The following is a 69,581-nucleotide window of genomic DNA, read 5'->3' as shown; positions in this document are numbered from 1 at the left end:
TGTGTGGCTTTAATGAATATTTGAAGGTATGTTTGGACACAAGTATAGTAGGAAAATATGTTAAGAATTTTTTTATATTAAATTTTTGAGACAGCAACACAAGAATACACCGATATCAGGCCTCAACCGTGCGCAGCTTTTTGTGCCCCGTACATCGAAGGTTTTTATAAGAGGTGTAGCTCTCTGTTCCATCACAATATTTTTTTCAGAGAGCTACAGTTCTCCAGCTAGTAATTTTCTAGTCCGTCCATCTTATCCGCTCTAAAAAGTGGGTGGGCTGTAATCGGCCAATGAAAACTCTTGTTGTATTACATCAAACATGTCATTCAAACTGTTCAATCGTCTCATTCAATTGTGTTGTCACACAACGCAATACTATATCGGGTAAAGTGTTCTAATTCAAAGGTGAATTGCGATAAAAAGGTTATGAAGGAGTGGATTTCATTAGGGGACATAACTTAAAATTCATGCTGAAATACCATTTCCATTGCAAATCACGAAAATATTATTTGTGATGGGCATGTATTATGTAATATGAAAATTTATTTTATCACTTAGAGCTTGGCAGATTGCATTGGAGGAAGCTCGGACAATGCAAATTAACTCTGGAAACCCACCTCCGTATTCTGCAAGAGTGATGTACCCTGGTCAACAAGAAATTCGTCACCATTATCCTGTACAAGTAGGAGGCCCATCCAACATTGTGTATACCACTCAGTACCCTAGTACTGGGGGCTACCCAGGACAGATCATAGCTCTGCCAGATGGAACTCAAGGTCAGCAAATCTTTAAAATTTCATCAACATTATACTATCTGTATTTGTATGGCCCTAAGATTAAAGATTGGGGTATATTGTTTTGTTATACCCCTCTATTTGTTTGTCCTACACTCTGTAAAATTCTTAGGTAACATATTTTATTTAGCAGCATAATTATAAGCGACTGGAATGTTTATCATTCATTAGTGGTTTATTTCAGTGAATTTAAAGAGTCATAGTATACCCTTTTAACTAACACTCCGAACAAATCTTTAAGGAGGTGCGATACAATCCCAACAAATGACATTTTATTGTATAGCTGCCACAGTGACTCGCTCTTGTTAAAAACAAATGTAATCAATACTTATATTTCAACAACAAGGTTGAACATGATGTCAGCCCCCCCCCCCCCCCCCCCCCCCCCCCCCCTCGCATTGAACCTTGTTTTCCCAGTAATTTCTTGTATTTCGCCCACTCATTTGTCTTAGATTTTTGAAGCAGTTTCTATTCTACTAAGCCATGTAAAAATTATCCCCCATGTACCTCACAAATCTGCTCCCCACATGATTTATTTACTGTAACCCAGAGAAAGGACAACTTCTGTGCTGTGAAAAAACGAAAATATGTCGCGTATTGATGTTGCACACCCATTGACATGTGTGTATATATATTTTCTTTGTTTAATATTTCCATATAAAATGTTCTTGACCCAAGTGATAAGGGTAAACGAAAATTTATTTTTTAAAAAACGCCTTCGTCTACTCTCAGATAAAGTAGTTGTTAAATCTTTGTGATAGGTAACATACCAAGAGTTCCAACTGGGTGCATAATAGGTTGAATGCTCTCATAGAAATACTGATTCATGATTTAATGTTTACATGTCATAAGGAAAAGAGAAATATGAGTTAACCACATGAATTGGTCCCTATTATAATGCTACAATATGTGGCAAAATTACATATATATGTTACATTAATTTTGAAGAGTTTGCTCTGGAAAAAAAATTTGACAAATGTTATTTGTTCTAAGATCTTTATTCATTTCACTTCATACAGAGATCCACAAATATTATTTCATCTGTTAAGAATCATTTCAGTGATGAGACCGGCTAATGTGGTGTATGTGGATGACCCATACTATAACCGCCGTCGCTATGACTCCTCAGATGTGGCGCTTGGTGTGGTGGCTGGGGCAGCAGTAGGCTCCATGATGTGGGGACCACTTCTGTGGTGGTGAGAGAGGAGGAAACAAGTGCAAAGTGAAAGTTACATGTACAACACCGGCAGAACATTGTACTGCATTTACTCATCACAAAATTAAAACATGTATAAGAAATTGTTTTATCTCCCCCCCCCCCCCTCCCCCCCTCGCTGAAGATTGAATCACAAATTGTTTTGGTTTGTCTGTCACTTTGTCTGTAAATTTAACCTTGATCTGGTTTGTCTGTCACTTTGTTTGTAAATTTAACTTTGATCCTAATGTTTGAAACATACCAGATTGAAACTTTGTACTTGCTGAACTTAAAGGTTATAGTCAAAGCCATGTTACTGATAAAGATCAAAATTATACATCAAGTCAGAATTGAACTTTGCCCAGGTTAGGGCCATAGTGTGTCACAAAAACATCTTGCTTGTATCCTTTTAAGATCAAAGATATGGAGTATATTGTTTTTGAACTGTTTGTCTGCAACTTTAACCATGACTATAACTGTTCAACTGTAGGAGATAGAGACTTCATAAATACAAGTAGGTCTAATGAAAATCTTGACTTGGAGTTTTGGGATCAAAGGACTTTGACTCTATCATTAAATAAATGAGATATCTGGTTCCCCAGCAATAAATTGAGAAGGTTTGGACTTGAATATCATGGATTTGTGTAATGAAATATTTCCCCTGAGGTCAAGAAGTCAAAGTGCATGAACTCAATCACTTAAAATACATGATAGATATTGATTATTGTTTGGGGTGGGGTGGTTTTTTAGTGCAGTGACCCTTACCCTGGTGAGAATGTACATGTAGGTTAAAAGAGCTCTCACAAGGCCACATTTGGGGGTATTTGTGTTTACTTCACACACAGTTTTCTTTGTATTGAATTTTAAAAATTGTCGCAGAACATGAACTATGGAGATTGACATGGTGCTTGATATGTGCAATATTTCAACATACAGTGTATGGTTTCTCAGTTTTTGTGCTCATCTTTCTTGGATATTGTAGCTGATTGTAAATTGTTATTGTGATATAGTTGAAACTATGCTCTAACATTATAGAAAGGCATTTAAGAAGATAATGATAATCTGGGCTTTACTGTGGTGTACATAACTGTGTTAACAAAGTCAATTAATGTTTATTGTTTAGTAGGTTTTTTTTCTATGTATAAATATACAATGTATTTTCTATGTTGTTGTTCTATGAAAAATTGTTAATATGTTGTGGGTCAGATTAGAATGTGTATGTTTAACTTTCAGTTATATGTACATTCCAATAAGTAATATCATCTGCTTCATTTGACTTTTTTAAATATGTTTTTCAAAGCATTAGCAGCTACATGTAAGAAATATAATATTTTTGATGCTGAATTTGTTGAAGGATTGAAATATCGTAATATTTCTACACATTGACGTTGATTGCTAATTTTCATAATGTATAAATTTGTCAAGTGCATTTGGAAGTGTACTTTAAACAGTGTGAAAATTGTCCAATTTGACGTTTTTAATGAATATGTATCATAATGGAATTTAATTGATATACTTGTACAGTTTTGTAAATATTGTTATAGTATCAGGTTTAAGGATTTGTTAAAAAAAAAAAGAAAATCTGGCATAAAGAAAATGTTGATTATCTCCAGTCAAGGATATTGTCACAGGCACCTGAAGTATGGATATTACTAACCCCCCCCCCCCCCCTTTTGATAATTTTTTTTTTGGTGGCAATAATTTCTCTGAAATGTGTGAATTCCTGATCTGTCTCATTCCTCTTTCGATCCATGTAATAATTTCACGCTTTTTGTAAGCTTTAGGGATTGATCTTCTATCAGTATAATAAAATACAATTATCAAAAGGGGGAGGGGGGGTAGTAATATCCATACTTCAGGTGCCTGTGATATTATTCCGACTATACCTTTGTACATTATTATTCATTTATCTGAACTGCTTAGTTGTAGTGTTTTCATCATAAGATCTTTTTAAGTCCTGTACAAATGTATAAATTGTTATTGATATGTTTTGAAGAAGTATGATGATAAAATTGACCCTTTTTGTGTCTATCGTACTATTTTGCATTTCAAACTATGCCCTACATATGTAAGTGTAAAATAAACTATAGCCTAAGTGTAAAATTTTGATAAAAATGAAAAGGAAAAAAGAATATCTTGAAATTTCTTTAAATCTTCAAAGAAATAGCATCTTAAAAAGTGGTTCATTTTAGGGTGTTGGTTGTAAAGGGGAAGCAATTGAATTTTAATTGGTTTAAGCTTAATAGATTAATAAAGCCAAGATGTTTCCTAATCAGTCTCCTTGCAGACAGATACATGAATGTAATTATAGAAATGTTACGATATTATGTGAAGATATTATTTTTTCTTGAAATTTTATTTGTATACAGTTGCAGTTATTGAGAAGTCAAATAAAAACCTTTAACAGTTGATTTTGACTTTTTTTTTGTAGGACTATTATACCCACATATTTACAAAATATGAATTTGCAGGTTAGTTATGTTGAAGCTTAAGGTATTCAATGTATAAGGAAAAGAATTTGAACAATTTTCAATTGAATTTCAGGTATTTAAATCAAGAAAAATGTTTATTGTTAAAGCTGTATGGTCCAATATTCATATATTATTTTTATACCCCCCGCAACAAGTTGGGGGGGGGGGTATACTGGATCGGGTTGTCCGTCTGTCTGTCCGTCTGTCTGTAGACGCAATGGTTTCCGGGCTCTAAAGCATTATCCTCTCCACCTACAGTCACCATATCATACGTATGGACTACCCATGGGATGAAGATGTTCCCTATCGATTTTGGGGTCCAAAGGTCACGTGCACTGGACATCGAAGTAGCAATGTGGTTCGTTTTGTCATGGCATTTGTTTTTTACACTCAGAAAAGAGGTAGTTTATACCTATTACCAACACCCTTTGGGAGATAAGGGGGGGGGGGGGTATTCTTAGTGAGCATTGCTCACAGTACCTCTTGTTGGTACAGAATTACTTTTAAAAAGGGGAATCTATACTATGTAACTCAATTAAAATTTATGATAAAAAAAAGATTAACAGTTATTACTAATCATGAATTGTGTAACATCAAAACAGTTATCCGAATAATAACTTTTTGGTAATTTATGACATTTACTTAATAAAATCGTGAGTAGGCAACTGCCTTAATGCTTAGGCCACCAACAATGATTTGTCATTGAATAAGTATTATATTTGTCTGCATGTGGGATCAATACAGTAGACATTGTACATAGCAACCAATCTAATTAAAAACAGATCCGCACGCGTAGATCGCTACACAAAATTCTGATTAAAAACAGATCCGCACGCGTAGATCGCTACACAAAATTCTGATTAAAAACAGATCCGCACGCGTAGATCGCTACACAAAATTCTGAAGGAAATGTACGTAATATGTTTTTGATAGTATGCCTCTTAAAATCTGCAGAATTGGCTACCTCTGAAATAGAAAAAACATACCGGTGATACTCTATAACTGTAAGACACAGAGATGAAATATAACACTATAAATGTCAATTTTGTTTGCTGTGTGGTATTAATATGAAACGGTAGAACCATGGGGTTAATTTTCTATAAAATGGGCAGATTAGGCACTAGGCAGAATTGTATTACATTACTTCCGCCCCCAATATACAAATTCACTGCATTAATTGAATTGATGGTTGCATTAATTATTAAGCAGAATTGATGCGCCAATCGAAGAGAGCAATAATTCAATTAATGCGCGCAATAATTAAATTGTAATGCCATGAGCGCGCAGTGATTGAATTATTGCATCAGCTGATGCCTGCAATGATTCATTTAAGAGAGAGGCAATTGTCTGATCTGAGATATCTTTAATTCAACTTATCCTCAATTGAATTGGTAATCTCTTTAACTGAATTGTTGCGCTTTTTAGAAGAATTGATGCGCACAATTATTCCAAATACAAAATCGTTGTAAATGATCATAGATGTCTTCATTTGAATAAAAGAGATCATCAAGTCGATCATTTATACCGAGCTTCAAATTAAATCTTGCAAGCAATAATTCCACCACATTGATGCGCTCATTAATTGAATTGATGAAAACATTTACATGAATTGATGTGCGCGTCAAATCAACGATCATGAAATCATTTATTGCGCAAGGCGCGAATTCAGTTATTGTGCGCTATCTTGAAATGAGCTTATGCTAATTTGGCGCTCCGTAGAAATAGCATTAGTAAATGTAATATAAGGCAACTAAAGATATCTACGAGTACTAGTCTTTAAATATTTTAAGTAGGCTTACAAACGGTCAATATCTACCAGTACATCCATCGTACTCGCACGGTGGCACGAGATAAAATGTCAGGTGCTCAAGATGATATGTTGAGCATGCAAGGTATTGAGTTGTGTATTCAAGATAATATGTCTTGTGTATGAAATAATACATATACACACGAGACGTAAGTCGTGCACGTGAGATGATACCAGTCGCGGTGACTGTGGTTAGAGATTTCCCTTCGTGACGGGGGTGGGAGTGCATTAGAGCCCCGCTCCATAACTTTACCGCGTCAATCATAAATAATAATTGCTCTATCTCCAAATGCTAGGCTCTTAATGAGGCCTAGGGTTGCGGATCTTTCGGATGAAAGGAAACATGCACCAAGGTACCGAGTCTGGTGTCATAGCAGCCGTCGGCACGATAAGGAACCCCCACTAGCTGCTACAGTCAAGCATAGGTCTAAATTTGTGGTACTTCACCAACAGCAGGTGACGTCTCTGTGATTGAGAAATTATTGAAGGGGCGTAAAACAAAGATATCGTTTTCAAATATATCTAAGGAGGATTGGGTGTCCATAAACATTTTCTTCCAAAATTCCTCAAATTAGCAAAAATGATTGATATAATCATAAATTAAATTTTGTGTGCAAGACCACATCACATACAATTTATTGTATCACAGTAGGTTGCGCATCATGTCAATGTGAAGACAACAGACAAATCAACTGTAAATATCAATTCAAAAGAGGGAAAATGCATAAAAACATCAGATGAAATAAATACATTAACAAAAACTTTGAAAACAACAAGAACTATAAAGTAATCAAAATATCGCATCTATTGATAATGTATACATTTGTACTACACATATATACAATTACAAAATAGAAAAGAAATAATCACAACCTATTGTTCTGCTATTAAAGCACAATAATTTAATTTGTATGGAGCGACAAATTAACATAAACTCAAATAATTGAAGATATCTTCAATTATTTGAAGATATCATCAATTCATTTGATGCGCGCAACAATTGAATTAAATATCTCTTCAAATAATTAATGATATCTTCAATTCTGAATTATTGCGCGCATTAATTGAATTGATGATAGCATTAATTCTTCAGCTGAATTGATGCTCGCTTTAATTGAATTAATGATCTCTTCAAATGAATGAATGATATCAACAATTGAATTGATGCGCACTACAATCCAATTGAAGAGAGCAATAATTGAATTGATGCGCGCATTAATTCATTTGATGAGAGCAATAATTGATTTAATTTGCGCATTAATTCAATTATTGCTCTCTTCAACTGAATTAATGATATCTTTAATTCATTTGAAGAGAGCAATAATTCTTTTAGAGAGAGCAACTATATAATTAAAGATATCTTCAATTCAACTAATCCACAATTGAATTAATGATATCTTTAATATTGAATTGTTGCTCTCTTTAAAAGAATTGATACGCGCATTAATTCCTCATACAAAAGCATTGTAAATGAAAGATATCTTCAATTGAATTAAAGAGATCATCAAATTATTTATACCGAGCTCTAAATTAATTATTGCGAGCAATATTTTTACTAAATTGATGCTCTCATCAAATGAATTGAAGAGAGCAATAATTGATTTAATGCGCGCATTAATTCAATTATTGCTCTCTTCAATTCAATTGATGTGCGCATTAATTCAATTAATATTCAAGCAATATTTCTACTAAATTGATGCTCTCATCAATTGAATTGAAGAGAGCAATAATTGAATTAATGCGTGCATTAAATCAATTATTGCTCTCATTAATTCAATTGATGCGCGCATTAATTGATGAGAGCAATAATTGAATTCAAGCGCGCATTAATTCATTTGATGAGAGCAATGTCTGATTTAATGCGCGCATCAATTCAATTAAAGAGAGCAATAATTGAATTGATGATATCTTCAAATAATTGAAGATATCTTCAATTATTTGAGTTTATGTTAATTTGGCGCTCCATAAATTTGAGCTAGCGAATTCTGAAGAATGCGTGTACATATTTTAAATATAAAAACTGGCATTCAAACATAAATGATCCATGTTTTGTGTTGATTAATTACTAGTGTGCAGTATTTTTGTTCAAACAGTTTGCTCTTATTCAGTAATTATGGTCAGTTTGCCTTTTGTGTCTGTATGTGTGTGTGTGTTGGTTTTTTTGTTTTTTGTTTTGTTGTTGTTGTTGTTTTTTTTGTTTGTTTGTTTGTTTGTTTGTTGGGTTTTTCTTAATATAAAAAAAGTACAATTTCTAGGAAACGGGACTAAATACTTTACCACAATGAAACTGGGAACAAGTGAAGACATCAGAAAATCAACTATTAATATGAATTGGAAAGAGGGGAAAGAAGAAGAAATAAAAGAAAAAGACCATGAAAGCAAGATACTTGAAATAGGAACGAGTTGTTTTACATCTGTCAAACCGGATGTTATTGTTACAACGTCTGACTCAAGAGCCACTTGTCGGGTAGTGATAAAAACTGCCAAACCATTGCGTAACACGTTGCATGTATTGATTTATTATGAAAGATAAATGTTCAAAACTACAGAAGAACTGAAAGGATTAGATAAGAGAGAGGTAAATTTTTTGTATTTGTGATGAATACTGTAAGTTGTAACCGGAAGGGAGAAAATGCATGCATCGGACCAGACCTGGATTCGAACTCAGGCCTCTTGAATCTCTTGTCAGGTGCTCTCCCAACTGAGCTTGCTGGACACTGGTAATCGAACCCGGCTGACCGCTACACTTCTCCCCTTAAATTGTCTTCACCCTCAAAGACACACAACATAGATTTTTTAATTTTTTTTATTTTGCCCCTCGCAGGCACAGGGTTTTGACACTGTAATCCGAGCAAACTGTGTGTTTGTGTGTGTGTGTGTGTGTGTGTATATATATATATATATATATATATATATATATATATATATATATATATACCACTTTGTTCAGATTGTGTCAAAACCTTTTTCTCGCAGGACTTTCGCTAATGTCAGCGAGATTCGTTGAGGCTGGATATTTGGACCGATGCCTCTTCCGGAAGTCAGGGTGGTCAACGGCACCGAATGTAACAGAGACCACCCTAATCTCAGCGAGATTCGCCGAGGCTGGATATCTGGACTGATGCCGTCAGTCCAAATATCCAGCCTCGAGGAATCTCACTGAGATTAAAGCCACCCGAACCCTCATGTGCATTTTTTTTTGTAAACGTACTTAAATATTATTGGAGGGAAATGCATTGAAAAATATAGTGCAAGCATTTTGTTGTTCAAAAATCATGATGTTCCTGAAAAATGAAAATTCAAATGAATGAGAGTGGAGCAAGTGCATGGACATTAAAAAAAAAATGAAATTTAAATTGAATTAAAAAATTAGATATGACATACCTCCAGGCCTATGTTATAGAATTCTATTGATATACAGATATGAAAACTTTGTTAATGTAGTGGAGGTATAATACCAGCATTCCCATTTGGTGGATGAACATTTTATTATATGCTCAGTGGTTGAACATCACATTTGAGATCTTAGGCTGCCTGAGGTCAAGGGTTCAATACTCACTGTAGGTATAATTTCAACATCAGCTCTGCAACAGTTTTTATGAAGCCTGTGTTGAGGTTTAGAGCTTTGGTGATTTTGAAGTAGGAAATATTGTGAGTAGTATTATGATGGTGTAACTGCCAGAATGGACTAGTAGAGGTTTGATAACTTGACTCAGTGGTGGAACATGAACATAGTTGTTCAAGGGCCTTGGAGAGTTCAATACCCACTGTTTGCCATCACAAGGACACATATTGAAATGGTTTCTAAAAGTAGTATCAGAGAGCTGGCTACCAAAGAATGCCTCTCAAACATGTCAGCCAGGGCTCTCACTTTGAATCTAATTAAGTATTGTTGTATAATGTGAACATAAAAAATACAGTGGACCAGATTGGCATTCAAACCTGTAACAGCAATTGAACTAAGTGATCAACAGTGGTCTGGCTACTATAGTTGTGATTACTGCCAATAGAGGTGTTAATACCTATATAAAATCCATGATGTTTTATGCTGAATAGTGATGCTTCTATCTTTATAGTTTCTAAATGTTGAAAGTGGGCACAGGGGTATAATGTTACCAACAATGTCTGTATACTCCATGTCACTGGAAGAAGTCTAAATTAACATGGGGCTTTAACATTTGTCCATGAGCAAACCTTAATGGTTGTTGGACTCTCTTTGCAAAAGGTTTAGTGGTAACATTTCTATATGTATGTGTTATCACAATAAGCGTTTCATGGCAAGCTGTTGGTGACGGTTGTAGCACTAGGTTGAAGGGGAGATGAAGGTTGCAAACACTGTATAAAAATGCATTACTGCAAACCCGAGTTATGCATTTTTCCTGCAATGTTTGTTACCTTTAGTTTCCTTTTAACAAACCAAAGAAAGACATTTTATTATTTATATTTTTATGCCCTTGTATTCAAAGATTTGGGGCTGGCTGATATGTTTATCTGCTTTGGGTACCATAATTGCTCTGCTGTCTTAAGGCCTAAAGGGTAGTTAGAATGATCTAACTGTGTCTCGGGACACACCCTTACCACCAAACCGGGTTTGTAGGACATTATCACTTTAATGATAGAACATTCCATCTATCTTAAGGGGTCTTCAGTGTTTCACAAAGACATCTTGTTTTGTATTTTTGATATAAATTCTTTCAAGTATATAAAATATAGACATTATTGACCTGTAAGTTACTTAATAAACATAACAGCTGAAAATCCCCTGACCCTTATTGACTTTTCTCCATTTGTGATAATGATTTCTATAGATGTATTTGAATGATGCTAAAAGGAAATGGTCCAAGAAGGACACACTCTAAATGCATAAAATAAACCATCATATGATAAAGGTAAGCATTATATAATATACCTTTTCAAATAAAAGGTAAAAAAACACACCAGAAAACATATTTTTTCAATTATTTCAAGAATTGCAGGTAAGTAGGATGCAGAGTTCTAGGAATGTATTCATTTATATGCAGACAGATACGTCGCTAAAAACTGCAGCTAACTAAACTGAAACAAAATGTATCTTCACAGTTGCAAGGGACAAGCAATGATTCAGAATTGCAATAGAAATTAAGAAGAAAACATGCAGTGAATGTAAATATGATGCCTGTGTGTGGTGGTTAATGGTGTCATGTTTGAAAAGCATCTGCCAATATTGTAGTTTGTATAGGTCTTCTTCTAAGGTCAATTGCTAGCAAAAGGTTTTATCTTTATATAGCCTTAACTATATGCCAGAAAGGTCATTGATATAGGTTTAGAATAAGAGATTCAATTACAGTCCCTTGGGAATCAATTTGGATGATCGAATACTGATATAATATTACTCTATTAGTCTACCTGATGTCACCCGCCTCTATGTACATTATATGTGGAGTAATCTATACTCTAGTTGGATAGGAGGTTGATTGCAGAGGACATTCAATGGTCAAGCAACTCAAGTCAAGAAGTGCCCAGTGCATGATTGTGTGAGGTTTCCATATGTGCTGTGCATGTATGGTACACTTAATGGGTATAGCCTCTATTAATCTTTTCAAATGCATGGTCATCATTGTGCACAATACATAACAGTACATTATCATAGCTTGATATGTATACATGCACTGCCAGTCAACTTTTTCAAGATAATATAGGAACATGTGTATGACATATATATGTGTAACAAAACGTTTGTTAACCCTGGACCCACTTCACGGGTGTGACACCTTTGGTAGTTTACAAAAGGAGAGATCAATATCTGATAGAGTGTAGATTATGCTGTGATAAACGTTGATGTTATTGATTCATGCTATATTTGCTTGCTTTATCTCACACCTTTACTATGACTTCCCCATTTTATTCACATAAGTCATCAGTGTCACTTGCATGTTTACATTTACAAGACAAGTATTTAGAGATGCCATTGAAGAGGAGAAGAATCAGAGGTTGATGTTCGATTAAGTAAATTAGTGTACCTCTTCAGATACAATGTGTTTTGCACACTTTTCAATGCTTATATTATAATTATTCCTAGTCTGTCTCTTTCAGAAAGCCACATCGCTATGAGCACAAGAAAGCGGAACAGAAACGGTGATGTCATCGGAAATGAGGCAAGTCACAATACAGTAAGTGTAAATATCGCATCATCTCAAGTGTCGTAAAACGCAGTAAGTGTAAAGATTGCATAATCTCAAGTGTCGTAATCTTGGTCCCTGTTAACACTTGTCCATTTTAGATTTACTTGCATGATATAAGCAGTTGGTTTTTGTGTTGCTTATATTGACTGCACAGTGAAAAACGGGAAAGAAAACCATACACTGGGCAAATTTGCAGTGATAGAATGTCAAATACATTTGTGCTTTGTCATCAGTGTAAATGAAGGCAAATATGATAGATTGTGAGGCTTACAGCAAATCTGTGTTTCACAAGTAGCAATGTGCTTTCTGTTTGCTGTTAATTTTTAATTGTACATTTAAGTCTTTGTAACCAAAAGCTTAGCCATATGAACACATGTTCAAATTAAGTCCAGTCTATACCCCCCCCCCCCCAAGGGCAGGGGTGGGGCAGGTACATGTGTACCAGTGTTCGTCTGTCCTACTTGGTTTTTTTTATACATAGATGTTGGACCGTCATACTTATTTATACAGTTGTACATGCAGACAATATACATTCATCTCAAATGAAATCTCTGTCACATTCTTAATTACTGCCAGACATGGGATCTGGAAGTTAATGTAAATATATAATATGTGCATGATTATACATACACATACTATATATTTACATTAACCTCTAGTGCCCGTGCTACAAGACAGTACTTAATATAGACCCATGCTACTACACCTCCAAAGTGTTCCGATTGTTCCATGCAAACTGTTTATCGTTCTGTTTTATAAACTAAATCTACTGTGAAAATATAAATTAAATCATTTGTATTATAATATACTTTGAAAATTTACCACCAATATCATCACTGAAGGTCGATATTAGCACTTGGTATAAACTGGATTTATTCTCACCTAACCAAAATTATTTTTTGAGTACAAAATTCAGTTTTTGATTAGACCTTCTGGATGTATGTTTTCATCACAGTAGAGGATTAGATAATCAGAATTAAAATTTGATTGATTATGAGTCAAGCTGATGTATGTGTAGACTTAGTTTTTTGCTCACCTAAGCTGAAAGCTCACATAAGCTTTTCTGATCACCAGTTGTCTGTCTGTCTGTAAACTGTCACATTTTCGACTTCTTCTCCAGAACCACTGGGCCAATTTCAAATAAACTTAGAAATATTCATCCTTGGGTGAAGGGAGGGTTCGAAATTACCTCATATCTGTAAGTCCAAGACTAGTAAAAAACATTTCGGACTAGTAAACTCTCTATGGCCTCAATTTTGAATCGGTTAAGATTTAACCAAATTTGTCTGAGACTCTTAGATGTATGAACTTATGGTTGATTATCTGCATGCATGGTTAATTGTTTGTGTCACAATGACACGCTGACCTTCCAAACACATTGATGCTTATAAATTTAAAGGCTTTATTACACGAGTAACTCTGAGGTAATTGTATGCTTATGGAGATTGTGAAAGCAAAATAAAGTTTGGCGGTTGTTTACTACTGTAGGTGTCAGAAACTGAATTGTTACGGCAAGACCTTTCATGTGATCCAATGGTGTGTGATCTTGTGACCTTGGGGTTTTACCTACTTTTGAAAACCTTACCTTTTCAATATGTCCTGAACTATTCAAGGTAAATCTTTCATGTCTTGTATGAGTTTCTTATGGCAAGGCCTTTCATTTCATATCAAGTCCTTTGACCTTGTGACCTTGAACTTGGAGTTTAACCTACTTTTAAGAAAATAACATATATTTTGTATATAATATAAAATGTATAATGTAAAAAGATTTTTTATGGCAAGACCTTGTTATACTTTGGTGGTGACCTTGAGCAATGGCAGGGTCATGGTGGCTCAGATGAGCGATGTGGCCCATGGGCCTTATGGAAGAAACTAACACAAATGTGTATGTATTCAGTATCTGTAAAGCTTCACACACACTCCTTTACAATTTTGCGTCATTAAAAAGATTGGTGCTTTCACTTTGGAGTTTTGAATGACTGTTGCATGTAAAAACAAAGACTGAGTGGTGAGTGAACACAGAATGAACGGTGAGTGAATGATGAATTTAAGGCTTTGTGAACAGTGAATGTGAGCGAATGGAGAGTGAACACTGAATGCACAGTGAACGCATGATGAATGAATAGAAACATGGGAGAGTTTCAGGGACTGTAATTATGATGAGTTCTGAGGATCCTCTGTATGGGCTACCAATCTAGTACATCTTGTCTCCAGTTGTAGCTAGTATAGATGCAGCTTGTTCGAATGAGACAACATCTAGATAAAAAAAATGTGACAGCTATGTGCCAGATTGTGGATTGAATCAATAGCCCTACAACTGCTGGTAGAACCGTTAGACACTGACAATCTGTAGGATTTTGATACTAGAAGAATCTGTTTAAATAAGTAAGTTACAATGTACAAGAGTCCACACTGCAACATACCCGAGTCTTTAGATAGGTACTGTTTGTTCCTTTGCCCAGCACCAGGCATTGAAAGTGAAAGTAAGTCTTCAAATGAGGTCTTAAAAACCCAAGGAACCATGTCATGGTATGTGTTGTCATGATACAGAACCTTCACTGCTACATGACTATAACTAAATGTACTTAACATAGGTCCAGATATATGTCGGACAGTATACCTAATGCTACGTGGGGACATTTCTATATGAGTGAAAATTCTTAAAAACTCCAAATTACATTTCGAATTCAAGGTACGTCTGATTCCTGTTTGTCAAATACATACATATCATTAATAATTATGTAGCGGTCAGCTGGGTTCGATCACTGGTGGCCAGATAGCTCAGTTGATAGAGCACCTGTGTAGAGATTCAGTGGGCCCGGGTTCGAATCCCGGTCTGGTCCGTTGCATTTTCTCCTTTCCTGTTACATTTGGTGCCATGACCAGCCCCTGGAACTAAGAGGCGAAAATGCCTGCCAGGGGATTAAGATCCTGGGTTGATATCTTTAAGTGTGAAGACATTTAAGGAGGGAGGAATGTAGCGGTCAGCCGGGTTCGATCGCTGGTGGCCAGATAGCTCAGTTGATAGAGCACCTAACTAGCGATTCAGGGGGCCCGGGTCTGGTCCGTTGCAATTTCTCCCATTCTGTTACAATTACATGTAGATGTAGATGAAAAATTCAATACTATGTGATTGCATAATCACATAGTATTGAATTTTTCATCTCATTTTTCTCTCATCAGCTGTGAATTACATCTTATTGATATAGGGCTCCTACATTAAATTTCCTCTTCATAAGCCAGATATGTTGTGACAGCTTTTCAGATATTTTTTTTAACTACATAAATGATATACACGTACTTTATCTTCCTTTAAAGCATGACAGTTAGTGCACTGTAAATCGATTTACGAGGAAATCCGCACACTGAATCACTAAAAACAAATGAAATCACATTTTAAGATGATGTACATAGAGGTTGTTAAAAGTGTTCACTAATTACCCTATTACATTTCACATCTGTGATGGGGTCCCCAGGATCTGGTCAAAGACCCGAACCAAAGATGAATAATTCCAAAATGCAGCTACAATGTTTGGACACATAGGTTAATTGTCCTTTAGGGTGTAAATCACAACCAGGTAGATTGGACATATGTCACCTAGCAAAGAATGAAAGTTCAGTGATAATGTCAGTTGATGAACCTAGGTGTGTGCTCTTGGGTTCAATAGTCATCAATTGGACTATTAATGATATTATCACTGATGATATAAATATTGTGCATACAAAGTGCATCGAGCATTTTTTCTAACACGTACATATATATATATACATTTATATATATATATATAGTGCTGGATTTTGCTATAAGTTGGATCATTTTTAAGTTACAAAGCGATGAGTGTAGTCACCAACAAACTTTGTCCTAAGATGGACAGAATGCAGATAACAGAGACTCAAGAGGATAATAAGGAAAATATTCAAGTTAATGGCAATTTTAAACATGAACCGGTAAGATCTTGTACCATTGTTGCTGAATTTGATTTCCTCATTTTGTAGACTGCATATTGTAGTTTACTGTGACAATGTAGCTTTTAGATTGATATGTACTTTTTGTCAGATCAAATCGCCTTGAATTCTTGGCATTCTCTGATGTGTTTGTCTTTCCTTATATTCCTGGATTTTTCTTTGCGAAGATTTAATTTGCTCTCATTATTGCTGAAATATTTGGTGTTATAGTAACAAACTTACTGTTTTAAAACTTGCATGCCTCCTCTTTCCTGTATCGAACCTTCTGTGATGTGTTGTCCGGTTCAAAATCTTTGTATACATTGTTAAACTGATATGCCACTTCTAAGTTAGTATTACCTATATGCGTATCAGAAATCTATTCATTATGCATAATTTCTGTCCAAGAAATCAGCAAAGACTCTTGGGTCCAAGGAAACCGCTCGTCCCAGAAAACAAGTCCAGGTAAAAAGTTATACCTTAAGGAATGGGTTGGTCAACTTTATTAGGACCCAGCTTAATTATTCTAATTTCAGATTAGCTGCTTTGTGACCTGGAGCATGCTGCATGTTTCTTAAAAGAACTTTCAATTCATGTTAAATACAACATACTAGTATATCATTTTCATTTGGTCATTCTTGATAAAATGAATTGTTTTATGTAAATAATCTTTAAAATTTATGTGGTTGAGGTATCATGGGTTAGGAAAATGATCGTATACTATTATGCATGTTCATTGATGATGGTGTACATAAAGGAGGGGGGGGGGGATGAGGGGGGGGGGGGGGGGAGGCCTAGTGTGTCACTAAAAGACCTATTTACTTATACTTTAAGGAAAGATGATCATATGAAAAGTAACATTTATTATGAAGACCCCTTTTTTTTTCATAGTAGATATGACTTTTGATGACAGAAGAAAGATACTTGTATGCTAATAGTGTACCTGAATGTTTAGATAAATGTTTATGTCACACGTTTAACATAATTTAAACTTCAACGTGAGTAAGAGATACATTTGTGAGTAAACAGACCAAAGTCCAATATCTAATGTACTATGTTCATCACAAAGTTCTCATGATAAGTGATATGGTGAAACTGAATAGAAAGATATTCTCCTTGTTATAGCAGTTAGTAGTGTAGAATCTTTCTTTTCAATATGAAATGAATGGATGTTGCCCTCAGGTCTAAACTTTACATGCTAGCCTTGCACGTGTGGCAATGATGAAGCTATTTCCTAGTAGTTTGCTAGATTTAAGTAATATTGCATCACTTTTATTCTCAGAAGCTTGTAAACTTGAATGAAGTAATTATGACTGTAAGTACATGTATATGTAATCCCATTATTCTAGCTTTACCAGGACAATCATGAAAACATGACAACTTCCTGATTTATAATACAAGGTTAATACATATAATGTATGTGAACTTTTATGGTTTCTTTTTTATTTTCATACAATGACAGCTGGCATTGAGTAAGCCTGCCCCGTTTTCACATGATGAAGAGGCTGTGGCAGAAAATGAGAACTGTGACTATTCCATCAAAATTAGCCTGGAAATGGCCAAATCTGGAAAAGGTAACAAATCATAGTCTATGGAAAGCCAGCATAGTCAAAATTCTATCCCTGTAATATGTATTTGTTCAATGTTAAATGTAATTTAACTCCTCATTGCAGTACTTAATTATTAGTGCAATGTCAATCCAGAGGGTTGGAGTGGCTGGGTAAATGTTGTTCTGCAATGTATAATCTTAGCTTACAAATGTTGAATTTACATTGAACAAACGATGAATTGACAAATCACATGCAGCACTTTTTGAGTTGTGTAAATATTGATTACAAAGCAGGTGGATTCAATTTCAAAGGTTAATAAAAACAAATGATTAATTTACCTATACCTCAAAACAATTTTTTTTTAATTTAAAAAAGTTTCAAATACACATTTCTGTCTAAACATTCTACAGATAATGCATTGTGTGACAACATTTACACAGTCATTCCAACCCTCTGCATTTGTACTGCAATTGTCAAAGTACATTTTTATACCCCCCCGCAACAAGTTGTGGGGGGGTATACTGGAATCGGGTTGTCCGTCTGTCTGTCTGTCCGTCCATCTGTAGACGCAATGGTTTCCGGGCTCTAAAGCATTATCCTTTTCACCTACCATCACCATATCATATATATGGACTACCCATGGGATGAAGATGTTTCCTATGGATTTTGGGGTCAAAAGGTCAAAGGTCAAGCGCACTGGACATCGAAGTAGCAATATGGTTCGGTTTGTCATGCCATTTGTTTTTTACACTCGGAAAAGAGGTAGTTTATACCTATTACCAACACCCTTTGGGAGATTGGGGTAAGCGGGGGGTATTCTTAGTGAGCATTGCTCACAGTACCTCTTGTTACATTTATGTTCAACATTTCTGCACTTACATCTAATGAATAGTGCATTGCATAGTTACATGTACAAATACAGTTACAAGGATAGAATTTTGACCCTGTTGACTTTCCATAATAGTTAAGGCCAATTCTTTTGTCATTGAAGCAACTCCTGTATTAATGATCTACATGTATTTCATGTATGCCTACCTTATACTACTAATTAAGGTGTCTTAGAATGCTACATGTTGATAGATAATCATGTATCAACATTTGTTTTTCATTAATGAAAGATGAAGGCAGAAGTTTTGTAAAAAAAGAAAATTGCTTTGGCTAACAATAAGCAATGCTGATAAAAGGTCATTCCTTTTTTTGTATGTACACATGTACCATATTCAGTTTGTAAGATAAGAATTTTCAACTTCTTCCTCAGAGGCAATTTCAATTAAACTTGGCAGGACCTAAGTTTGTTCAAATGAAGGGCCATTTGCCAGATAAAGGGAAGATACATAAAAAGTCTCCTTTTATATTAGATTCATTAGATCATGACCACTGGGAAATGGGTAGGAACATCATCAAATAGATCTAATCATATCTCCTGCAAACAAAGTTGTTTTTTTTGGGGGGGGGGGATATTGGAATTAGCATGTCTTTCTCTCTGTAGACATGATTTTGTCCTAACATGTTTTTAAAAACTAGGGTTAGGGTGTGGAGTTTCTTTAAAAATGGTACACTAACTATTTTTCAAAATGATATGCATGCATCCCCAATATGATATGAAGCTTATCAGTAATAGTTCTTGTAACTTTGTGACTTTTATAAGAGAGCATTGTGGCAATTCTTTTTTTTTATTTTTAGCTCCCAGACCAGTGAGAGTGTATGCTGATGGAATATACGACATGTTCCACTCGGGCCATGCCAGACAGCTGATGCAGGTCAAAATGGCTGTACCAAATGCCTATCTTATCATTGGAGGTAAGGGAGATTACTTGAAATATTTAAGTAGCCATGGAACTACTGGGTGTTTGTTGGTTTATTGTTTGTAAGCTGAAATGTAATTTAGCTGATGAAGATGATCAAGGAATTCATGTAGAATATAAAGTTTTGGGTGAAAGAAATGATTTTTTGACATTAAATATGGCATTGGGGTCTGGGGGTTAGAGGAGGGGGGGGGGGTGTTGTGTTGTGTTAGACCTGTGTTGATTTTGCAGACTGCTCTCCTCTCCCTATTTGTACAGAATCATTGTTTCAAGATACATTGATAAAATGACACATGAGGCAAACTAATGATTACAAATGAATAGTTATACAGGTTGATATTATGTTCTAATTAGTGTGCGAACACATTGAAAAATATGTTTTGTGAAGTTTGAGAATTTTGAATCTTGGACCTCTTTTGACATTCAGATCAAAGGTGTTGTAATTTTGATTATGTGATTTTATGTGATGTTATTTTATCATATATATTGTTATTGTAGTTGGTTTTTTAAAGATTTTTTTTTCATGAGATTTATGCATTTGCTGCATATGTGTGAAAATTTTAAATCTTTTTTAGTGATTGTTAAAAAATCTTAATTTTCTGTCCTTGCCATATAAAAACTAATTGGTTTTGGATCTGTTCTCTATCAAAATTAGATATTGGTTTAATAATGATTTTCATTCTTTAAAAAAAATTGAAATCAAGTTTATGAAATGATATGCTATAAAAATAACTTTGATTGATTCTTGAATTGTTTGTTTATATTCTCTGAAAATAAAGTGCTGAAATTGTTGAATATATGCATTTGACTTTTTAAAAAGATTTTCACATTTCAAAAATATTTTTGTTATAAATACTCCGAGACTTGTGATTAGTGTTTCCTAGGTAAATTGTAAGTATAGGGATTTTCTGAGTTCCTGAGTGTATGTGAAACAGTAAACTAACTGTCCACAGTTTGTGATGATGATTTGACACACAAGATGAAAGGACGTACAGTAATGAATGATACAGAGCGATACGAGGCAGTGCGACACTGTCGATATGTGGACGAACTCCTCACTGGTGCTCCCTGGACTGTCACAGAGGATTTTCTAGAAAAACACAAGGTACGTAGATAAAAAATCTGTGAATTTCAGGAATTGATTAAATTTTTTCTTGAGAAAAGGAGAATACACAGAGTTATTGAAGAGAAAGGAATGCTAAGTTGAAATGTTGAGAAATTCATACTTGCAATAAGTTTTCATTCATGGAGACTACTCTGTAATTCTTATAGATGGACTGTTTCCTACTTTTCAGATTGACTTTGTGGCACATGATGATTTGCCATATGGAGCAGGAAATACAGAGGACATCTATAAAGGCCTTAAAGAAAAGGGAATGTAAGTCTTTGTGGAAGTGGTGAGAGGCTAGACGTGTGCTAATATATACATAATGTATTCATGAATAAACCCATGGTGGTGTTTGTTGACACAGACATATTACATACTGACATTCAAAAGATGTACAACCTAGGGCCTCCGTGGCTGAGTGGTTAGAGCATCGCGCTCAAAATCACACGACCTATCACCTCTGTCGGCGCAGGTTCAAATCCTGCTCGCGCCGGTAAGTGAGAAAGTTTCCCAGTTTACTTTTGGATGGTCGGTGGTCTCTTCCCAGGTACATTGTATCTGGGTTCTCTTTTCCACCAATAAAAAACTGGGCGCCACCAGATAACTGAAAAATTGTTGGGTGTGGCGGAAAACATCAATCAATCAATCAGTAATATTTTAGGTCACTCAGGTGACCTATTGCTTTTGGTCTTCGTACGTTGTTGTCCATTGTCTTGCAGTGCACTAACAATTGAGCATTTTTAACTTCTTTTAGATAACCACTGTTTCAATTCTTTTCAAATTTATTATGAAACAGCATCAAGACAAGGGGGGACATGGAATATAAATTTCAGGACTCCTGCACCCCGGATGCCTTAAAGGTGGGGCAGAAACTGCCAACAATTGAGCAAGTTTAAAAAATCTTATTCTCTACAACCACACATCTGTAAGAAATATTAAATGCAGTCATGTAGAGCTTTATCAAAATTGTAAATTTCATAATCCCTCGGTTAGACATTTTGATTCTAGAGTTGGGTCAAACTTGGCATTTAGTGTATATGTATAAACATTTAAACAATGTCTTTTAAGATAGCCCTTTACCAAAAGGACTACCCCTTGATACCAGGGATAGGGGTTTTAGTTCCAGGGTGGGGCCAAAATTATCATAGTGATAGTCTTTATCATTTGAAAGACTTCATTAATTTAGCTGATACTGTATAAAAACTAAATGCATATTTAGGAAAAGAAAAGAATACACCAAAATATGAATTATGTGACCCCAGAGTTCTAACTTTAGGAAGAGTCCAAATTAGGCATATTGTGTTGTGATGGATTGCAGGTGGGGATAATGAACCTAGACACAAAAAAGTGAAATTTTCGTACACTTCTCTCAGTAGGTATTAAAATGAATCATATACATGTACCGTATGAGTGGAATTTTTAGTAGGACTTTTTAGCAAGAGCTTATTTTAACAACTTTATAATTCCAAGAAAAATAATTATTACCTTCGATGTGGAATATTCAAATTTAATGATCTCAGCACACTCGCTGAGAATGCCAAAATTAAACCCTCTCTAAAAATTCTGGTGACATCGTCATATGAGTGAAAAATTCTCAAGCGGATCGAATGTTAAAGAATATACAATCAATCTAAAAACTCTGCTTATACAGTATTAGCAATAAATGAAATAGCAATATGGATTTTGATTTAAAACAATTACCCTTTCAATAATTTATTAACAGTGCAATGTGATTTTGATGCCTATATACTATCAATCTATGGACTATATTCATCAAACAGAAATTAAAGGATATGACATTTAGAAATCTTAGCCAATTACATTCAGAAACAAAGAGTAGATGACTAGATATTTAACATCCTCACTGACATCGAACTGTTTATTGATAAAAACAGAGAGAAAACTGACCAACCTTTTTTAAAAAAAAGTTCAAAACAAAAAAGAATCCGTAAATACAATGCATGTGAATGTTTTAGGTTTGTGTGTTATATTTGGCTATCAATAACACGATAGAATTTAAACACAAATGTATAACTACAATGCATGTTCAATGTTTAGCTTTTTAGGCTATATTGAACGTTTGGTTTTATTGAACATTTTTCTGAGGTCCCCTGAAGTTCAGTATATCTAGAGTTGACTGTAGTTTAATGGGTTTCGATAGGCCGACCTCAAGTTTCCTCTAATGTAGCAGACATTTCCATAAACAAAGAGAAAATATTTGACTTTGTTCTCAGAGTATAAATCAGTTGATGATTAAATGCAGATTTGTATGTGATCGCAATGTCTGTAACTCACAGCTGATGTGATTAAGCCTTTGGTGCCATCGTGAGAGCTACAAACTTGTTCAGTGAAAATGGTTACTCAAATACTGGTGACTTTATCTTTGATCTGAAGAAAGGTCTCTGGTTTTGAATTCCTGAAAATGAACACAGTACACGATACTGTACAGAATTTGGGAAAATGTCATAGCATGGATGGGCAATGTGGTCCATTAGTATATTTAGTATCAAGGTACTAAGCCATGGTAAATTGTGTAAATGCTTCAGGTATCTAGTGTATATGCCAGGTTTTGTGAAATTTTCAGGTTTCTTGCAACACAGAGAACAGAGGGCATATCAACAACTGATGTAATAGCAAGAATCATCAAAGATTATGATCTTTACGTCAGAAGAAATCTCAGTCGTGGCTACTCTGCCAAGGAACTTAATGTCAGTTACATGAAGGTAGGTTTCAGTTACTTGGAAATTTCTTATTTTTGTGGTGTCAAAGTTTGTGGTTGGTGGACTTAACAAGGTCATTTACCCGTCCTTATTCGTGGTAGCTCACTTTCATGGGTAGGACAGTACCATGGAAACAAAAGCAGTTAAACCCACAATAATGAGTGATGAACAACACATCAACAGGTATAAATGGTTTCCGGTTAGATAGTTACATTTTCATTCAAAATGAGAAGACCTATGATTCTTGACCATTATTGCATAATTTTGACAAATCTACATATTAAATACATATAGTAATGCCTGCAAAGAAAAGCTTATCGAAAACTCTTAGAATGCTTTACTAATTTATGATATTCTTTTTGTAATTTTGAGCATTGCATGGTGTTCTAAAATGTGATTTCATTTGTTTTTTATACCCTATATACATTACTATCAGAGATTTATGGGTACCCATCAAGGCTATCCACAAAGGTAAATCAGAAACACGGATGTGAAGCATAACAAAACTCGCCCCCTTGTATACCATGCAATCCCCATTACAGATAACAACAGAATACTCAAAGAGAGAAATATGGCAGGCACAGAGATATCTAGTATATTTAGAAATAAATTTCATTTTTGAAAATACATGCATTAGGATATGAACTGTGATGCTTCGTGCCAGCATACTTCATGAAGCATGTTAGCGCTTCATAAAAGTATGCTGTTTGAAGCGTTAAAGTCCATATCTTCATGTCTTTTCAAAAAAAAGTGCATCAGCTCCGATGGCACCAAAATTTTAGATGCACTAAAATAACTACACATACATTACTTGCTGGTTTTATAATAACAGTCTCAACAATTTGATCCTAATGTAACGATGAAAGAAATTTATTTACACAAGCAGCAATTTTTTTATTGCATGCAGAGGTAGTATATCATACAATATGATAAAAAAAAAACCTTACAGAGATAAAACTGATACCCATTTAAAAACGATTACAAGTGTCAGTGAACATCAGATATAGTGCTTACAATATTATTTATCACAAAGGCACAGTCCAAGTAGGGTTAGTCAGTACATGTATAATCCTAATCTCTCCCAGCCATTTGTACTGAAAATGCTTACGAAAACATAGGGAAATAGATAGAATGATAATTTGCATGCTGAAATTGATAATTGCAGACAAATTTTCAACCAGTCATTCAGGAATAAAAAATGACATGTATGATAATTGTTTACAGTAGATTTAAGTGTGTTTTAGTGTAGTACTCGTGAATTACATTCTCGGGAGTTGACCCCAAACTGCAGTTTTGCCACTCGCATATTATAAGAATGTACAGTATATATAATTCACTTTTTTAAACAAAAGACCCAGGAAACTGCTCTTATACAGAACCCACTGTTTACGTAGAGCAAATGAATGTGAGAAATATGTACATAATTTTTTTTAGGAAAAGAGAATACAGTTTGAGTCCAACTTGAATTCCATCAAAGACAAGGGAAAAGAACTAATAGACAAGACCAAAGACAAGGGACAAGAACTCTTACACAGTTGGGAGGAAAAGTCTAAGGACTTCATAGGAAACTTTTTATTGATGTTTGGCAGAGATGGTAGACTGGTATGTTCATGAGTCTTGTTACATGTTTCTAGAAATTATGTCTTCTGACATTTCTTATATATTCTGAAAACAAACATTGCATGTAATTTGTATAGTAACTAGACAATATTTGTTTAACATGCAGTTCATGTAGTGTGTCAACATAGTATTTTGGAATTTATGACTGCATTATTACTGCACACATTATTTAACAAGAGGACCAAGGGCCTAGAATCGCTCTTCTGATAAATTGTACAACCCCACCATTTCTATTCTTAGCCTCTTAGTATTCTAAATCTTTAGTTAAATCCTAAGAATTAAAAAAAAATAGGTCAATGTGACCTACTTTTTGGTTTACACATTTTGAGAACCCAAGAAATATCAACTGACAAAGTTTGATGATTTTAAGCCAATTAGTATCTGAATATTGAAATATAGCTGTCAAATTCCAATCGTAGGTCATAGTGACCTACTTTTTGGTCAGCGAACTCTGAACATGCAAGACCCATCAGCTGACAAAGTTTGATGACTGTAGGTCAAATAGTATCTGAAATATATAAATATAGCCGTCAAATTCCAAAAGTAGGTCAAGGTGACCTACTTTTGGTCGACACACTCCGTAGACTCAAGATGCATCAACTGTCAAAGTTTGATGATTGTAGGTCAATTAGTGACTGAAATATATAAATATAACTGTCAAATGCCAAAAGTAGGTCACAGTGACCTACTTTTTGGTCGATACACTCCGAAGACTCAAGATGCATCAACTGACAAAGTTTGATGATTGTAGGTCAAATAGTGTCTGAAATATAGTAATTTAGCTGTCAAATATCAAAAGTAGGTCACGGTGACCTACTTTTTGGTCGACACAAACCGAAGACTGAAGACGCATCAACTGACAAAGTTTGATGATCCTAGGTTTTACAGTGCCCAAAATATGCATCTAAAATTGAAAATGTGAAATTTGAATATCTGCAAAATTCAAAAAGTAGGTCACTGTGACCTACTTTTTTATAAATATGTTTCAAGGCCTCAAGATGCATCAACTTACAAGATTTGATGATTCTAAACCTCTCGGTATTTGAAATAACAACTTAAAATATATCTATAAATGATAAGCCATAAAATTCAGAAAGTAGGTCACGGTGACTTATTTTTCAGTTGACGCATTTCAAGGTCCCATGATCCACCAACTGACAAGTTTTGATGATTATAGGCTTCAAAATGTCCAAGATATGCATCAAAATTAATTTTAAAATAAATACCTGCAAAATTCAAAAAGTAGGTCACCGTGACCTACTTTTGAGACAACTTGACACAAGGTCCTAAGATGCATCAACTGTCAAAATTTGATGATCCTAGTCCTTATAATGACTAAAATATCAAAGATTTAAGGAAATATAAATTTAGGTCAACTTTGAAGTGACCTTGAGACCACGCCCTTTGCCCCAGGGTAATGCCTTGAACAATTTTTAATCTACAACATATCCTCATCCTTATATGTAAGTTTGGTGATAATCTGCCCAGTGGTTCTTGAGAAGAAGATTTTTTAGCAACCACTACTTTTGTTTGTATTTTCCTGATTATCTCCCCTTGTTAAAGGGTCACATCCCTCTATTTAGTATGTATGAAAGCCCTTGGGCCAATGATACCCTGTAACAAATTTGAAAAAAATTGGCCAAGGGATTCTTGAGTTATAGCCCTTTTCCTAAAAAGTTTACGCACACTGCATAAATGGCCATAGCTTTAGCTCTTTGAGCCTTCGGCTCAGAAGAGCTAAAAAGTATCTACATTTGTGGATATCAATTTTAAAGCAATATTAGCTGTCATTCTGGTGTCGAAAAGTTTTGTTGTAAAGTTGTGATTTACCATTTCAGTGACTTAAAAAATAAGGTCTATTAACTTTTATTATTAATATTTGTGTTAGAAAACTTATTCAGAGACTCTGAATGAAGCGAAAGTACATTATTTTCTTCCCGTACAAAAATTGATATCTATAAACACAGTGTAATGCAATTATATTCAAAAGAACTGAAATCTTTATTTCAATAAAATCTTAAAACTTGGTTTTAATTTTTTAATGATTATGGTTAAAGTTACATCCAAAACTTCATAATCTAGTACAACAAATAAAATTTTTAAAATTTAGAGCTAAAATTGTTTTTGTTTGTATATGGTCTAGAAATTTCATTTAATGTGGACAGTTTGAACAAACACTAAAAATATATGGTAGCTAGTTCAAACTTTTCCCAGTTATTCAGATGCATCTAGTTCTAGTTCACTTAGTCGTAATGTTGCTGTGGTAAAACTGCTTTTTTTGTAATATGAACAAATTTACAAGAGGAAGAGAAGATTATTTCACATTTATACAACCATGTGCCATGAAAGAATTTGATGTACTTCAGCCATTGGAGTATTTATCGGTTTTGTTTATTAATTTTTCAGTCAACTTGGATTCGTGCCATCTCTCCTCCTAACAGCCCCACTCCTGAGGAAGAGGAAGGGGAGGAAGAGGATGGTGAAGTGGAGGATTACTTTAATACCTCTAAATCATTTGACCTCGCTGCTAGCCCCCCTTCCAAGAAGGGGCGCAAGTCACCCTCTGAAGAACAGACCCAGGAAGGGTCCTAACTGCTGCCCCATGTTAGATAAACTGTATTGCACCAGAATTATGTGAAGCTATCTGTGTTTGGGCAATAGAGAGAATATATATTCACTTCTGACTGTTTTCCTACTGAAGATTTTGTACTTTGTACGGTTGGTAAATAGGCCATCTGAAATAAAGCCTGCGTTATAGATCAACGGTGCACATTGCTTTTATGAAAGTTTGCCAAACCAAAACGCAAACAATTTTCATAATGATAAAATAACCAAAATGAAAAATATTTTCATATGTAAGTATACAGTTTTTAGTATGAAAATTCAATTGTTGATATTTGTAACCCTATGGTACAGATATAATACATGTACTTGTTACTCAAATTTTTAGCAACCACAGTGCTTGACTCTCTATTCCTTTGATAGTTTGGTTGGTAGTCAGTTGGTTTACACTTAACAGATATTAAATAGATATTCTATCAAAACATATTTAATGTTTTTGGTTATATCCCCCTCCTTACCAAGCTTTAGAAAAGTTCACTAGACATAAAATGTAGACTTTATTTTGGATGGACTTTCGTCGTCATTAGTCAACTGTCTTTGTATAACATGGATATTTTTCATTAAGAGCAATCTTGCCAGTCAGAGCTTTTACGCATGTCATGTTAACATTTAATCAAGATTTTTACAGGAATATTTATTGTTTTGTTGTTGGTTCCTTTCTGTGTCAAACAAGACTTTGTATTGTGTCATTTCAAAATGTACATGTGTTCTTGTGAATATTCTGTGATAAAGTTATATCTATATATCTATTGAACAAGTCCTCCTTTAGCAATATAGTCTGTACCGTTGTGCCAGTGTGTCTGTTATGAAGAAATGTGGGTTTTTTTTTTACTGATAACTGAAAATCAGGAGAATGTAAATTTACCATTTGTAGTAGAAAATGTTTAATGATTGCTACGAATCTTAGTATTGTAAATGTTTCATGTAACCTGTCTATGTAATGTTGAAAATGATGTAACTTTCTGTCCTGTTAAACCGATACAAATTTAGCACTGCTATGATCATGTTCTTAGCCTGTTAACTGATCAGAGAGAGGGACAGTTTTACACAACTGACTGACCTCCCTGCTATTAATTTTTGTTGTATCAGTATTTTTGGTTTTGTATTTGTGTAGACAAATCCTATTTGTATTATCAGTGTTAATCATAGTCATCACTGTTACTGATATTTGTTTTTAGTGACTAGTCAGATATATACATTTTTTTCTACAAAGTTACAAGAATTTGACTTTTATACTCTGCTTATATTTATAATTATCATTAAGTAGAGATCTGATAGATAGAAATATACAAATTCTGAGAAATCAGCTCTTCTGTGATGGAGGTATGCTCGTTATTCTATTGAACATTTGGATGGATATAGGGTGTATGCATACAGGTATGTTACAAACAACTTTTGTAGATGATAATAAAAAAATAATTACAAAAGCATAAATTTTGTTTATATCAGCAAGTGGTATACATTAAAAAGAATTTGATTACATTTAATTATATATGTAGTTATTATCTATTTGCTCTTGAACACGATACTTTTAACAAAGATTTTCTAAGAGATGAAACTAATTGGTGTGTGTATATATATATATATATATATATATATATATATATATATATATTGTATGATAATATGTTGACAGTAGTTCAGAAAATTTTCCCAGGGTAATGGGTTCCACTCCATGCACAATTTTTCTAAAGGGTACAATCTATACTCGGGATTAACATTGTTTTACAACTAGATGTTTATGAAAACAGGCAAATGTATATGGTCTATTTTCTATCAATCTAGGGGGGGGGGGGGGTCAGACACCCCCTCCCCCCTATATATGAGCCTGATATAGCCTCTACCAATGGAATAAAGATGTTGAATTATAAAAGAGGGGGGGGGGGACTCTGTAGTGTAATGAAGATTCCACAACAGGATAAAAATTATCTTTCCTTGCATATTGTTAAATTTTTTATAACATCTCCATGTAGCATTGACATTTTTTTCATGGGGCAAATTTAAAAAAACATGTATCATATTGTTCAAAATTATTATCTTTAACACACTGATAAATGTTTATACTTGCTACATGTGAGACCTTCCTGTCCTCCCCTCTTTTTTTTCTTGTAACAATTTACATCGAGTTCCAATTATGCTAATCAAGATCATTTGATTGTTATAGCTTTTCATAAACACAAGTGCAGTTTGTCTGACATAGTAAGTTAGAAGTAGATAGTATGGTTGCATGATTTTTACCTTGTATGCCATGCTAGAGGAGGGGGTGGGGTGGAGGGCTAGCTGTCACCAGGTTTCACATCACTGTGCTACATATATGAAGGAATTGAAAATCAGAATGTGGCCATGAGCAGTTATTTTTAGATACAGAAAAACAAGAGGATTTTTTTTTTGCACAAGACAAACTCTTTTAGAAAGGTCTGTTACAGTTTTAGTTGTAAGATATCAAAACTTAGACTATGATGTCACACATTTGGTCTTGCCCCAGCTACATATCATTATGTGCATGTTTATTAGGCACTGCATTATGTAGGTGACCACAAGACTGATATAGAAGTTCAGTCTCAGATCAACAAGATATGACTGCGATATCAAGAAGGACGGTCATGAGAATTATGGGAGTTTTCTTACGACCGCAAAAATTCATTGGGTGTACATGTGAATTTTTTCTGTCTTAACTTTAGAGTTCGATCGCTACGCTCACTATAACGTTACTGGGAACGCTTTATAAACTGAAAATCGTAAACTGACTGAATTGTTACATGTATTTCATAAAACAAAGGTAAAAATTAGCTTCATTCCTTATAATTTAATGCAAAAAGACAAAACTACAAATCTTAGTTTATAAAAATGTGAATAAAGTGCTTATTCACATTTTTATAAACTAAGATAGACACAAATCACTTGCGCCGCACAAGGATTCACTTTGAAACTATCAATGAAGCTTCAAGCTGTGAAGGCAGCCATCTTCGCAAAACTGGGGCATGTCATTTATTTTTCAAGTATGAAAATGTTGTTATTAAAGGTGAAGTTTGCCACAAAAATATAGTTTACATCTCACTATATGAGAGGTCAGCAAAGGGAAACAACTATTTGGCAACTCGGAAAAATCATTACATTTATAAATAATTTCTTTTAATTTGGGGGTGGGGGATAGAGTCGAAGGCAAAACAATTAAAGGGAAGAAACTTACTGAGTGGAGTAATGCAAGCATTACTATACATTTACAGCTGTTTAATGCATGATAAACTTGTATTTTAAGTTCAGAAAATTACATTTGTAAAGATACAATTAAAAGTTGCATGACTAACATTTGAACCCCAAATATAAAGCAATGATTTTAATTTGGTAACAAATTGTCCTTGTTTAATTTTAAGAGGGATGTACTTGTAATATTTTATACTCAAATGTGCAAGCTTTACAATGGTACTTTTTCACAGACATTACAATTCATTCAAACTATTTTAAGTTGGTACATAAGTCGGATGTGAGATCAGAATATCAATATTTGGCAGCTGTTATTCACCTTTGCATTGCATTCCTGAGACAGTAAAAGGTATGAAAGTCATATTTCTTATCTTGTTGAACATGTCCTATTGATTTAGTATCATCAATATTTAAAAATATGCATGCTTGTGTGCCTTTCTGATTGGCTATTTACGCCAAGGAAGACACACTCTTTCAATGGAATGCTTTTCAAGGGGAATAACTCCTGTCACTTTAAATTTTACAATCATTTATCACATGTAATGTGATTTTCATAAAATTATTAAAACTTTTAGGTGTTTGTCAATGAATTTAATCATCACTGTGTGAATGATGATTTAGGTTGATTATGTAAATGCATGATTGATAAAATATTGATCAGCTCAGATGGCAATGGAGAGAGATGGAATTTAGAGAAAAAATTTACAATAAATAACTAAACTATGAGTTTTTTGCAAATCACCTGTTAAGAAGGCTGAATAAAACAAATTTGTTAATGAGGGCAAATGATTGTTTTAAAAAATGTTCTTCTGTTATGGATTTTAATGATTGATTCTATTTAGCGCCTTAATTTCCCATAAAGTAGCTAACACTAAATTATGTACATTGCTAAATTAAATGTTCTGCTTATATGATATTTTTATATACATGTAGCACATTTAAAAAGTTCTAAATCAAATCTACGCTAAGTTATTGAAAATTAATTTCTGCCAAGTATCGTACATGCTATATATAGTACATTTTAAGTGTTTTGATGTAGCAGGATGCATTTGATGTTTGTGCTGAATTTTGTTTTGCAATACTTTATATAAGTTCTTTGTTATTAAAGAACCCATTAAAAATTACCATTTTACCCAAGCAGAAAGCTCAAGTACTCGAGCTGAATTTCCGATCACCTTTGTCTATTGTCTATCTATAAACTATTATCATTTTTAATATTAGATCCACTTCTCTAAAATCACAATGCCATAATTAGACATATTGATTAATAAGCAAGCACCTCTAGGTAGTACAGATTCATGGTTGTTCAAATTGTGGCCCCAGGAAGTAGGCTGAGGCCGCATTAGGAGATCTAAGTTTTATATAGGAATAGGTAGGTTTAAAAATCTTCATTTCAGAAACAGCAGATTCATGATTAGTCATATTTCAAAATATGCAAGTAGTGTAGATTCAAGTTTATTCAAATCATCACCCCCCCCCCCCCCCTACCCCCATGGGGTAGGTTAGGGCCACAATAGGGCGTAAAAAATTTACTGTATGAGAATTGAAAGGGAGACATCTTTAAAAATCTCCGCCACAACAACATTGAGGCCATGATTAGTGATATGCAAGCATCAATAGGTAGTTCAAGTTTGTTAACATCAGGGTAGGGTGGGGCCTGCATGTACAATATGAGGTCAAAGTTTTATATTGGAATATAAGGAAATTAAGTAAAACAAATTCTTTTCAAGAGTAGCTGGCGCAAGACTAGACTAAAACATATCAAAGTACCAATGTGCACTTTCATATCTCATATGTGCATTCCTTGTGACAAGACCTTTTCTATTTTGCTAAAGTTTTTAACCTTTGTACCTTAATTGACCTTGGAGTTGTACCAACTTTTAAGAAAACATAATTTATATGTACATGTATATAGATTTCTTACCAAAAGTGGCAAGACTTTTCATTCTATACTATGATCTTTGACATTGAATTTTTTTCAGAACAGCAAGGTCATATACTAATCATATTGGTATTGAGGCATCCCCCTGTATGATTTCATATTTAGATATGTCGTGATTCCTTGGGGCTAGGTAAGGGCCACAATATGAGGTCAAAAATTTTCATGGGCATAAGATTGTAAAAATATGTTTTAAAAATCATAACAGCTGAACAACAGCAGGGTCAAAGGGATTCATGTGAGCTCATAGACCTCTTGTTTACAGTAGTGTTACCTGAGAAGTAGGGGGATGTCTGTTCAGCATAGGTTGTTGTGTACCTGAAGTGCTGAGGGTTGGGAGGGATGTACTGCATGTGTATAAAGATTCTGGGTCAGTTACTGAAATAGACAGGAAATACAGAGGCAGCTAGACCCCTAATTAGACAATAACAGAATATTAAAATGAATATTATGAAATTGCAATCTAATTTAATTAAACTATGAAATTAATGCCTTTTGATTTTTATTTCATTCAAAATGATTTATTTGAAAATAAGTATATAGTATTTGAAATTTAAAAAAATATCCAGGGCTGAAATTACAACATGACCATCAATATTACGCAAATGTTTTTAGCCGAGTTGCAACGAAGTTCCGGATGATAACTCGAAAAGTTTACAATCAAATCAAACAAAACTTTGATATATTGTTGGGTACCAAGTAAGGAAGACCCCTAGTAATTTTGGAGAAAAATGGTCAAAGGTCAAGGTCACAGTGACCGACAATAGAATGAAAATTTCAGAAAAATTTCGTTTCCGGATGATAATTCAGAAAGTTTAAATCCGAATCAAATGATACTTAAAGATATTGTTATGTACCAGGTAAAGAAGACCCCTATTGATTTTGGAGAAAATAGGTCAAAGGTCAAGGTCACAGTGACTGAAAATAGATATAATTTTTTTTAAAAATTTGGTTCCAGGAGAGTAACTTGAAAATTTTTAATTTGAATCAAATGAAACTTGGATATATTTTTGGATACCAGCAAAGCAAGGCCCCTATTGATTTTGGAGAAAAAAGGTCAAAGGTCAAGGTCACAGTGACCGAAAATAGATTGAAAACTTCAGACAAATATGGTTTCTCATGGACAGTAACTTAAAAAGTTTAAAACTGAAATTAGTTCTTCACAATTATAAATGTGCCACATCATTCCTGACTTTACAATGTATCCCATGCAACTCGGCTCATGCACCCCTGCGTGCATATATTGATTTTTAAAAAAGTATTTTGGGCATGTGTTGAATGTTTGGTATAGAATTGATGTGTAAGATGTCACTGCATATTATGCAGGATGCATCAAATAAATGCACCGTATTAGAATAATTTTGCATAATTTATGAAATATATTGAAATAGAAGAAAATGCACTGTGCGTTGGTATGACCTGTCAACACAATTGTAATGCCCAGGTTTTATGACTTCAGATTTTAATTGAGAGATTAGATTTTCACTTCATTACTGATATCTGCAAATTCCTGACCCTATAACCCTAATCATTTTCTCATTATAACATTATTCATAATTATGGACATCTAGATTGAAATAACTACTAATTAATTCATTTATTGATCAAGGTAAAGGAAATATGTGAATGTTGTCAAAACAAAGGTAACCAGGCCTCACTGCTTCATGATCTAATTAAGAATGCTGATAATTATCAACTTCTTTTGTTGTCAAAACATCTAACTCCAGTAGACAGTTAATCAAGTTGAAAGTTTGATTGACAGGAAGTTGAATGTTGGATCTCCACAATGATAAATTTTAGTAGCAGTGACTAAAAAATTGGGTCTTTAAGAAGACCAGGAGTCGCAATATTATACAGTACTGGAAAAAGTGTCAAAGATTTTGTTTAGATGACTATCTCTGTATTGTTATAACACAAAGTAAAAAAAAAGAAAAGAAACTTTAATGTCAACATATAGCTGTAAAGTTTTGTTCAGTGTGTGAGGTATGTCGGAAACTTTTGAGACAGGTAGTTTTTATTGAAAGATGCAACCACCAAACCATAGCAATGACAAAATGCATTGATGGATTACTTAACAGTGTGCATTGGAAATCAGGTCAACAAGAGCATCCCATAGAATATTCTGTCATTTTGACTGAACGTTACAAAGTTAACTGACGCTCAGAAACTCCATTTTGAAGTATATAATTATAGATACCACTTGATTGTAAATGTTCTATATTCAGGTTTTCGATCAATATTTTCATTGTCTTAATGCAAATTGAGTTCTGCAATGCATTAGTATCACTGATAGCCATTTAGTCTAATTTGTTGAATAGAATATTGAACACAAATTCATAATTATTGTTGGTTTTATTGTTCCATCAGACTTAATTCTCTGAGTAAAAAAGTAATGCTGTCGGTAAACTTAAACAGCCCTAGGCTCATTACTGAACCAACCTACATCCAAATCTGTAGTGTTTGTGATGTTTGGTTTTCTTGTATTTCCAAGAATAATAATTATTCTGTAATGACCAAAATCCATTAGTCTTCTTTATTTTATGATACATATTTGTTCATTTTTAATTATTTTCAACGAATGTCGATTCAAAACTGAAAAATATCAATAATATCTGAACCAGTGTCATAATATGTACATGAAATATAATATTGTAAATGTGTGGATTGGAATCCTTCAGGCAAGGTTAATCACCCAAGTTTTGAATTCATTATTGGAAATATGCATGTCTAAAATTTTTACAATTGTCTCATTCAGATGAAAAATTTTAAATGTTTATATGAAGTGAACTTCATTTCTTCAGTTTTTCCATTGTGTTTGGCAGCTATTTACTTATGTAGCATTCAAAGGGACTCGCATAAGTTCAGCCTGCTAAATTTTGTTTTCATTAACCATACACTCAGGTAGTTTCAGTTTAAAATTGTGTTCATGCTTTCCTAAAGTTCTTGTGATGTGTAATGGAAGGGTGTGGTTGTAATGGAAGGGTGTGGTTGTAATGGAAGGGTGCGGTTGTAATAGAAGGATGTGGTTGTAATGGAAAGGGTTGGTAGTCTTGAAAGTGTGTGGTTGTAATGGAAGGTTATGGTTGCAATGGAAGGGTGGGGTTGTAATGGAAGGTTGTGGTTGCAATCGAAGGTTGTGGTTGTAATGGAAGGGTGTGGTTGTAATGGAAAGGTGTGGTTGTAATGGAAGGTTATTGTTGTAATGGAAGGGTGTGGTTGTAATGGAAAGGTGTGGTTGTAATGGAATGTGCACTCATTGCACAATTAAAAACTTGGGATAGTCATGATAAGGGTATTTTTTTTGTTGGCATTGTATTAAGGTCATGTCTTTGTCTATGGTTCACTTAGGCTAGGTCTGGTGGTAGGTGTCTGTCTGGCTTCCATTAGACTATGAGAATTTAGGTTTGGGTTGAAGTGCCCTTTAAGGAATCTGCACCTAAATGGTGTGGCTTAATTGGAGACCATAAAATCAAAACATTTGGCATTCTTTTGAAAATTAAATTTAATATTTTTAACCTTTTTGTATTTACAATGCATATTCTTTCATTTGAGTTGCCCTCTTCTGAAGCTCACATAAATTAAAAAAAAAAACCCAAAGATTTCCTCCTTTTGCAGTCCTCTCTGTATTTCTACATTTGCTTGATGCTTTTCAGGTATGTTGGAGTGTAGCTGGATGTTGCAAAATGAACTTGGCTGCCCTTGCTGATGTTGCTGTTCCCCAATTGTTGTTCTGTTATAGGTGTTTCCGGAGTAATTGGTGTGCTTTGATTTGGCTTCACTGATTACTGTAAACCAACTATTATTAGCGATGATTTTATTTTGTGAAATACCAGACTGAGTGATAAAGTATTTTACAGTGACTAATTTTTACGACTGAGATAATATGAGACATTAAAGGACTGGTTCACTCTGAGAAATACTTGCAACGATTAGGTTCTTGCTAACTTCACGAAAATTTCTCGCACGTAAATAAAATTTGGTTTACAGTACTCAATCAAGGCCCTTGAATTATTTCTGAGTAGAAACCAGTGTTTCAGGTTCATCTCCATGTCGCATCTATCATCTTCATTTCTCTGTTTGGCACATGGAGTAATCTCAAGAGTAGCAAAGAACAGTATACAGTTATTGACTGGGTTCGAGGACAACAGCTGTTTTGTTTGACCTGAGAACGGGTTTGTTGCCCAAAGCCGTAGTCTATAACTGTTTTGTTATACATACACTTTCAATTTTTAGGATGTTTTACTAGATGCACATGGTTTGCTGACTTTGAACTCTTAACATGACAGCTAGAGGAATTGTGTACATTTATCAACGCATCAACTATAGTTTAAAAGAAAACCTATGTAATATCCTAATTGATAAAGTGTATCCTGCATTCTCACTATGTGTTGGTGATCTATTTTAATTCTTTAAGTCTAATTAATAATCGATAATTACATTTTTCGTGTTTCTGTTCTGCGTTCTATAAATTTATTTTGTATTTTCATCAGTCAAATCAGTGAACCTCGCTATTATGTAAGCAAAGCAGCAGATTGAGAACCACAATTGACTTGCATAGCCAATAGAAATATAGCAGACTATTGCCCGGTCAACAGTTCATAAACTGTTGATCGGTCAATAGACCATGAGTGTGAGTTTTATATATAAGAAATCTTTTTAGGTGTATAACAATATATATTAGTACTTTTCAAAGCAAGAGGTTGTGTGTACTGCATACGGCCATATCAGTATGAGTTTCCATGAGTTTGTTTTCATTTGGTCTAGCCTTATTTATGTATTGCAGTGTAACGTTTGAGTGATGAAGTGGTCACTGCTGATGGACCACCAGATGAGTGATGAAGTGGTCACTGCTGATGGACCACCAGATGAGTGATGAAGTGGTCACTGCTGATGGACCACCAGATGAGTGATGAAGTGGTCACTGCTGATGGACCACCAGATGAGTGATGAAGTGGTCACTGCTGATGGACCACCAGATGAGTGATGAAGTGGTCACTGCTGATGGACCACCAGATGAGTGACCAGCCAGTCTAGGTGGAAGACACACTTGACATGGCTTACTGAGTTCCTCCGCCGTGCCTCATCAGAAAATTGTCTGCTTCTCTACCTGTAACAGTCCTCTTGGCCATATCCTGCTTTCTGAAAAAAGTAACAAAATTTCAGTATTAGCTTCATTATTACCCAGATGATAAACGTGATAACCGTGCATTAGCATAAAGTCCAACACCAGTTCCACACTGCTGGTATTGCATTGCTGCAACAATGAATTTTACTGCCTGTTGGTGTTGGTTTCACAAGTAATAGCGGAAGCTTATATAAGGCATTGTAGCCTGACTGAAAGTAATGGGGTTAATTAGTATTAATTTTATGATGACATCAAGCTCCCACTGTTGGGAGATAGTATGTCCTAACCAACCGTCATATTTTGATTGTATTGATTTCCTGTGAAGGTGTACTGCTGGATTAACTGAAAGTTTATTCCAGTATATACAGGCAGATTAGGGCTTGGTTTATTAATTTCTGCATATATTTCTTGGTATTTGGTTTGGAAATCCATACTTGTCTATATGCACCAATTCCCACTGGTCACTGGACCCTCCACCCCCACCCCCTTTTCCTCTGTGTATAGGTATAGTGCATTCTGTTCTAAATTGTTCTAACACATTCTGTATTAAGCATTTTTGCTTTTGAGGTTTGATAAAGAAAAAATAGGTTAAACCTAACTTTAGAGCTGTTTTTCCTTTCTAAATCTCTATAATCTACTTGTGGTCCGTATCCAAATAAAGGATGTCGGCAGGGAAGTAGGACATTGTAACATTGGTAGGTTGATATGTTTGTAAAGATCTCGAAATAAAGTGTTGTAGCATTGGGAGACAGGAGAAGTATTGTGTCATATAGTGTCTGCCAATTTGGATATATAGATATTTTGCTTTATGAATTCTTTAATACATTAAACCAAGACGCAGTCTGAGTAGGTATGATTTAATATTCATAATCAAAAACTCTTCAGAGATTGTGTTCCCAGATATAGTTAGTAACAATGAAAGAATTCCTTTATCAAATAGGTGTGACCTGTCTGTTGACCTGCTTGATAACCTACTTGATAATTTAACTCTCTTTGTTCACTTTATAATTGTGAAATCCTTTGAAACTTGGGAATATTATGTAACAAAAAGCAAACTCGTTGCCTGCAAGAAGAGCATCTGGTGTATAATTTACCTGCTTCACAGTGCATTTCTTGTTTATGTGCGGTTTATTTAATCTCACTAAAAGCTAGTCTGCATAGAAAACATGAAATTGTTTAGTGTTTCTTGACAGGAAATGTTCAAATTGTGCAGCTGAAGTTTGAATGAGTATATAAAAATTATGTATATGCAGAGTACAGGTTAACCAACACGTTACTAAAATATGGTATTACGTACATCATTATGATTTATTTCCCTGAATTATAATTTTGTAGTAGTGTGTTAAATTGTAGATGAAGTAATGATTTGAAATTGTTAAAGATATAGTATTAGATCTACATCATTATGATTTATTTTCCCAAATTAGAATTTTGTAAAAAGTCTATTAAAATTGTAAATGAAGTATTTGTTCTTGAAAATATATATCTATTGGTTTATCAAACCAGTTAAATTTTGAATGTTAATTTCAGACATTTGCCCACTTCTGTATTAAGTCTCAGCAGTGGAGATTGAGAACAAGTGCAGACTGTAAACAGATGAGAGCTGGTCATTCACTAAACCTCTCAGCAGTGGAGATTGAGAACAAGTGCAGACTGTAAACAAGTGAGAGCTGGTCATTCACTAAACCTCTTTATCTATAGTAAATAACATGAAGTCGTTTGGATGAGGCCTTCCAATTTTTATACCCCCCCGCAACAAGTTGTGGGGGGGGGGGGGGTATACTGGAATCGGGTTGTCCGTCTGCCTGTCTGTCCGTCCGTCCATCTGTAGACGCAATGGTTTCCGGGCTCTAAAGCATTATCCTTTCCACCTACTGTCACCATATCATATATATGGACTACCCATGGGATGAAGATGTTCCCTATCGATTTTGGGGTCCAAAGGTCAAGCGCACTGGACATCAAAGTAGCAATATGGTTTCCGGGCTCTAAAGTGTTATCCTTTCTGCCTACAGTCACCATATCATACATATGGACTACCCATGGGATGAAGATGTTCCCTATCGATTTTGGGGTCAAAAGGTCAAAGGTCACGCACACTGGACATCGAAGTAGCAATATGGTTTCCATTTAAATTCTTTAACGGCTTTTTTCATCGCATGGAGATGCTGTGTTCCTAGATAATCCATTTCTCCCTATAAACGAGAATACCCAAGGTTTGTCATGCCATTTGTTTTTTACACTCAGAAAAGAGGTAGTTTATACCTATTACCAACACCCTTTGGGAGATTGGGGTAAGCGGGGGGTATTCTTAGTGAGCATTGCTCACAGTACCTCTTGTTTTCGTCTGGTAAATTGCACTAAGATTTCAGTACAGTTCTGTTGACTATAATTACTGAGGGAGTGCTTGTAAATGGGATATTGAGAATCTCCATAGACTTGCTACTGGAGACCCATCAAGAAATCACGATACATGTGTCACATCTTTCGTACATCAGACAGTTGTAATACTGTACATGTCCATCTGTCTGTCTGTCTGTCTGTCTTTCCATCTGTGCATCTGTCTGTCCATCCAATCATCCTGATTTTCCATATTGGTTTCCTTTTTGCTTTCATGTAATGATTTAAAACTTTGAAAACTATATATATGTATATATATATATATAGAGAGAGAGAGAGATTGAGAGAGAGAGAGATCTTAATTTACTTCTTTTGTGGTTCACACTTTCAGATAAATTATGCCCTCTTATATGAAGTTAATATATTTATAAATCTGTCTTTGCAATGAAGGTTTCAACTTTGAAATTATGAAATATTTTGGATATAATTAACCTCTGAGCAAAGTTCGAGGTTTTGATATTTGAAAAAGCTGAGAGTCATTCACCTTTGAAACTGAAACCGAAAGGTTGCATGATTATAAGGCTGTACTTGAAAGAGTTGATCCTTATGCTTTAAGCCAGGGTGTGTTACGATTCTGTGTCAAGGTCATTTGTTTAATGTCACTAGGAGAGGTATGTGACAGTCAGTATATATATATATGATGGAACAAACAGTCATGGTTGTGTAGGGTAAGTATTTTTCATACAGTTATCAATTCGAATTAACTGATATCGCAACCTTTTATCACCCTTTTATCATGATTTATCTAAATAATAAGTAGATAATTACAAGGTTTTATTTGCGCTGAAAGGTCCAACCAGATAGTACATGCATTATCTGACTGGAATTTACATACATTCTGATTCAGGAAATGCATGTACATCAGCTTCATAAGAAAGCCTCATTTTTTCTGTTCATCCATGCATATTTTAAAATGTATGGTTTCCTATAAATAATCTTTGGGACTTTTTTAAAAATCAAATGTCCCACACATGTAAAATACTATGGAATGTCATGATATCTACCACTAATTTTGTCTCAGAGTGAGACTGTTACTGTCTTAAAAGATATAATACACGACATTTCTGCAGTTTGTGTGTATCATACAGCTCTTTAGTCTCATACAACCTAGCTTACCTTTTTATCACGCCTCAGACAAAATTGTTGAAATCTGATTGGTCAGATCTTGGTCACATGACGCCGTGAAAAAAACCGTATCATGCGAGTAAAATCCGTATTGGGCGAGTAATTTTATTTATCGTCGGGTTCGACTTGCAGCCGTTTCAAAAGGAAAGACATTTGACTAAGTTGTATGATATAGACCCCCACATATACAGTTAGAGGTCTTCGACGTGATAAATTCGTTACACAGTCAGTTAGTGACCTGATACGGAAAAATACATGGTGTGAAAAGAAAACCCGTATCGGGCTCGGCTTCGCCTCGCCCGATACGGGTTTTCTTTTCACACCATGTATTTTTCCGTATTAGGTCACTAACTAACTGTGTAACTAATAGTGTCTGCTCTGCATCTGATCCATATCAGATATATTTCAGTCATTGTATAAAATTCTGTTGAACAATGAATATGCACTTGAATCATTTTACATTGTGAGTAACATTTACATGAATGTAATATCTTTCAATTTTGGCTGGATTGCACAGCATCTAGCTGGCTTATAAATTGGTGAATGGAGGATGGGTGGGTGTCCTTGTCATAGGGTAACTATACTTTGTGTAACCAACTCCTCTCACACCTCTAACTTGACAGTCCTCAAACTTTGTACAGTTGTTATGGACACATTGAAGATGTGTATGTGTATTTTTGAAAGTGATCAGACAATATTCTTGAAAAATTTGTATGTATATTGAACTTTGTCATTGTTTAAGCATGGTACATACAGATGTACCTTGTGTAACCAATTCCTCTCACAACTTTTAATTACTTGACATTTTTCAGACCTTAATTTGTATATTATAGTTGTTATAAAAACATTGAAGATATACATGTGACATTTAAAAGTATGTGCTTTGCTCGGTTGTTGTTGTTTTTTGGGGTTTTTTTTGTTTGTTTTTTGTTTTGTTTTGTTTTTTTTGGAAAAATTCTACATTTATTAAATATGTCATTTTTTAAAAATATGTTTTGTGTACTCTGGCTTTATAATTATGCATACGAAAATCCAAGGCATCTGTATAGGGTAAGATTTCTTAAATTAAAAGCATTACATAATTGATTCTCTACCACAAATACTTCAGTTTATAATTTTTATTTCATCTGGATCCCTGTACTGCTGTCTCTATGATAGATAACATATTTTAAATGCAACCCGGCCATTTCTGTTCTTGAGTCAATTTTTTAAATAAGTATTTTTTGCTAAACTGCTTGTTTCACTTCATGCCTATTTTGTTTAGATATTTAGGGTATGTACTTGCGCTGAGGCTGTTTTCTTGATATCATTACTTTTCATGGATAGTATATGCAATGCTAAAGGCACCATATTGTCGCGTGATAGTCCTGACTACATATCGCATAAAACCAATATTCAGACAAACACTTACTCAAATTATGTACAAGGATAGCTTTACTGTGAAATATGTATTTTGATTATCTGATTTGCGTGAAAACTTCATTGATTTAATGGCCGACCATCATCGTTTGATCTTACGAACATCTAAACACTGTGCGTTGATGCTCCACTTACCACACAAACATTATGTTTAACGATGAAAAATGGGGAAAATATTAAAGTACATGATATTGTATGTTAGATAAATTTGATATGTATTTTGTTTTTATGGGCCTTTACTTTTGCCTTCTAGCATGTGGGTTTCTCAACTCTGAATGTTAAACAAGAGGTAACAAGAATATATACTTAAAGTTTATTACCAAATTTATTAAATGCAATAAGTTGAATTATTCACAATACAGCTAGAAACCTAGAACAAATGATCCTAACTTTTGTGTAATGTTGAATTTGACTGGGAATATGAAATTGAAGGTAATCACAGAGAGTCAGACTTGGGTGTGTAGATGGTAACAGGTCTACCAGATTGATATCAGCCACTGAACCTGTAATAGTGCTACTTGTACCAGGTACTTAGTCTATGCTGGGTTTGCTCACCCAATAAATCCATTCAACAAAAACTCCTCTTTTAGTAACATCTCCGAGGAGCGAGGGCGGGGCACCTTATGAACTTGTTCCAAAATGCCTTACAGCAACAAAAAAGTAAGTAAATGGATCTAATGCCCTAGCTAAATCCCTTTAGGGATGTGTCAAAGTCTTGACTCTATTAGTGGGCAAGCATGTACTGTCTCCAAACTGGGCTCTGTGAATGAGTTCAGCTGCTTATAAAGACTTGGGTAGCTGGTATTATTACATCAGGTGTGTGTTTAAGTTAGAATGAGTACACATGCTTAACAGCTTTACAACCTTTATAATGATAGTACAATGTAAACGTGATAATCAAAATGAATTTCAGGTGCCATTCATCTCATTGATCAAATAGTGAACGGTCTATAAACTTGCACAAATTGCAGGCATTAATGTATACAATCTAAGTTAATGTATACAATCTAAGTTAAGTATATTATCAAAGTTATATATACAATCTAAGCCAATTAATGTATACGATTTAAGTTATGTATATTATATCTAAGTTTATGTATATTATCTAAGTTATGTATATTATCTAAGTTAATGTATATTATCCAAGTTAATGTATATTATCTATGTTATGTATATTATCTAAGTTATGTATATTATCTATGTTATGTATATTATCTAAGTTATGTATATTATCTATGTTATGTATATTATCTAAGTTATGTATATTATCTATGTTATGTATATTATCTAAGTTATGTATATTATCTATGTTATGTATATTATCTATGTTATGTATATTATCTATGTTATGTATATTATCTATGTTATGTATATTATCTAAGTTATGTGTATATTACCTAAGTTATGTATATTATCTAAGTTATGTATATTATCTATGTTATGTATATTATCTAAGTTATGTATATTATCTATGTTATGTATATTATCTAAGTTATAATTATAATACAATCTAAGTTAATGTATACGATCTAATTCTGAATTTTGGTGACAATCAATGGAGAGACTTTGGGATGAAATACAAGTTAAAGCAGCTGAATGAATATAGATGTCGAATATGATATCTATGCACATTAAAGCCTGTGAAATGGATTCATTAAAACTTGTTATTTTCTTATAGTGCCTGAATGTGTTTTATGACTAGTACTATAAATGTAATTCAGGAAAAATGGCATTCTGGTGTATTAATTCATTTGAATTGGTTTCTTGAAGTTCTCAATCTCTCGAATAATTTCCCAATTTTAATTTTCCCCATGTATGAAAAGTAAATTTACTTTCATTTTTTAGAACTCCTCTCAGTCTCTCAATGTAGAATTTTATATAATTCTTACTCTCGATACTTAGAAGTGCTAATTCTTTACCCTAGCTGCCAGTTATGTGACGTTATTGGGGCATTACATAGACCATTTCTTTCTGGAATGATGACCATTGTTATTTAAAACATATGGCCAGAGAGGTTGATAGGGCCTATAATTAGCAATGATTATATTCATATTTCAGGTGGAATTTATATTTTTTAGGGAAGACAAAATTATATGCAATATTTAGGAGAACCACCCTTACATGATATAAATTATATCCAGTTAATATAAACATAAAACTGGTCAATAATAATGCCAATTCACTGGGACTCTCTAAGATTTATTAATGGTCCCTGGTGAACTTCAAGTTTTCTCGAGTCACCTGTAATTAGCATAAAAGTTTGCTTTTCACTTTTAAATTTCATTCAAATATATCTTTTGCTTGATACTTTATTGGGCATCTAGAGAGCTATGAAAATGATGTTTTAACTCCATCAATCGAGTGCTTAAAACTTCACCTACAGCATTTACACAATGGATTGGGTCTGCTGTGTCGTCTTTTTGTGTCGAGCTCTCTCTGTCTGATTTAATTGTGTCTGTTCGAGACAAACAAACAGGACAATTAAAGACATTTGCTTTCTGTAAGGTTATCAGCTAGTCTGGCTCGAACACACTGTACATGAAGTATAAGCAAAGTATAACATGCATGGAGTCTTCATTTATATACTTGTATAAAGTATACTTGATAAACTAATTTGCATATTATGAAAATCAAAATACTTGAAGTATATTTCAAGTATAGTAAAAGATATACTTTTCATATGCTTGGGAGTATACTTTAAGTATACTGCAAGTATATGTAATTTCCGTAAGAGGTATCATATCCTGTGCATCCTTCAGATTTTGTAACTGGACATGTAAAAGATGTACGCGTAACACTTTTAAATAAAGTAACTCGGTCTTTTAAATAAAGTAACATGTATGTATGAAGAAGGATGTATCAATTTCCTGAGAGGTGCTGCTGACAAGGAAATGATGGGCACAGAAATTTTTTTGAAATGTGCATATATATTTTCAATGCATATCAGAATTTTTTTCAAATATTTGTTTCAGAGTTATACTACCTGGAAAGGAGTATGTGGCAAGCTGACAAGATGATATTGTAAGTTAACTTGCATAATATGTAATGGTGTGCATGATGATAGATGGTAGAATATACACATTTTAACATATGGATATAAATTGGATAAAGAAATGAAGTATTGTAGATGCATTTCTAATGTGTTGGATATAATGCTGATTGACAGTGCACACTTAAAGGAAGCTATTTTTAGCAGTTGCTTTTTAAATTGTGGTGCAGAAATGTTATTTATACAGTCACAGTGGGAAAACACCCCTTGAACCATATTGCACAAGTAGTTGAATTTCAGGTAGTCATCAAGGGATTAAGATTTAGTCATAAATTTGTGTCACACTAAAGCACAAGTAGCTATTTCCCTATTGATTTTTCAGGTGGTGAAGATCGACTGACTTTGAATAAGACTGTGTGATTTACTTACAGCTAATTATTGGATTTTTACGTTTTGATCAACAACAAAGGGAAAGTCTTAAAGGTAAGGTTTTGTTGGAGCAAAAATTAAGATTCTATTATTTCTACCTATAAGTAATATGGTAAAAATTTGCTATTGTTACAGCTAGAGTATGAATTAACAGATGTTCTGTATACACTGATCAGCTGATTTACAGAAATACATGTGCATGCATTCAGTGAACTATTTATAGCTTCAGTAGTAATGATACATCATATCAGTATCTGAGATTAGTTATGCTGAAACAACCAGAATCAATGAATACAATTCTTTTGATTTCTCTAAAGTAACGTCAGATCAATATATTGGCTTCATCACATGTTAATCACATGACCAGTATAAACAAATACAAGCTGAATATTAATTGTTGCTGGATCAATGCATCAGCTGTGTGTCACATGATGTCTGTATGAGAGAGGGATCGCTGATGCTGGATATATGTACATTATCACAGGGAAATGTTTTATCTTGACCTATGACTACACAGCTAAGTAAGCATGTTTATATCAATGTGAAGGCTGAGTCAGTTATAGCATATTTCTTTGTTCATCTTTGACTTTCTTTGAATTTTGATGAAGGCAGACAATGTGTGCTAGCTTATAAATATTTACTGGGCTTGTTGATGCAGATTCTGATCTTAGGTTGAAGCATTTGTATGGACATGTGGTTAATGTGTCTGCACATTATTTGATAATGTTTATATACTTAAGACTTGTAAACTGAAAAGAATTAAATAGGGATGTAGTTTAAGGAGATCATATTACAATCATTTTATATGTACTGCAGATTCTGATACACAAAAATTATTTTGTTTTGTACTTAGTAAATATATACATGTATTAACCCATATTTGGTTCTGAAGTGATATTTTGATCTTTTACACATTGAGAATTTTGTTTATCAAATGTATATATATATATACATTTGTATATATATATATATTGTAACTGCGTATATTGCTAGAGTTCCCAAATTCATTGGGATTTTAAATTTGTAGAAATTTATCCCACTGCCATTGATTAGTATGTAATATAATCTTCAGATCTATTGTTAAATAGGTCCGCTGTCGCAAGGTCAACTACAATTTGGCTAAGATTATGTCAACAAGGTCTTTTGGATTTTATCTGTTTACGTTGACTGGGTTTTTTTACAATTCGGTTAAGTTCTCTATTGTGTTTGCAAGTTTGTAAACATTTGCAGATATATCTGTATTTCTACTCATGCAAGCATTTTTTCAATGGAAAATATATTCTTGATTTGAGATATATACATTATACTAAGCTTAGGCAACATGAATTTTCTTCATGGATATCAACTACATGCATCATATTCTTTTACGAGTTTGATGATTTAATGATAAAATTTTATAAATTCATAAGGAAATGATTTCATATTCTTTATAAATTCTGAAAATGATTGTGTGACTGCATGAATTCTGAATTCCTGTAGTTGATAGTTTGTTTATATGACATCAATTTAAACATATACATTTCATGATGCCTGTAAAGCTTTTCCTGCATTACGGGAATATAGATTTATCAATCACTTTCTTCTTTAATGTGACTGAAAAAATATGATGATATGATTAATTAACGTAGTTCCACCCTCCTGTCATAAGATTTCGCAAAGTCAATGATTCAATAAGATTTGCGCATAACAGGAACTTAAATTTTGTTAGAGTCTTTTTCAATAGCTATTGTAAAAAATCTTGTAAACCATAGAATATTTCAAAAGTCTAAGTTATATATCAATAGTCAATTATATGTTTCAAAATATTGAATCCAAGGGCAATAACTCTGTTTTCATTAAATTATTTATCAAGTCCATTATGTTATCATATAGATTTCCTTTATTTTTCCCAAACATTTTGTATATATTTTAAAGAAACAGTTTCATGAAATTGTTATGAATACTATTACATCGTTTTAACCAGTTCTTGTGAAATTTTGATAATGCTGTTTAAGGAAAATTGCAATTTTCTGACGTTGATACAGGTATATGTGTGCTAATTGATAAAAAAAAAAATTATCAATACCCCAACATACTTATTTTATCATTTTTATTTGTTACTAAGATATGTTATTTGAAGAATCAACAATCAAATAGAAGATTGAACCTACATGTATAATTCTACAGGAGTGGAATTGCCTTAAGGTAACCATACTCGCAGTTTTATCTGATACAGGTTTAAAATGTGTATTTATTTCCATTCATTAGAGTTAAACCTAACAAATTATCAAATAAAATAAATAGGTCAACACACTTCTTAAAATGTAAGACGTACATAAACAGAATCATATATCACCGTCAGAAAATTGCAATTTTCCTTGAACAGCGTTATTAAAATTCCATACAAACTGGTTATGACGATATAGTAGCATTCATAACAATTACATGAAACTGTATCTTCACAAAAATATACAAAATGTCTGTAAAAAATAAAGGAAATCATCGCATAATAGACTTGATAAAGAAATCAATAGAAACAGAGTTATTGCCCTTGGATTCAATATTTTGAAACGTATCATTGATTATTCATCTATAACTTAGACTTTTGAAATATTTTATTTTTAACAAGATTTTTTACAATAACTATAGGAAAAGACTCCAACAAAATGTATGTTCTTATCATGCATAAATCTAACCAAATCATTGATTTTGCAAAATCTGATGACATCACAGGAGGGTGGAATTACTTTAAGCAATGTATTATGGAGGTTTTAATATAAACATTGGAAACAGGAATGAGATGATTTGTAGAAATAAATACCCTATGCATCCAATTTGTTTGTAAATCCTCCTTGATACAAATAACATGGACAATTATTCCTTAACAAATTTGATTATGTAAAGTTGAAAGGTGAATTACTGAAAAGTAAAAAACATGTATATTGAAAGGGCATAGTATAATAATTAAGGTATTATATATACCAGTTTGCTCAGATTGTGTTAAAACACAGTTCAATGTCTTTATGTAGAGATGTCTATTTATTATATACCCATCAATGTATCGTTCTTTGATACTGTGGATTTCACAGCGTGTGATCCTGTTTTCAGGATCACCACACTGTGGTTTTCTGATTCCGTATCAGTATCCGCTGAAACTGATGCCATCGTCACAATGCATCAACGCAACGTTATTTGTGGAAAATATTGACCGTGTCACAAAACAAAACTGAGTAGACAAAACATAATTTCATGGTATGTCTGTGTTTTTGATAATTTGGATTACATTTATTATCTTATAAATGTGGATTTAACATGCATAAGGGGGTACATAATAAATTTATCATTACTACAGTAACTTGATCCAAAGAGTTGGATCACGTCGAGTTGACAGGCGTGAATCATCAGATCAAACTCGACGCTTTGCGACTCGTGTGATCTGATGATCCGCGCCTGTCAACTCGACGTGATCCGACTCTTCAGATCAAGTTACTGTAGTAATAATATATATATATTGTCTTTATTGTAGAGATGTTCATTGTCTTTATTGTAGAGATGTTCATTGTCTTTATTGTAGAGAACTGTTCATTGTCTTTATTATAGATCTGTTCATTGTCTTTATTGTAGAGAACTGTTCATGTTCTTTATTGTAGAGAACTGTTCATGTTCTTTATTATAGAGATCTGTCCATTGCCTTTTTCATAGAGATTTGGTCAGTATGTGTCTTTATTTAGAACTATGATCATATTGACTATCATAGAGATATTGTCATTATAATAACTTTATTATAGAGATCTGGTCATCGCTTCTATTGTAGAGGTGACCTAATTGCTCTTAATATGTCCTGGAATTGTCAGAATCTGTATGATATGCAGTCTATGACCATAACCTTAACTCTTAAGGAGGAATATCACATGGTCATAATGGCTGACTTAATATGAATGAAAATATCAATAAGAGCAATGCTTGTACATGTATATTCCTTTTAAATCTAATTGCCTAACTGGGTATGTGAATGTGTTGATCAATTGCTAATCTGTGGATCATGGGTTTGAGTCTAGCAGGGATTTTATTTTATTTTTTCAGATTACTTACTACTAAAACTGTATTTTTCACTAAACAAGGTAACTTTTGAAAGTTTTCTATTTCAAAATATTATTTGACATATCCTCCACTTTCTATTCATATCAGATTTATCAGGAGTGTCATCCCTCCTTAATAACAGTGATAACTTTAATATATTCATTCAGGAGTTAAAATACATCTTAACCATACATTCAGGTGTTCAAGCATCATAGATTTATAGTTCTAATCATTTATAATCTAGTTTACCACACCATACCTTTATCTGATGGGTATTGACTGACATCTGTCAATAACCTTACCTGACCTATTGACCAGTCAGTGTCGTAGCTCTTAGCCTATTTAGACAGTTAACCCCATCACCCTGAAGTACTGACTTATCTTAAAACATTGAATCCCTTCATATTTAATCCTCAACAGATGGAGAATAAAAAGCTGGTGTAATATTTTTAGCTCACCTGAGCTGAAAGCTCAAGTGAATTTTTCTGATCGCCTGTTGTCTGTCTGTAAACTTTTTACATTTTCGACTTCTTCTCCAGAACCACTGGGCCAATTTCAACCAAACTTTGCCAAAAGCATCCGTTGGTGAAGGGCTTTCAGGTTTGTTCAAATGAAGGGTCATGTCCCTTTCAAAGGGGAGATAATCACAAAAATGCAAAAATAGGGTGGGGTCATTTAAAAATCATCTTTTCAAGAACCACTGAGCCAGAAAAGCTGAGATTTACATGAAAGCTTCCTGACATAGTGCAGATTCAAGTTTGTCAAAATCATGGCCCCCTGGGGTAAGATGAGGCAACAATAGGGGATCAGAGTTTACATACAAATATGTAGTAAAGATCATTAAAAATTTTCTTCTGAAAAATCACTGGGCCAGAAAAGTTTACATTCCCATGAAAGCTTCCTGACATAGTCCAGATTCAATTTTGAAAAATTCATGGCCCCCGGGAGTAGATTGGGGCCACAATAGGGATCAATGTTTTACATGCGAATATATAGGAAAAATCTTTAATTATGAGCCAAGTTGACTCAGGTGAGTGATGTGTCCCATGGACCTATTGTTAATATTTTATCAATTATTTGATATTTCCAATAATTGTGCAAAAAATGTTGAGGAGCATGAAAATATATGCCGATTATCATTTCTTTAATCTGTGTAGAATATAACTAGGGAAGTGTTTCATAAATTGATAACAGGGGGATACCTGAAGAAATATATTTTTGAGCACTCATTCACCCCACAACCTTATTGAAGCATGCTGTATAAAGAAAATATATTCTGGCACCTCAGGACCAGGTACCAAAGCTTAAAAGAAGATTCAGTGTCAAGCTGTTGATATTTTCATTCAAGATCAAGTGAAATGTGTCAAACGCATAGAAATAGAGAGAGAAAAAACAATTCATGTGTTTACTTGTCCTATTATTATATACACAACATATAAGCGATCTTGATCTCAAAGATGAACTGATGCTGTTTTTGCTGTGAAGAATTTTCCAGCAATGTGATTCAAACGAATGAATGTAATTAGGTGTGAAATATAAAGCTGAAGGTGTGGCACCACACAATAGTCTAGTGTCTTTGGCAGTCAGGTACACCATGACAGCATCATTTCTGTGGGATAAGTTCTCTGAATATTTTGTACACAATTACTCATTAGAAGATTGTTAAATGTAACGAAGAGTGATGTGTGTAAACGGTATCATTGTTTATGCACTGCGTCTGTTTGCTTGTAAGGAGTGGGATGGATATTGTGCTGGAGGATCAGGAATAAGACACCGCAGATTCTGGTAGTTTAAGTTGTTATTTGATGTTTGGTGCTCTCAGAGTTCCAAGCTGTGTCTTTGTATATGGTTTCTAAATTGGAAATGTGGAATATACATCATGTATACTTTTTTGAGCAGGTATTGGTAATCAATAATTATATTTATTGAAAAGATTTTTTAATCAGTGTTGATTAAGCTGTGAATGAATGTCCTGAGGTAGAAATTTAAACTTTTGATAAACTCCTCTGCATCATGTACTGTTTCATCCATTAATTGATCTTTTATTGTATGGTTGAACAAACTTGCAAATGAGTGACTTTGTTGTCTGTGAATTACTATGGGATTGCTGTCATCTGCCTGTCTGTTCATTATGTTCTGTAATTATACACAGGGAAGGTGATGTCTATTCTTGAAACATTCAAGTTCATTTTGTCATTATTGTTTCCTGTTCACAAACACATTGATTAATTATCCAACACTTCAGAGATATTGTGATGCTATATTCTTTAATATTTGATGTATTTTGATGACATCTGAGTACAGAAGTTTCTTTGAATCTTAATTAGTATTTGTATAGGACACCTGAGTCACTGGGTGCAGGTGACACTGATTCCATTGCTGTGCATCATATCCAACAATTGAACATTTTTAACTTCTTGATAACAATATAACTATTTCAATTCTTTTCAAATTTGGCATGAAGCATCTTTGGGACAAGGGGGACATAAATTGTAAATTTCAGGACTCCTGCAAATTGCTAAAAATTTACCAATTGTCCAAATTCTACTCTACAACCAAACATCTGTAAGAAAAACTAAATGCATAATCAAGTATAGAACAGGAAGACCTCTACTATAATTGTTACAGAAGATTTCATGGTCCCTGGGCTATAGAGGTTCTAATTCCAGGTCAAGGTCAAACTTGACATATGATGTTTATGTGTAAAACACTTAAATAACATCTTCTTTAATACTATTGAAACTAGATTGAAAGGAGGAGCAGGTAGCCCTATAATTTCATGATTTTGGGGTTATAGGTATTTTAGTTTCATGGTGGTGCCAAAATTATCTTAGTGATTATTGTCTTTATCATTTGAAAGACTTATCTTAAATTTTGCTTATAATAACTAGGTTCATATCTAAGAAAATCAGAAAGATGTGTAGCAAAATTGTGAATTTTTCAATCCCAGGGTCCAACTCTAAGATGGATCCAAAATTATATAGTTTTAAGATAGCTATATAGCATATATTATGTAAAGTCTTTCATCAGTATGGGCACTATGGGGTGCTAATGAATACAGGAATAGCTAGTATATGCAGAAAAGGATAATTATTCTAGATATCAAAAATTGTCTGATGTGTTTAAAAGGTTTCACAAAAAAAATTATAAGGTTAATGATATTATGACAGAAGCTCATGATAGAGAGTTTATCATTTGTTGAATAATTATAGATTTAGGTATTGTTTGCAAAGTTTGAAAAAGGTATGGTTATCAATCTTCAGTTTATGATATATATCACATTTCAAGTATTCTTTAGGTAAATGTGCCATTTAAAAGTTAAATTTGTGTTTGTGCAAACTTACGATGCTTTAATTGAATTAACATTTTATTACATAAACAAGGCTTGAGTTTTCTTTACAATAACACAGATATTGCTGTTATCCTTGCATTAGGAAGGTCCAAATTTTGGTTGTCAACTTTTAACAATTTATATATTTAATGTTTAGCATCAGAAATGAAATATATTTATTTCAAAAATGTGAACCAGTCCCTTTAAGGCCTTTGCTCTTGGGTCCATGATGGGGCCACAATAGGGGTTCATGAACCATCTTATAGATGAATATAATAAAGGCGAAATATCTTCTGGTGAACAACGAAACACAATGAATTAACTATATATTCATACCATACATGCTTACATGAAGGGAGGGTTTGGACCGCAATGCAGCAAAAGTTTCAAAGGGGAATTCTATAAAAATCTTCTCTTAGAGAGCAGAATGTTGCTACTTTGATAATGTTCATCAAAGGCAACTACAGATGTTTGTTATGGGCCTCACAACTAATTGTCAGCTGTCTTTGAAAATCCTGTCTGGGCAATAACTTTGTAACCTAGAGACATTTATTGCTCATACTTGACACAAAGATTCTTTATGACGTGATCGAGGGACGTGTGTCATGACCCCAAGTACCAAGGTCATTAGGTGAAAAAGTCCAAATTTTGATGTTTGATTAATTTAAAAACTGCTCATATCTGACCTGTAGGCTACTTATAACTTGAAGGTTATAATATGTCATGACCTTGAACCAAAATCATATACTGAAGTTGAAGGCCATTGGGTGAAAATGTAAAGAAAAAATGTTTTTCATATGCAGGTCATAACTTTTAATAGTTAAAGGAATTTTAAATACTCATGCATGACACAATGAAGATGTGTCATGTCTAATTGGCTCAAGGTCATTATAAAGTTAAGGTCACAGAGAGAAAGTCATTTCATGTACAGGTCATAATAAGAAGGAATCAGTGTTTACGGATATACTCATCCAGGCCTAAAATTATCTGTACTGATCATACGTACCCTATATTAAGTCATTTACTCAAGTTTAAGTTTACATGATTAAATTCAAATTTTATGTTCAGGTCATCACTTTTTAACATTTAAGCAACAGTAAATCACAAGCTTGTATGAATATGGGCTTTAAATTTGTGGTAGGTCATGTTTAAAATCTACAGCAGTTTGGATGAGCCTCATAGTGGGTATCGGTCCTTGATAGCTTAATAGGACAATTTAATTGCCTCAAGTTATTTTTTTCTCTAAGATGAATTTGAGGGAACAAAGTCTTTGTTATAAGGTCATATTAGTGCACAGTAAACTGGCGCTAAAAGGATTACTCAGAAAACGCCGTATTTTAAATACCCTATGTTAAGGAAGAACAAGCCAATGTCTGGTATAACTGAATTAACACATTGTTATGAAACCAGCAATGATATTGCCTAAAGTCATTCTGCTATTGATCCTGACTCTGGTCAATTACACATGCATCTGTAAATAATGTATAATGTGAAATCAAAATGCACAAATTCCATCTTTTACACAGTGTATCATCATTGAACTTTGGCAACAGGAAACAATGGTAGGTTTTAATTGTGGAGTGTTATATATATAGTGACCCCCGCCGTCTGAGCTGCATGAATTCGATACAATGTGTATTTGATCAAGAATATTAGTGAACTTTTATATTATTTTATTGATTTTTGAATAGGTAACGTGTGGAGTTTTTTTCCAAGAGTTGTTATATGTTATGTGAAGTTTTATCTTTCATTTTTGATTAATTTGATTAATATTAGGGACAAGATCAAATTTTTAAAGCTCTATGTCGGATAAAAATCTAAATTCAAATAGTTAGCGGAAGGGGGATAAAATCAACCGTAAGTTTCTGTCATCCGACATTAATTACACTTAGTGGAAAAAGAAAAACGACAAATGAATGTTAAAAATGACTTGATAATATTAGATTTTAATGAACATTTAATGGTTTTAATGTACACTTTTATTTGTGAATAAACAGTAGAAAAGGTATGCAGAGTGTGACGTATTTATAATCGTTATGTTTTTACTTATTAATTAATTGATTAGGTTCAACATTCATCATATTTAGTTTTAAAGGAGGGTGGGGAGGTCTTGGTGAAAACTATGTGAATTAGAATTTTTGTCGGACATTGAACTTTTGATCCCACCCCCGAAGAGCATCACATGAAGTCGGTCTCGGGACTACAGTAAAATAATTATAATTGACTTTATAGTAAACTAACTCGATCACTGTGAACCTGGCACTATCATGAGAGATCATTTGCATTAACTGAATTGTAATAGAAATGATACACAGATGAATATCATTGATTAGTAATACAAATTATGTTAGGGGAATTTGCCAGATTACAGGGTAATTATGCAATAGCATTGAAGTGAAAATAGTGCAGTGCTCTTAGATCTGCGAAAGGCAAATCCTTAGTAGTCACAGATCACAGATAAAAGTATCAAAGCTCATCTTAAGGTGGTCGGTTTTTCTTATTATCATTGCTTGCATGTTTACAATAAAAGATTATTTACAGTGAAAAGAAGATTTATGCTTTATTTACATTGCATCCATACAGTCTCCATTATTTCTATATCCTTCAGTATAGATAATATTATATAAAGCAATTTGAAAGAAATAGGAAATAGTTATATGTTATTGCCATTAAGTCCTGCTAAGTTAAATGATTTAGTATTGGGTACTATGGGGGGATGGTCGTGCATCCAACTCTCCATGTAAAAGACTTGCATGTCAATGACACTTTAAATTTTTATTGATCAAAGTATATATTTTTATAATGATGGTCTGGTGTATATCCTTTGTAAAGATCATATTAATGCTTTTAATGCAATAATGCTGAAAGGTAGGACTAAAACAGCATGCAGTTGCTCCATCATCAAAACATTTAATGTAGACTACAGGATATGATCTATGAAAAATGCCATTACAATTTTATAAAAGGACAATTTTAGTTGCATTATTAAAATTGTTCAAGGTAATCATTACTAAGATACAAGCTAGTACATGTAGAATTGAAAGGTATACTTGTTTGACTCTAGATGAAATATGTTAAATGTTAATCTTTTGGTAATTCTCAGTAAAAATTTAAAGTTATAAGTTTAATTTGACTTTGTCCAGCATTTGTAGGTGACATGTTGATTTGGGAGATAAAACCACTTGACATGTATATGAATGTAAATAAGATGATTTGATTTTGATAAACATTGATCTTTATTTTGTTTGCTACTTTTTCAGAGACAATCCACTTGATAGTGCCATTTTCACAGGTCATGTGGTCACCTAAGTGAGTGATCAGTGCGTGTTTCTCAATTTGTAAGCCATCCAGCAGTTTTTTCAGCCAACAGAAATTACCTTCTCAGAACACGTTTTGTTAGAAGTGGATTTCTGGCCCCCTCTTTACTATAATGACTGCATCTTACTGAAGTGTTGTGCATTAAGAATTGACAAAATAGCTCTATACGGCCAACACAAGTCTGTCACAGTTTGATCCAACATTTGATACGGATTAATGCTTTAATTGGAGGAAAATCCATTCCACCCTGCAGACTACATGGAAAGTTACTTGTTGCATCTTTCCGTTGGAGATACTCACTTTCTGCTAGCCAATCAAACCTTTGGGAATTTCTTGGAACCTTCCAGTGATTATTTCCAGAGAGCTGGAGGTTGACATCTTTAATTTCCTGCAATAAAACAATTCACAGACCCAAAAATAGTTATACCAGTGTGGAATTCAAATCAGCAATATTGTAAACTGTCCTGCCATTGTGATATTTTGTTGCTTTATTGATTTCATATTTTGAAATCACATCTTTGACATTCAGTTAAGCAGTAATGGGCAAAGGTAGGGGAAAAGGAAAACACGGTGTGGGAGTAGACAGCATGCCCACCCCACCAGACGGGGGTTGGGGCTGGTTCGTGGTACTGGGGTCATTCCTGCTTCATGTGGTGGCTGATGGAATCGTCTACTCTTTTGGAGTATTCTACATGGAGTTCTTGACTTACTTCAAGGGAGGAAAAGGAGAGACTGCGTGGGTGGGGTCACTTGTCCCAGGTGTCACTTTGCTCGTTGGTAAGTCCAAAATTTACTATCATCCAGACGGATTCACCGATTTTACTGATATCATGATAATGATAATCTGTTTCTCTGTATGATGATTGCATACTTAAATTGATAGTACATGAACATCTGTCATCTCTAGTACCTAAGGATGAATGGTCAAAGATGAGGTCAATTGAATACTGATAAACTATTTTACAATTTAAGTAATGATTGTAGATGCATAATGAACATAATCAGGTCAATGGAATACTGATAAAATAAAATGGGTTTTTTATGATTTAAGTTATCACAGATATATAATGAACATAATCTAAGGTAATATAAAAAAAATTGACTGTAGAAAGTTCATCTGGTTGTATATTAGTATAACAGAGACTGTTTTATTTCCCTGGTGAGGATTGAACTCAGGACCTCTGGCATGACAGTCCAGTGTTTTACTGATTGAGAATGAGTCAGTAGAAAAGCCATGTACAATGTATCTAACACTACCATGTACATGCTCTCAGGACAGCTCTAGTTTAGGCCCATTTATTTTCCCATGATTTTTAAATTTTTAATACTCACAGGAAGCATGCATTTAGACATCACACGATTCCTGTGTTCATGATGAATGATTCCAACCTTGCACACTGCATGACCTCTACAAAAGCATAGACAGTCAGGTACAAACCTGAAAAATATAGGACTGGAAAGTGAATTATATTGAATGGGGTTCCAGCTAATAGGACAGACGTGTACTACATTCATCAGTTCTAATTAGTGATTAACAATCACTGAGTAATAAATAAAACTGGGAAAATACTCAAAATGGAAACACTGAAATTATAACACAGTACATACATGTATATATCTACTTAGTACAAGACTGGAAATAGGATTTTTTGGCAAATTTCGTGAAGGTATATGTCCCTATTAGATATTTCAATTGCACTTAATTATGATTATATTTCTATTTTTTATCATATTTCTATTAATAAACAACCAATGGTATGAATGATATTCAATGTCTAAATCCATTTATACACTAAACTGGAGTTTTCACAGGAACTTTCGTTTTATGGAATACATGTATGATATTCCCTGCTATGATAGTAAGTGCTGGTATGAACTGCTGTTAGAGTTGCCATGGGATACACATCTTGTGTATAAGAAATTGGAAGAAAGGAGGGGTATGCAGTTTTGTTTTTTTGTTTTTGGTATGCATGATTAATGATTTCCCTTTTGAAACTGTAAAATGAAAACCACTTGTAATTTGACCAGTTAAACCAAGTCTTTTAGTCTATTTTCCAGTGGTAATTTACCTGTGATAGAATTAATGGACCCTAATACAATCAAATCTCATTAATCTGGACACTCAGACTCTTATTTAGTAGTTATAGTTAAAATTTTGGAAATAGATATGCAATATGCTGGTCATGCACATATTCCTGCTCTCTCATATATAGACCTTATCCTTTTAAAGATTGTCCGTTTGCTGTAATACTTACAGCACATCATTTTAGAAGTAAGTATACATATGTAGATAGGAAGGTAATATGGGGAAAGGTGCCCAACTCAAATTATTAAAGCCCTCATAATTAAAGTGCATTGGATGACAATTACATATTTTGTTGACATACATGTATTGTGATATTGATGAAATGACTTACTGCACCCCAACTCTTGACACTATCTCTTTCAATTTACATTACACAGTATTCTGATAATGGAACAAAAGATACATTTTATGAATCGTCACATTATAGCAAATCAACAATTTTTGAAGACTAGCCAAGTTATTCTGGGCAGAAGTCATTTGCATAATGCATGCCAAATTCCAACCCATTGACATACCTATTATTTGCGTTGTTATAAACTGGTCAATCATTCAAATCAGCTATAGAAATTGAGGTCAGAAATCTCTAGTAGATATATACATCTACATTGTATATCTTATCTTAAGTAACAACATTATTATCACATACGTGAATAGTATACTGCACAAATTATATTGCATGGAACAAATGTCTTCTATACCATTGTTTTTGTGTCACCTGCGTTACGCAGTGGCGACATATAGGGATCACTATCCGTCGTCTTGCGTCGTCCTGCGTCGTCGTCTGGCGTCGTCGTCGTCACAAAAAATTTCTGTCACAGTTTTCTCAAGAACCACATGGGGCAACTCCCTGATATTTGGCACAGAACATCAGTGTGGCCAACTGTATTGTGTAAGACATTTTCGAATCTGTCGCTTATCAACTTCCTGTTTGCCGGGACTTAGAATTTTTTACAGCAAACAAATTTCTGTCACAGTTTTCTCAAGAACCACATGGGGCAACTCCCTGATATTTGGCACAGAGCATCAGTGTGGCCAACTGTATTGTGTAAGACATTTTCGAATCTGTCGCTTATCAACTTCCTGTTTGCCGGGACTTAGAATTTTTTACAGCAAACAAATTTCTGTCACAGTTTTCTCAAGAACCACATGGGGCAACTCCCTGATATTTGGCACAGAGCATCAGTGTGGCCAACTGTATTGTGTAAGACATTTTCGAATCTGTCGCTTATCAACTTCCTGTTTAGTGACAAAAACCATTTCAATAATTTACTTTTTCAACATTATACGTGATATATTACATATAGAATGAACTAGCAGGCGACACATGTCTTCCGGGGAAGACTTAATACTGCGTTTATCCATATATTATATATACAACTGTGTGTGTGTGTATATATATATATATATATATATATATATATACATGTATATAAAGCACAGAAATAGCAATGAACTCTTAAATGAACATAACTGCCCTAACTGAAGAAATATTTAATATAAAGCACTGAAAATTTCACTTTATTTGGATACCCACTTCCGCCCCTACCGGGATTGATGTATTATATATATATATATATATATATATATATATATATATAATACATCTACAAACATGATGAGTATATAATTAAAGACAGAATTTGGGTATTCTAGTGATGACTTAATAATTTTGTATGAGGCAATTAATTCAAAGAGTAATAAGGCCAAAATAAAATATATGTGTGTTTCCTATTTCACTCCCCAAAAATTTAGGTAGGGTAGGTAGGTAAAACATTTTATTCTAATGAAACATTCGGTTTGAAATCTTACATTGATACACTTTGAATGCCTGTCTATATATATACATTACAATTACTTTTTGAAGATTAATAGTAGTCAGAAACTCGGAATGCAAAAAAACCCCCAAAAAACCTCCAGTTTGAAAATTGAAATTTTTTATTTGATTTATATACTTGTATATATTGTCAATAAAAATTTTTAGGGTTGGCAGCAAAAAGGAAGGTAGGGCTAGGAAACCAAAAACACACATTTATTTTATTTTAAGACAAGGAATATGTTCACTGAGTGGCAGATTTTCAATGTATTAGGTAAATGTCCAAGATCCAGCAGTTTACTATAGGTCTAACTATGCCAGCAACTTTTTTCGACATGAAAAATACATTGCTATATATAATGTCTCTGATTTTAGTTTATATTCTTTACTTGTGCACAACATGGTACATCTGTGAACAAGATTTTGAGTTCTAATTTAGCTAAGCATTTTACTGAAGATTTCCCCATTCGTGCCTAGATTGTGACCACTTTATCGAGCTAGAATAATACATCCATGCTTTATCTCTCTCTCATAGTGAGCTAGGTCTGTACTGATTGAAGTAATTAGCCATCATCTTCTTTTGGAAAAAACCAGAGAATGACTTTCTCAATTCCATAGATAATGAAATTTCATTAAGTATATACATGTGTGTGTGTGTGTATATATATATATATAATATATATATATATATATATTTACAGTGCTTGCATCGGAACTAAAAATGTTGATTGCTGCTTAAAATTTTGATGAAATTTTATCTTTCTGTTAGAAATATTAAGTTACGTACAACAGATGTTTATAGAACCAATGAGCATTTTTTGGGTTTGTTTTTCAATTACATGCACTAGTAATTAGCCAGACATGCATGTAAACATTAATTTACATACAATATATATGCTCTATATAATAACTCATTAAGAATGACCAAAATGTTAATTATGATTGTCAAAATGTTGGAAAATCATTTCAATTCCTTTGTTCCATTTTAATGCAGCTACTTGCATCAGCCGTGATTGCATAGTTTAAAAGGTTTTAATTTAATTACTTCTAAATCACAAACGGATGATTAAGGATTAGAATATCATCTTATACATGTAGCTATAGACTTTCAAAATGAATTAACAGTCAGTGCATGATTGCAAAAATTATTAGTCAGCATTCCGAGAGGTTTTAATTGTTTGATGATCGATCTTTAAACTCCAAGGTATCTGTTGAATGTCCATTCACTCCAAATGACTGGAAATTTTAAGTGACAGTTAATCAGCTAGCTAGAATATTTATAATATTCAAATCTGTATACTTCTTATTGACTTATTACAATAAAGCGCCTGTATGTCATACTGTGTATTTTGTGTATTCTAGGACCATTAGCGAGTGCCTTGACCAACAGATATGGTTGCCGCTCAGTGACGATAGTGGGAGCCATCATTGCAGCAGTTGGTTTCATCCTTAGTCTGTTTGCACCCAACATTTACTATCTCTTCTTTAGTTTTGGCATTCTTTCAGGTAAAGATAGATTTTTATAATAAAAAAAGGGGGGGGGGTGTACAAGAATCATCTTTATATACAGTTGAATGTTGGTATCTCGAACACTGATATCTCAAATGCCATGGAATATGTCGAAGTGATCGAAAGTCCCGACCACTTATTCTTTGAGTAGTTTACCCTCGATATTTCGAATCCTTATATATCTCAAAGTTTTTTCTCGTTCCCATGGAGTTTGAGATAACAAGGTTTAACTTAAATGACTGTATATCTTCACAGTTCTTGTTAATTTGTAGACATTATGTGTTCAGAGAATATCATTAAGGGACATAAATCTGTAGAAATGCAATCTACTATATGGTCCTATGCATGTTGTATTTTCAGATTGATATTGTCAGTTTTAAGCTGTAAGACTGGTTAGAGCTTTAACTGCTAGAGGGTGTTTCATGATCCATTATACTATAAGGTCATTTGTAAGAGGTTTATGGTCCCAAGGATTGACAACACAATGTATTTGAGTCATCAGGCTTTAGAGTGCAGAGATTATGGATGCTTATATACATGTCCTTTATTCAAGGGATTGCTTATGATGAAATATTGTGCCATAATCATCATCCAAGGTCTTTTGAAAAAGTCAAGGTCACACAGAGTTTTAGCCATAACTCTATAAGGCCACTTAACAGAAGATTGACTAAGAGAGGGTGAATTGCAGAATTATTGCAAATTAGCAATTTATGCCCTCTCTCTGTGTGAAAAATAAGAAAATGATATTGATAGTACCATGATAGGCTCAATATTTATCTGGAAAAAAAACTTGTAATTTTTCTGAAACTGAAGAGGTACTTCTGACAGAAATTAATGAAAAATGTAATAATTTATTATAGATAAGTGTTTGGTTTTTATTTTTATTTTTGTAGGCCTAGGGTTTGGATTAATGTACCTTCCTGCCATAGTGAGTGTCAGTCATTATTTTGAGTCAAAGCGGTCCTTTGCAACTGGAATTGCCGTCTGTGGATCAGGCATTGGGACTTTTATTTTTGCACCAGTCTCCAAACTATTGGTAGATGAGTATACATGGAAAGGAGCTGTACTCATAGAGGCAGGAATCATTCTGAACTGTATTCTGTTCGGGGCCTTGTTTAGACCTTTGGTTGTAAAACATGAAAATGCAGATAGGGAATATGATGAAGAAAAGGGCAAACAAGAGGAGAAAGATAAACTCATGAAAAAACCCACAGAATCTAACGGTGTTCAATATACAGATCAGCAGGGGGATCTCCCAGACATTCAAAAAACTGGGACAAAAGACACCCTGGCCATTCCTAATAAACATTTACAGAATCTGATACTCCAGAATGACACTAATCAACTGTTTAGAAGTGAAGGAGCCATAAACAACATTGCGTCCAAAACGTTATCTGCCTCTCCATCAAAACAGTCTTTCAATCGTCAGACATCTACGCAATCTCATCTGACTCCATCTTCTGGTCCAATGTACAGAAAGGACATCTTTTATAGTGGTAGTCTCATCAATATCCCCCAGTATCGGTCAAACCCCAACCTGTTTATCACCAGTATAACCTCACTCCCGGATGTGATCCCTGATGACCAGGACTGGTGTCTGTTCCGGTGCCTTGGGCTCTCTCCAGAAATGAGGGATGCCATCAGACAAATGATGGACTTTTCTCTTCTTAAAGATGTCATTTTCTTACTCTTCACCATTTCCAACATTTGCACCAGTATTGGTTTTAACATGCCATACATATACCTCCCAGATCGAGCTCATGAGGTGGGAATTAACAAGACAGATGCCACATTCCTTGTGTCTGTTATAGGGATTGCAAACACTATTGGTCGAGTGGTGTTTGGATGGATGGCGGACAAACCCTGGGTGAATCGACTGATGCTGTACAACACTTCATTGTTTATATGTGGGATTGCGACAGCCCTCTCTCCTCTCAGTGACAGTTATCCCTTCCTGATCGGTTATGCTGCAGTCTTTGGTGCATTTATAGGTAATTATACTGACATCTAGGTAAATATACAAATGTCAATAGGCAATTAAACATATAAGAGAGGCTTTGTGTACAATGTATATATATATATATATATATATATATATATCTTCTATATATCTATCTAGATCTTCCATCTATCTATCTATATCTTTCTATCTATCTGTATATATATATATATATATATATATATATATATATATATATATATAATGTAAAACTAGAATTGTACTGTAAGAACAAGTAGAATTGTACAGTAAGAACGATTATGGGGAAGAGGAAAAATTCATAACAGATATGCATACATTTTAGAAATATGATCCACTGTCCTTATAGGACTATAATGGACATGTTAAATGTCGCTAACTACTGACAAATCAATCACCCTCACAATTAAGGCATATTTTACACAATCCATAATTAGCAAAGTTGTACAAATAGTTGACACATTTTTATTGCTACATTTCAGTTTTGACCTGCCATATACCACTAAACTTGATGATTTAGGGCATACTCAACCTTTTTATGTCATCAAAATTAGAACCAATAAATATTAGTATGAGTAAAAAAAATCATTCCCACGTATTTCTTCAAGGTCGGTCTCAGTGTAGACACTCATGATGAATTTACTGTAACTCATGTACCACAAATTATCATTTGCGACGACATAAGTTGTAAATAATTACTCAAGTGTTTCCTCTTAAGTACTTTTGATGATGCATATACATGTATATTTGCCTCTTAAACATTTAAAAGCTTGTGATCACATGATGATGAATTCTAAATATCGGCACGTGATGGAGTTACTCAGCTACAATTAGTGACACACAGCGAGTCCTTGTATCCCTAGAAGTCTATTGTTCATTTCACATTCATCAAAATAGTTACAACGGGGTCACTATTATTGACATAATTAGACAAGGAGAATAACAGGGGGCGTGTGGGTACACGTTATACTATTTTTAGTCTGTATAATCACATTACAGGTGTACATTTACGACTTAGAATTAAATACTTGAACTACAATCAGCAAACTATCCCCCCCACCCCCCCACACACTCATTTTGTTGCCTCCCTCGCAACTCACACGTTGAAATTGCTTCATATTGGTCTGAATTATTTGTTATAAACGTGTATACATGTATGTGGATCTGAATTATTTGTTACAGGTGTACATGTATATGTGGGTCTGAATTATTACAGGTGTATACATGTATGTGGATCTGAATTATTTGTTACAGGTGTACATGTATATGTGGGTCTGCATTATTACAGGTGTATATGTGGGTCTGCATTATTACAGGTGTATATGTGGGTCTGAATTATTTGTTACAGGTGTATATGTGGGTCTGAATTATTACAGGTGTATATGTGGGTTTGACCTCTGTGGTTCTTGTGGACCTGTTGGGACTTTCCAAGCTGACCAATGCATTTGGACTACTGCTGATGTTTCAAGGCCTTGCAACATTCATTGGGCCTCCAATTGCTGGTAAGTACTCATTGATACATGAAACTTGCATGTTTTTGATATACATATGGGATAAAGGGTGGTGTTTGAAACAACTTTAGACTAGAAGAAAAAATAATGTATGAGTCATTCTTTTCTGAATCACCAATCGTTCGGTGTAGCATCACTATACAATTTTTAATTGATCGATCCTTGGAAATTTGTTGTTTTCCAGAGATATGCAGTAGTCCTTTTTATGAAAATTGAAATTTCATATGTGCATGATTTTAGGTTGGCTGTATGATGGAACAGGAAGTTACGACATTTCTTTCCATGTAGCGGGTACAATGGTGGCCATCAGTGGTGCCATGCTCTACGCCATTCCGTTTGTCCAGAAATGTCTTGGTCGCAAACCACCCACTGATGAAATAGAAATATCTGCTCCTCAGGAAGAAGAGATGAAACCTCTGTCAGCTTGAACAAATGATCACCTTATAAAGTTTGAAAAATCTTTACAAAGTGCAGATATTGGTTTCCAGAGGGCAGACATTGGAGACATGCAGTGTTATATATATATACCCACCATACCGTGTCATTGATTAAGCAGGCACTTGATAAAGTGAAATAGAAGAAATTACATGCAACCGTCATATTTTCCTGCACTAAAACAAAAATGCATGCATGTATTATCTAGTTCCATGCTAGGTACAGGTTTTGATACCTTATATGAAGATATTGTAGGATTTATAATGGGGAATTAATCATGCTTAGCTTCATTAATGATATATTTTTATAAATGTGAATGCCATATATATTTTACATTAGATTATGATTTTATTCTTTGATTTATTCACATAAGTACAATTGCATTTGAAAAGCAATAGAGCACCTTTGTTGCTGGCATCATGATGGTCAATTCAGTGTGCCTTATATACAATCACTATGTATGTATTTATGGCAATAACAAGGTGTATGTGTAGGTGGTGATTGAAATGATGAAATTCTACGGTATCTCACCAAAATACAAAGCTCATTATACCCCCCCCCTCTCTCTCTCTTTGATCCGCTCTCTCAGCATCACAACTCTTGACTTGCACATTATTTGGAACATCTGAGTTCTTAGTAGCTATACCTACATGTACATGTATATTTAGACCATAAGCACTTTATGTGCCCATGTGTTCCCACTCCTAATAAAGCATAAAATAGTGCCCCTTTAATAGTGGCGAGCGTGTCATGTGTCTATGACAGGGAACAATTACATGTAGGCACATAAATAATTTATATTAAAAAGTGCATTATCACTTAATTCTCTAGCCTTGGGTGTCACTGATTGTGACAAAATTTCCAGTTGTTTTCTATCACACATTGTGTACTTCAGGACCAGTTCACTCTTCTAATGTATAAAGTCACAGTAATCTGAGTTAATTCAGATAATGGTGGGCTAACTCACTAGATCTATACCCATTCATACTTGGATAACTTAACCAATTTTTGTAGTTGGTAAGTTAATCTGCTACGGGTGTGAAGTTGGTTAGATTAATTTAGTTCATTGTCGTGTGAATACGAAATCAGTTCAATTAACCAGGATCATGTGTAGTTTTATCACAAACTGGGATTTTTACTTGATTTAATTATATTGTTACTATAAAGAATATCACAACTAAATTTTGCCTAAAATTATTTAGTTGTTAGTTTTGAAAACTTTACACTGGTAGAATAACTTACACACTAAATTTTTTATATTGTTAGAATGTGATATGGATTAGATAGGATGTGTTTATAAAGTTATACTGCATTTCAGCAATGTTAACTTAACCCAGTGTGGTCCTGAATATTGTACACCAGGCGATGTCAGTGAGTTTGGAGTGAGTGTATTCATAAGCATTTTTCACAGACCAGACATGCATGGATGTTATGCAAGCTAGATCCATTTTTGGTAACAGGAAGGTGGGGATGGGGGAAATCATGTTGATCGAAATTAATGTTGAATACAAAAAGTGCTATTTCATTTGTTTTTATTTTACCTACATGTATGTTGCATTAGACTTTATTTGAATACATTCTGTACATGTAATTTTCATGCGAGTCTGTGTTGATCTGTGAAAGATTTATATCCCACTCTTACAATGAAGATATTAATCATGAAGACAAGATATTAATTTTATTGAATTTTTCCATATTAGTAGTACTCTGCACTTACACATTGTAGTTTGTCAATATGCAAAAGTTCTAATGTTTATCTTAGTAACACTTTTAAAATGGCATGTAGGAAAATTAATTTCTCTTTACAATTTTCTCAGCATCTACACAGCTTTTTGATATTTTCTTGGTGGATTTTAAGGAGGCATAGCACGTCAACAATAGTTGTATTGGATGGAAAATAAAAGATCTAGAATAGTTTGAAATATTTTTAAAAATTTTAAAATTTGCATTACTTATTGAAAACAATGTGGCTTTTAGTAAAAAAAATTGAAAACCCCAGTGGGGCTTAAAACTCATAATATTCAGATTGACAGCCTCACACGTTAATCAGCTGAGTGAACCATCTATGTCACATAATTTAAAAAGCCAAATATTATATGACTGATACTATGCTTTGAAAGGAGGTCAGCCATTACGACAATTTTTGGCTATCTGAGTGTGACATGCAGTACCAGTTATAATTTTACAACTCATGATTGCGTATTTCCTGTTTGGTGGGAATACATGAATAAATTTGAGAAAGACAATAATATTACTTTCACTTTTATTTCAAAATTTAAAATATTGTGTTGGAAGATTTCGTAAAAGAAAACTTCAAAATTTCCATTGCCTAAACTTGGTATACATTACCAAAAGACTTTATATATTTCATATACATTTGTCATCCATTACAAATTTTCTGATTTGTGTTGTATGATAATTATTTTTCATTTGTGAACATCCATAATGTACTAATGGACAGTAAGAAAATTTCACTATAGTGTTTTGCCTCTATGCAATCCAGACTTTAAATTTTCTTCATTTTGAACCAAACCAACTGCAGTCTTGAGCTTTTTTGAGAGACTCTGATTTCGGGCCATTCGTATTAACAGAATCTAACTCTGGACAGTATATCTTTGTATTCTAAATATTTTTGAAGTGCAATACAACCAGAAACATTTACACCTAGTCAATAAAAATAAAAGTAACAAGGTTTTGTTTTTTGTGAGCTAATTTTGTTTTTAGCACACCAGTGTCAAATGAAATTTTCATTGCCAGTGGATGTCATAAACTTTTCATATATTCTAATCTCTTTACCGATTTTTGGAATCACTTAACCAATGGTTACAACCAAACTTTGCACTAAGTATCCCTAGGTAAAGGGGATTTAAGTAACTTCAAATAAAGGGCCATGTTCTATTCCAAGGGGTAGATAGGGTTGATATACATATTCTTTTTGAATGTACTACCAATGTAACACCACCACTTCTGGAGGGGGGAGGGGTGTTTAGAAGTCTTCTTCTCAAGAACCACGAGGTATCAAATTTACATGCAAGCATTTTCAGGTAAGTATAGTTTCAGTTTGTTTTTAAAATAATGGCCCCTGGGGCCAGGATGGGTCCATCAAAGGGGCT

The 69,581-nt window shown here is 33.8% G+C and overlaps 2 protein-coding genes and 2 long non-coding RNA genes across 13 annotated transcripts in view; 2 read left to right on the top strand and 2 right to left on the bottom strand.

The window, feature by feature from the left end:
• The window catches only part of LOC125660115 (choline-phosphate cytidylyltransferase B-like), a 41,780-nt gene extending 12,495 nt beyond the window's left edge, over window positions 1-29,285 (top strand). Inside the window, exons 5-16 of the mRNA XM_056150760.1 lie at window positions 559-776; window positions 1,855-1,990; window positions 12,115-12,236; window positions 12,340-12,416; window positions 16,782-16,838; window positions 17,836-17,947; window positions 19,607-19,723; window positions 20,682-20,833; window positions 21,024-21,106; window positions 23,421-23,559; window positions 24,991-25,158; window positions 27,583-29,285. Of these exons, the coding sequence (XP_056006735.1) occupies window positions 559-776; window positions 1,855-1,990; window positions 12,115-12,236; window positions 12,340-12,416; window positions 16,782-16,838; window positions 17,836-17,947; window positions 19,607-19,723; window positions 20,682-20,833; window positions 21,024-21,106; window positions 23,421-23,559; window positions 24,991-25,158; window positions 27,583-27,768 (1,567 nt within the window). The 3' untranslated portion in view covers window positions 27,769-29,285. The remainder of the gene's footprint in view (window positions 1-558; window positions 777-1,854; window positions 1,991-12,114; window positions 12,237-12,339; window positions 12,417-16,781; window positions 16,839-17,835; window positions 17,948-19,606; window positions 19,724-20,681; window positions 20,834-21,023; window positions 21,107-23,420; window positions 23,560-24,990; window positions 25,159-27,582) is intronic.
• LOC125658297 (uncharacterized) lies at window positions 2,063-4,394 on the bottom strand. Its single transcript, XR_007363681.2, has 2 exons — window positions 2,227-4,394; window positions 2,063-2,186 (listed from the first exon to the last, which is right to left on the bottom strand). It is a non-coding gene; the product is annotated as an uncharacterized LOC125658297 (long non-coding RNA).
• A 16,606-nt stretch (window positions 29,286-45,891) lies between the features above and the next one.
• On the top strand, window positions 45,892-69,155 carry LOC125658290 (monocarboxylate transporter 9-like). Of its 10 annotated transcripts, XM_056149386.1 has the most exons (8): window positions 46,376-46,482; window positions 50,491-50,528; window positions 55,345-55,380; window positions 57,079-57,913; window positions 62,398-62,541; window positions 63,438-64,535; window positions 65,899-66,024; window positions 66,274-69,155. In XM_056149386.1, the coding sequence occupies exons 4-8, from the start codon at window positions 57,676-57,678 to the stop codon at window positions 66,459-66,461; spliced, it is 1,794 nt and encodes a 597-aa protein (XP_056005361.1). In that variant the 5' UTR covers window positions 46,376-46,482; window positions 50,491-50,528; window positions 55,345-55,380; window positions 57,079-57,675; the 3' UTR covers window positions 66,462-69,155. The 10 variants fall into 10 exon arrangements, with proteins under 10 accessions (XP_056005364.1, XP_056005360.1, XP_056005358.1 ...); XM_056149389.1 differs by lacking the exons at window positions 50,491-50,528; window positions 55,345-55,380 and adding an exon at window positions 45,892-46,031 and having other exon boundaries at window positions 46,382-46,482; XM_056149385.1 differs by lacking the exons at window positions 50,491-50,528; window positions 55,345-55,380 and adding an exon at window positions 46,207-46,299 and having other exon boundaries at window positions 46,382-46,482.
• On the bottom strand, window positions 57,908-60,570 carry LOC130050183 (uncharacterized). Its single transcript, XR_008798597.1, has 3 exons — window positions 59,921-60,570; window positions 58,469-58,574; window positions 57,908-58,046 (listed from the first exon to the last, which is right to left on the bottom strand). It is a non-coding gene; the product is annotated as an uncharacterized LOC130050183 (long non-coding RNA).
• Window positions 69,156-69,581: the final 426 nt, after the last annotated feature.

Source organism: Ostrea edulis, chromosome 9, assembly GCF_947568905.1.
Source record: "Ostrea edulis chromosome 9, xbOstEdul1.1, whole genome shotgun sequence".
NCBI lineage: Eukaryota > Metazoa > Mollusca > Bivalvia > Ostreida > Ostreidae > Ostrea > Ostrea edulis.
The sequence above is the reverse complement of the archived record's forward strand: the minus strand, read 5'-3'. Positions and strand labels throughout refer to the sequence as shown.

What these genes read in the sequence shown, in the direction of transcription:
- LOC125658290 (XM_056149389.1), top strand. Translation starts at nt 57,676, where the DNA reads ATGGGCAAAGGTAGGGGAAAAGGAAAACACGGTGTGGGAGTAGACAGC. An exon ending in AGGTGTCACTTTGCTCGTTG is followed by an intron (nt 57,914 to 62,397) that starts GTAAGTCCAAAA and finishes TGTGTATTCTAG; the next exon opens with GACCATTAGCGAGTGCCTTG. An exon ending in TAGTTTTGGCATTCTTTCAG is followed by an intron (nt 62,542 to 63,437) that starts GTAAAGATAGAT and finishes TTATTTTTGTAG; the next exon opens with GCCTAGGGTTTGGATTAATG.